Genomic DNA, 60,948 nt, shown 5'->3' on the forward strand with positions numbered 1-60,948 from the left:
CCAAACACAAAAGCATTGGAGACTGTTCAAGAAAAACCTCCAGAAGTTGTGAAAATTGACAAGAAGGAAACGAAGCCAGTTCTATCCAATCAAGAGAACAATAATAACAAGACTTCAGATGAACAAATAAGGCGCATGGAACCTGCAATGAGACAAAGTGAAGCAGTTAGAGCAATAGAGCCTGCAAAGCCAAAAATGCCTTATTATGTTAAGAGGGTAGCAATAGCAGCTGCCGGGCTTCAAGCAGAGTCAATTTTGCTGAGAAAAAGTGGTCATTTGAAGGAGTACTATAATTTGGGACCAGAGCTTGGGAAAGGACAATATGGAACAACTTTTCTTTGCACAGAGAAAGCTACTGGAAAAAAATATGCTTGCAAGTCCATCCCAAAGGTGAAATTGGTGGGAAATGATGACGTGGAGGATGTGAGGAGGGAGATTCAGATAATGCATCACTTGGCTGGGTGTTCCAATGTGATTTCAATTAAAGGGGCTTATGAGGACGGTGTTGCTGTTCATGTTGTCATGGAAATGTGTGCAGGTGGGGAGCTGTTTGATAGGATTGTGGAAAGAGGGCATTACACAGAAAGAAAGGCAGCTAAACTTGCAAGGACCATAGTTAGTGTCATAGAGGCTTGCCACTCCCGTGGAGTAATGCATCGTGATCTTAAGCCTGAGAATTTTCTTTTCGTTGATGGCCATGAAGACTCCACCCTTAAGGCAATAGATTTTGGAATGTCAGTTTTCTTCAAACCAGGTTAGGAAAAAAAAGTTTTCTTTTCGCCTTGTGCAATCAACTTCTATCTCTAATTGTTTTCTTTCCAGTCTTTTATTTTGATATTCATGATTTAAATTATAGAATTTGTTAAGCTTCTTCGACAAAGTAATTGGCCTTTCTTACTCTAATTACACTTGCTTCTGATGCATTGATTGTATGAAATTTCCTGTAATAGGCAAAACGGTAGTGTGTTTATATCGCTCAATGGGGATTATTCATGTTTCTGTCAGGGGTGGTTATTCAGCTACAGTTTACTGCCTTTATTTGTGTGTCAATTTTTTTATCTTAGTGATGTGAGACGTTTGTTGCTGTAGCTATTAAGATATGATTAATTTTCTATAGTGTTGAAATCAAATGATCAAAGAGAACATGTAAAGATGCAAGGCTTTAATTTCCTGAAGAATTAAATTCTTGCCAGTGATTCATAAATATAATTAGTTTGACTATAGTAAAATTTTCTGAATTGTTCTACTTACATGATTGGTACGAGGGTTAGTCACTAAAAATATTCATTTGCAGGAGACATTTTCAGGGACGTGGTTGGAAGTCCTTACTATATCGCACCTGAAGTTCTATGTAGGCGCTATGGCCCAGAAGCTGATGTGTGGAGTGCAGGTGTGATCATATACATTCTCTTATGTGGAACCCCTCCATTTTGGGGTGGTAAGAGTTCTTAACATATCTAGTCCTTGAATGGTCCAACCATTTTTTTTTAATTTGTATTTCCTAATAGATTTCTCTTGGTTCAAAAAATTGAGATTTTTTATCTTCCTTGGTAACAGAATCGGAGCAAGATATATTTGAGGAGGTTTTGCATGGTGATCTTGATTTCTCTTCAGATCCTTGGCCAAATATCTCTGAAAGTGCCAAAGACTTGGTTAGGAAAATGCTTGTTAGAGATCCTAGAAAACGGATAACAGCACATGAAGTTCTTCGTAAGTTTCTACACTCATATTCCATAGAGATGCCAATGAAACACATTTTAATAACAATTGTCATGTCATTGAACATGTCATATTTTCTTTAGCATAGCCTTATTTATTCTTTTAGTTGATGTTAGTTTCCTTTGACACCTTCAACACTTACAATGAAAATCCTTTAAGAAATCACATTTTTAGTGCTAATTTTTAGAAGATTTTGGACAAAATATCAGGCATTTTACTCAGACTTTCTAACTTGAGTAGTAATTGTCCGTCACAATATCACAGAAGTTTTGTTTCCGTCTTGTAAATGATCATGTTCCGGTTCTTTGCAGGTCACCCTTGGATTCAGGTTGATGGAGTTGCCCCAGACAAGCCTCTTGATTCAGCAGTTTTGGGTCGCTTGAAGCAGTTTTCTGCAATGAACAAGCTCAAGAAAATGGCTCTAAGAGTAGGTTATTTTTCTATTACAAAACTGTGTCTCATACAGTATGTGTTTTCGTCTCTTTTGGGAATGGTAACCACTAGAGTGTTATATATTCACTTTGTTTACAAAGTTTAATATGTAAACATCTTAATTTCAACTTGGAACTGAAATCACACTTGTAATATTTTTCATATTGTTCTCTGCAGGTTATTGCAGAGAATCTCTCTGAAGAAGAAATTTCTGGATTGAAAGAAACGTTTAAGATGATAGACACAGACAACAGTGGTCAAATCACTTTTGAAAAACTCAAGGTTGGACTGAAAACATTTGGTGCTAATCTCAGTGAATCTGAAATGGTCGACCTAATGCAAGCTGTAAGTACTAGCTAGTTCAGAATTATCTTCAAATTCCTTAACATCACAAACTAAACCTACATTGTCTCTCTCTTTTCTGGTTTGACCTGTTTCACGTCCATTCCTTGACTCATGTTGCTAGGGAAAGCTCTTTGAGTATCATTCAGTGAAACAATCTTATGCAAAATAGAGAAAAGTAAAATAGTTAATAATAACCAAAATAATTAAGGTAGTGTTGGACATTTTTGGTAGCACACTGTTATAATCCATTGTCGTAATTTTGTTTGTAATTGCAGGCAGATGTTGATAACAGTGGCGCAATTGACTATGGAGAATTCATAGCTGCGACATTGCATATAAACAAAATTGACAGGGATGATCATTTAGTTGCAGCTTTCTCGTATTTTGATAAAAAAGGAAGTGGCTACATCACTCAAGATGAGCTTCAACAAGCTTGTGAAGAATTTGGCATGGAGAATGTCTGCTTGGAGGAAATGATCAGAGAAGCTGATCAGAATAATGTAAGTACATTTTATTGTAACGTAATTTAATGCTTGGTACCTGATTTATGAAACTGTAACACTTAGAATTAGAAGTAACCAACCAAAAGAAAAAAAAATAAAACGAACAGCATAGGTTGGCATTGTTGTATGTGTTGGTGACTTGTGTTCTTCCCTGATCAAATTGAAACTTAATTATGTTTTTCTAACAAAGAAATGAAAAGTGACGTGACATTCCAAGCAATGCTTTCTTTGCTGTTTTGATTTTAATTTTCATATAACGTGCTGGGTCATAAATGGTCCTCATAATTTTCAGTTATGTTAAACTAAATTTATGCTGTACAAATATTCCAAATTCCATTATTCTTTTTTATGATGTTGTTATGTTCATGTTTTAACCTTTCAGGATGGCCGAATCGACTACAATGAATTCGTGGCTATGATGCAGAGAGGCAATGCAGATTTAGATAAGAGCGGTCTAAAGGGTAACTCTAGTTTTAGCATTGGATTTCGGGAGGCAGTATCAGTATGTTAAGAAAAAAAGTTAGATATTTTCCATGCTTTTGTTAACTAAGCATTCCCCACGGTGTAACGAATTTAATTTCTCTTGAAAAGCTTTGTAGGGGCTATTATTTTGTAAAAAGGTTGATAGGTTTCCTTCGTGGGTTTTGCCATGTTATGTACATTATAGAGCAAAACATTATCTTGGGAATTTTCTTGAGTTACTTGGTGACATCTAAATTTCGGCCACACCAGCATTTATTCAAGAGTATTGGATTTATGGAGTAGGACAATTTATATCAACAAGTTTAACATGAACCAATGAAAAAGTGACTTGATTGTGGAGTTGGTAAAGGGGGCTTTTCCACTGGTGCTTGTCATGCTTAACACTTGGTCTTGGGGTTCAACGGATTATAATGACTTGCCTAATGTCAGAAATATCACTATCTGGACTTTATTTCTGTCTCGCCTCTGAATGTTATAAATTATAATGTAAAGCAACTTATCCATAACATGGGGAAAAATCATTTCAATTCTGAATTCTCTGCAATTTAGCATTTTAAGAATAAAACCAAAGGTCAACATTTGGTTATTAAGATTAAGAAGTCCAAGTAAAAGGTTTAAAAATGGAAACTTTGCAAGTCCGCTTATTCAAACACAACCTTAAATGATCAATGTGAGTGTATATAGTTGATGCTACATGTCAAATTTTATATTTACACTAAATCCAATTCATCTATTCTACTTTACTCTAAAGGTCAAGGTTTTATCATTAAACTAGTCTCACTTGTTTCACCTCTTCTCTCTCTTGAATTCAATATCAAAAGCTTGTATTTCTCTATATTTTTCATGCCTTCGTTGAGCATACTGATTTACAAGACAGATTCTCACCATAAACAATCTTAGCCTCTTACTAGCAATTCACAAACAAACTGAAAAATATTACACGAAAAAGCACAAAATTATGGAATAGGAAACTGAACGGAATAAGAAATGGAAGGCAAAATTCACCGATGATTGTATGTTGTCCTTCGAGAAAACCAAAGTGAAGAATTTGGGAAAAATGCTGTAAACTCCAAAAGAGAGAAAAAAAAATGCATGAAAATAATAGTGAATAATAACACACTCTTTGATGCATTCTTAATTATTAACTAAAATTTATATTAAAAAAATACAAAAAATGTAAATTAACGTTTCTCTCATATTTTAATAATTGTCAATAAATTTTAATTAAATATTAACATTGTATTAAAAAGAGTGTGTTGTTGATTTTTTAAAAAATAAAAAATCAATAATTATAAATAATGAAATTAATAAATAGTAAAAACACCTATCTTTTGAAGTAACTTTTAATTTTAACTACATTTATATATAAATGTTTCAATTTTTAAGAATGAGAAATTTTCTTATCATATGTCCCAGTATGTTTGTGCATATATATATATATACTTGTAGCTAGGTCGATCATGAAGAAGAAAAATATATGATCAAACTGGAACAGAAATCGTTCTTTCATAATGTTGATTCATATTATTAGTGAGAACAATGGAAGATACACGAACTACGGCTATTGCCTTCAACTTGGGCCCTCAATTGGTAGGTGTGCATAAAGTTATATTTTCCAAATTATCATTGCCACTTGCCTTCTTGCTTTCTTTTTAGCCTTCTGATTTTGGAAAATCATTTGGACAACATCAAAATGGCAGTGATTTCCATTATATTTATATAATCAAAGAAATACAGTGGACATACACCGTTTAACAAAGGTTGAGTGATGGTGCATATCTCCTTTCACATTCAGAGATTGGCTTTAGTGTAATTGTCAATGGGTCATTAGCTGTCTAATTAATGATGAAATTCTTATGGCGATCATTAATCCAATTACGATTAATATTTTTATGTAAAAACTAGGCCTTAATTTTGTCTTGAAATATTTAATGGATTTGGTGACTGTTGTCTATCACTTGGTCAAATCCCAACTTCATATTCAAATCACATTTAACAAAAGTGATGTCATCACACTTGTTACTTTCATGGTTAGCTATCAAAGTTAAGTTCACCTAATGAGCTCCTACGCTTTATTTTTCTCCTCCAAATCTACTCTTTTCTTTTTATTTTTTTGTATATTTTTTTCTTCGCATTTCACGTTTTATTAGAATTAAATAAAAAAGTTAAATTAAGTAAGGTTTATTTTGAATAAGCTTACTCTATTTTCTAAATGCCAAATTAAAATTTTGAATATGATTTATTTACTTTTTTTTAAGTTTCACTCTAAAATTTTATATAAAAGCCTATTTGTAATTAAAAAAAAACTATATGTGTAAGACTTTTTATTTAAATATCCCAATGGACTTAAATTTTTATGTAAATTAACAAATATAAATATTTTAAACACACCGATAAGCATACAAATTTAGAATTATTTATGCAAACACACACAGCGCAATCTCAAATAAAGACCCAACACTGAGTTTATCACAGGCAGCATATAATATATTTCTTCCGTTTTTTCTTAGTTATCGTTTAAAAATGTACAGATTAACAAGTAATTAATCTAATTATATTACAATTATTTGTAATTTGCAATTTTTTATTTAATACCTTAATATTTTATATATTATTGCTTCTCCCTTTATTAATAAGGATATGACTGAGTTTAGGCTTGACATGTTTGGTACATGAGCCTCGCCTCTTGAACTTGATGTCTCTCAAAATATATTTTTATAGTTGAATCCCAATCAAATTCATCTTTTATTTTTTTTAATCTTATTTTCCATATTTTAAAACCCCCCTTTTTGTAATGTATATATTCATGGGCTTATGTTAAAAATGATTAAATATATTTCATTTAATGTTTCTAATATTATCTAAGAGAACGCACATTGAAAAACACTTTAACTTGACATTTGAAGTATACTCTGCAGGCTAAATGATGTTTTCTTTGCTATGATAGCTATCTTGAAGAAAAGAAAAGTTACCTATAAATGGGGTCATCTAAATACACTAACATCTAAGCATCATCCTCCTATCACGTTTTCTCTTCAATTTCACGTCAGTTCACTTATATATATGGACTGTGGTTAAATATTTATATTATTTAATAATATTTATATAATATTAAATTAATTAATTTACGTTAAAACGAGTCAAGATGAATTTTGTTACAGAACAATTCAAATGAATTAAACTAAAAAAATGTGATATTAACTTAAATTTAAAATGAAAATCGTGTATTTATTGAATTAGAAAAATCCGTTATTACAATATTTATGAAATAATAGATGATTCCAGAGCATCACGTAACCAAAGGATGTGATGACCCATGCAAACATAGTTCTGTGTTCGCGCGTGGAACTTACGCCCTGCCCACCCAAATACCACACAATGTACTAAACAGAATACAAATACAACCATTCAAGTCCTTTTTTCATGTTGTCAAGAAAAGAAAAAGTCCCTTTTTCACTGCTTTTACTCACTTTGAGATATCAATTTTATATAACCTTTTTTATAAAATTAAAAAAATAAATATACAAAATAATAAGGTAGATAAAAAATTATCCTGTTTCATTTAAATTAAAAATTTATCTTAATTGTTTGTGATTATAATATTTATATACGCTAGTTACAAACATATAAATTCAAAAATATATTCTTATATAAATAAATATCAAGTAAAATGGCATAATTATTTGCATGTACATAGACATAAACTAAAACTGTATGTTTATTTATAGGAGACACAAACTTAAATATAATACCCTTTTATGTAAGATATTAAATGGAATGATATGATTATTCATTAAATAGATATTACTTGAAATTAACATTGACTTTTTATGGGATACATTAATTAAATTATTGTGATTTATTAGGAATAGATATAAAGTGAGTATTTAAGGTGAGGGGAATAAGGCAAACAGTATTTCTTGTAATTGTGGATTCTTACACAAAGTAAAATTATAATGCAATAACTACATATTTCTCCTATAGTATTATTATGTTTTCAATGAAAATGAATAATAATTCAAAGCCCCTTATTGCATTAACTGATCATGTGGAAAATATTATGATGAGGATATGAAAGAAAGGCAATGCCTCTCTCATCTCATGTGAACAACACCTTACATGATGGTTCATGATGGTGATGGTGTTTTTGGTGCAACACTATAGGGGATATATTTACAAAAATATTTTGAGGCTGAAACAAGGTATTTGGTAATGTGAGGAAGGGAATAATTATAAGTGTTTACTTCAGTGATCCACAATGCATAGATACCTAACAGTGGTAGTAAGAGTTATCAAAGTGATCCTAGAAGTGGTGATGCATTGCTATGGTTGGTCAAGTCTTTGCTGGAGACAACTTGGTAAAACTACCTATCTCCATTGTTTTTTAAGGCTACGTCCAATACTACTGTTGGACCTGGGCCTTGTGTAGCTATAGGCATGTAATTTTAAACAAAGGCTTTCCAAGTAGAGAAATTAACCAATAAATAAATTGGAAGCTTAATTACTTATATAAATGTTTGAACTTTTTTATTGCGATTCTCAAAAAACAAATACTTTTATGCAATATTAATTACTTATAATCAATGGTAAATTCTTTAAATAATAGTATAAAAATAATAATAAATTTCTTACCATAAAAAAATCACGTATTTTTCTTGTAATATTTCTTCTAAAACATTATTAATTAATAAATTAAATATTAATTATTTAAATTTAACTATTGTACTGGTTAAAAAAATAAAAAAATCAAAATAATGAATTTTTCGTAATTTATAATAATTTTAACACAATATTTAATAAAAAATACAGATTAATACAGGAAGTCAGGAAACCCACAGAACGCTAATGAATTAAATGAGAGGAATTTTTTTAAAAAAATTATTTTAAATTAAAAAATTTATATTATTTATAGTCATAAATAAAATAATAAATTAATTTATAATTTAAAAAATGAGTAAATTAAAATAAAATGAGAAGAATATAATGAAAGAGAAGCGTGGGATGATGGAAGGCGGCACGTTCTGACAGCTCACGCGCGGTTGGTGGGAGGTGGGGTACTTGTCAAGGTTGGCCTAACGTGCGACCAATCATGTTGCTTGCTCCTGCCATGTCATCCCATAAGAGACACCCACACTCACTACTCCCCATTCCCATGTTCTCACACAGTGTCTTTCCAAATATTCAATCCCTTCCCTTATTCTCAATTTACTTTTCTGCCCTTTCCATACGTTCTAGTATTCTACCCCTTTTCTTCTTGTTACCATAAACTTCTTTTTACATGGATATGCATTTCTCTGTTTAATTCATTGTTTCTCAGCATTTTATAGACAACCATCTTTCTCTGTGCCAAATTCTCCAAATTAAAATATTGCAAACAAATCTTTCTTTCTAACATAATATATTAAAAAAAATTGCTGGCATTGGCCGAGTCGTCTCTTGGTAGAACTTGGTTTCAGGAATGTATAATAATAATAATGGAAAAAGCTCATATGACTAAAACGATTGATTAATTTAAATTTGAGTGATTAGATGATTGATTAGCCAAATATTTAAGAGATTAAAATAAAAAGGAAGGAACAGAGTGAATGTGACGCGTTGTTTCCGAAATTTGATTCACCGATGTAGTTTCACCTGAAAATGGTTGCAGTGACAGTTAAACAAGAAAAGAAAACTAAGTTAGCGTCTAGTGACAGGTACGGATGTAGGGAGTGGTAGAAAAGTCATTGTGGCAGTTCCTATTAATCTATCTATCCCCTTCGTTGAAAGCTCGTCCCACTTCAGTTCTCTCTCTCTCTCGTATCTCTGAGGACAACCTCAGTGTCACCAACTACACCTTTCAGTTTCAACTATCACACTTCAAATCATGCTCTTGTTCTGCTTCTAATCCAAACCACCATCCATCGTAACATTCTCCTCTCTTCTTTTTTCTACACTGCCCAACTCAATCTTCGTTTCACCCCGTGTTCACGTAAATCTTGTTAATAAATCAAGTCCACTACTCAAGTTTTGGAGGTAACCATATGTTCTACATTTCTTGTAGTCGACAGTTCTTAATTTTCACATTCATGTTTGTTTTCCTTCCGTAATCCATTCTGATTTGATTGAATTCTGTATACTATAGATTTAGATCAAGTGAATCTTATCTGGGTCGGTTGTATTAAGTAATTTGCGTCTTTGCTAAGAGTGGACAGGGAATGAAGATTCGTTTCATTATTTGTTCTTTGTCTTATTGCAATGCAGGAACTAATCTTACACTGAGTCACTGACGCATCACGGTGCAGTCCAAATTTAGGTAAATACATCATTATATATTACAGCAATGAATATAAACTACTAAATTTTATTTGAATTATTAAGATTAAAAAATAAATGCACATTATATTTTTAAATAATTATGTGCTAATTAATTACTTTTTAATCTTGACATTATATAAATAGTTATATAGTCTAAGTTTACTGTTCCCATATACTTCAAATAAAATTTATTTTTCGTTGTGTATGTTCATGGATATAAGTCATATTAAATTTACTATGAAAATATATCTATAAAGTAAACTTGTCTTATGTACTTTACATATTACTTTATTTTAAAAAATGATCATTTCACACTTATGAAAAGTGTATATATTTATAAGAAGAAAAGGATAAAAAATAATATAGACGAAACAGATCAAGTGATTAAAAAAAAAGAGAGATGAAAATAGAAATTAAAATAAAAATAGAAAAAGAGTATAAAGTGATGGTAAAATTAAATTAGTGAGTAAAAATAAGATTAATTCATTTTAGAGGGTGAGGGAAGTGCAAGGGCGATCGAGTTCTTTCCTCTCTCCTCAATTATCCCTTTTAAGTGTATAAAAATCTTAATTTCTTATTAAAAAAATAAAGTTTATTACTTTTGTCTTCTTGTAAATTTTCTAGATCCGACCCTATTTATAACATTTTTATGCCATCATCGAAGTCGCCATTTCTTGCATGACTCATGAGTAATAGAAATTATACTTGGCCCAGTACACTTTGTTTAAAATTGTTAACTTCAACTTTTGAATTATTTAAAAATAATTAAAAACGATAATTTTTTATTAAAAGTGTTTATTTGATCAAGAATATAAAAATTTATTAATAAATTTTTTTTAGATATTTAAAATTAGTTTCAAGGTTGAGGGTATATTTTAATAGAATTGCCATTTTAGGCATTCCCAACTCCCAAGCATGCTCAATGTCATAGGTCGTGCTTTCTTGATTTCAGGTCTCACTAAGCTTACGTGCATGGCCTGTTCTATTCCTTAATTTTCATCAATAAGGCAATTTGGTTAATTTAATCACCCTTTGGCCAAAATTACACAGAAATGTGCATTTTATTTAGTATTTTCTTTTCATGGTCACAGCATTCAGCTATGTTCAAGAAAGACTCAGAAAAATATTTGTCATTCTTTTTACCGGTGATCATCCTTCAACTTGACTTGACTTTTTGTAACTGTTTATCAGCACAATGGAATCTGAAAATGGCGTTGCTGTGGAGGAAGAGAAACGTGTTATTGGGGTAACAACAAAGGAGAATGTAAAGGAAGAAGTTTCAAACGATGTTGCAGAAATTCAAAGCAAGAATGAGGTATCTAAACCCACAGTAGAGGCTGAAGGCCCCATTTCTGCTGGTGAAACTGTTGCAATTGAAGCATCAAAGACTACTTCAGCAAGTAAAAATTCCAAAAGTTGTAAGGTACCATACAAAATGTATCTGAATTATTTGCTTAAACTAAACTACTTGTCGTGATAATTATTTTCAGTTTCAATTTACAACACACAATACACCGTAGGCAACTCTTACTAATTACAATGATTGGTTTTTGAACAACCTTCGGAAACAACTAAAAGTTGTTCCATTTACTTTCAAGATGTGTATATATAGAAATATTATATATAATGTCATATATAGCATGAATTTTCAGTTGTTTAAATAACAGAACTACACTAATTATGTTAATGTGGTTAGGGAGGCGGTGGTAAAGCAATTGTCGCTGCCAAGAACAATAAATCTGCCAAAGAGAAACCAATTTTGAAGGGTCTTACTTCAATGTCTGAAAAACAGAAACCAACCCTTTCTCAAAGCCTTTCTTTCCCAGCCAAATCAGTTGGTGAAGATGCTTTGCAGAAAAGCATTGATGGGTATCTTGTGAAGACAAAAGCTAAACATTTTCAAGGTAATGGGATTAGAGGTGAAGCCCCCATTCGTCATTCAAGAAAGTCCACAAACTCTGAAGTGAACTCACAGGCAAAAACCAACACTTGCATGCCTGGTTTGAAACGCTCTGTGGTAGAGATTTTTTATTCCTCAATGCCTTTCTATGTGTAGCTTCATTGCCTCTTATCAATGGTTTCTATGTTGATGACACTAGTTTTGTCTGCCAGTTTGGAAGGTCTACTCCAGTTACTGCAACCACCAAGAACATTACTTCTGAGCCATCGGCGTAAGTCACAACCTCCCTAGAGTTATTGAATCCTTCTTTAAAGTTTGTTTCAGTCTTAATATATGTAGTGGTTGGAAAATACGTGTTCAGGAGATTGTTCTGCCAGTTTCTGCTGAATGAAATCATGGTTATCCCTCATGGTTTTTTGTTATTTTACATTATTGCAGACCCGTTGATCAGATGTCAAACCCAGCGAAAACTGCAAAACCAAATAAGGAGGATGAAGATTCTCATTCCACAACTTCGTATGATTTATACCCTATTATTCTGAGGACATCTTTTCATCCTTGCTTGTGTATTTCTTATAGGATTGGCATTGACATTTCTGAATAAAATATCTTCCTTTTTCCTTTTTCTTTAGCTAAAATGTTCATGAAAACTTTCTTATATATATGTTATTAGAAGTGCTACTCCTCGTCAGAGAAACAATGGTTCTGGATTTTCCTTCAGATTGGAAGAAAGAGCTGAAAAGCGGAAGGAGGTTGTTGCTGGAACCTTACACACCTTGATGTTATTTGCAAATGCCAGAACAACATATTAATTCTGTTTTATCCCTTTTTACTCAGTTTTTCTCAAAGTTGGAGGAAAAAATTCTAGCCAAGGAAGCAGAGAAAACTAACCAACAAGCGAAATCAAAAGTAAATCATCAAAACAACTCAATAAATTTCTCTTCGTGTTGTGGTTTGAGTTTTTGCAAACAGCTTGTTTGCTGCTTTTAGGTTATTATCTCCATGTTTTGTTATGAATTTCCTGCAGGAAAACCAAGAGGCAGAGATTAAGCTGTTGAGGAAAAGCATGACATTCAAAGCCACTCCAATGCCTAGTTTCTATAAGGAACCACCACCAAAAGTGGAGCTGAAGAAGGTAATTAATGGGATCATGAAATGCCTGTCTACGTGCTACATTCATGATCAATGATCTATCTTCTTTTTTTCTTAAATTATATAAAGTTAATTTAAATAAACTTATACATAAATATCTGTAGAATAAGAAAATACAATGATAGAAGAAATAAATTCTTTTTCTTGCTCTTGCATGAAACTTGCTCTTATGATATTATTCTTTTTCTTCTATAAATAAATAAATATATATATATATATAAATAAATAAATAAAAATATATATATATATATATATATATATATATATATATATATATATTGATGTATTTTATGTACCAATTAGATACCAACAACCCGTGCAATATCCCCAAAGCTTGGAAGGCACAAAGGATCTGCTATGAACAACAATTCAGGAGAGGATAAGTCTTGCTCAAGTCCACATGGGAAACAACAACAGAATGACTCAACCAAGGCAAAGGGTCATAAAGATGTGATTTCAAAGAAACCAATCAGAAAAAGCCAAGCCAAGCTGAAGTCTCAGGAAAATGTAATCACAGGAAGCAAAGAAGAATGCGAAGATTCTCATGTTGAAAATTCTGAATGCAAAAATGAGATGGAATTACAATCTGAGACAGGTCATCCTATTCCTCCAAATAGTTCATTGCTCCTAAATTCAACTACACCTGAGCTTGTATCATATGAGGTTACTGTTGGAGTGTAGATTTATATCATTGGACTTGATAATTATGTATGTAAGAATTAAGATTAGGGCTCTATTTTATCAATTATTTCATTATTGTTGTGAATATAGATGTTGGTTCTTGTTCATCATCATAAACGCGTATTGCAAATAATATATATATATATAGAACCGTTGCCCTCTAATGTACATTAAAATGCCTTATCAATTCATTATTTAGCAGGTCATTCATGTATTTGACAGATTGAAATTATCTTTTATTTATTATTATCTTGCTAACACGATAGAACATAGATTAAAAAATCAATAAATATTTTTTATTTAAAAATATTATTTTTATAAAAATACAATAAGAGTACAGTAATTTGTTTATTTAACCAACAATTAAATAATTCTTAACATGTATTTTTTAATTAAAATATTGATACTAAAAGGGAAAAAAAAAACTCTTCAGAATACCTAAGTTAAGTAATTTTGAACTATTATATCACTTTTTTTAAAAGATCAAATATTTTTCAAAAAAATTAAATTAGTGTAATAACTCAAAAAAAATAATAAAAATAGTATAATACTTAAAATAAATTTTTAGAATCATTTAAAAGGAGGAGTTTCATTTAAGTAATTGAAATTAAAATTTAATAAATTATAAGCTTAATTTTTGAAAAAAATATTTAAGTTTAATTTCAGTGTTTTGATTTTTACATTGTCAACCAATTAGAATATATCATGAATATAATTTTTATATAAATTATTATAAAAATTAATGATTCTTGCATGAAAAAAATTTGATGATAATATAAATTTTTTATATTTTCAATATATTTAAACTAAATTCAAATATTATAAGTGAAAGAGATAAAATCTACACTTTTATTTTGGTCAAATAAAATTATAAATTAGTAAAATAAGTTAGAAGCTGTATTAAATAACTAGTCAAACAAATTTTTAAAATAATAAAGTTTAATTTTGATACATTATTGTATAAAGATTTTTAAATTACCAACTAATTAAATAATAAATTTAAGTTATATACATAAATAATGTAAAAAAAATTGTATTCTCACTTAACTGTTAATTTTTCATCTGTAATAATTAATATAAAAATCATAACTATGTATTTTTTTCTGTTAGTTGACAATATAAAAAATTTACATTTATTTGCACAAAAATTAAACTTTTCATAAATGTACTTTTAAAGCAATTATTACAAAAACTAATAATTTTTAAAATACAATAATCCAAAATTGGTTTAGAAAAAAAAAAAGGCTTGGTAAAGTGCTCTAATTTTCTTCTCTTTATAAATTAGTCATGAAACAAACATGGAAAATGAGAAAAAAAATTGTGAGAATTATAAACCCAAATTTTAGCTGCAATTTACTTCATTTGCGAATTGTGCAGAAAATAAGAGGGGCTTTTGTGTTGGGGAAATTAATTGAGACTGAAACAAACGAGCATTGAGCAGGAATAGGATTGCTTTGTGCCTCTGTTTTTGAGAGGAAAGTAGCGATCATCAAATTATTTCCATTATTCACAAATTTCACTCTTTGTCTTTAGAACTTATACCTGTCAGAGTGTATAATATAGTAATTTAATAGGGTGTTCTTTTTTTGCACGATGAATTATTTGTTTTCAAAACTTAGTCCAATTTTGTGTGAATGATGTTATTTCAAACTGGGAACTATCCCTCCTTCAAGATCCAAAATGAATACCTGATATTTGAAATCAAGAAGTGACTATAAAGATCTTGTAATTGAATGAACCATTGCAGAGGAGGGATAGCTCCAACCTACACCTCCCATCCCATCTCCACTCATATTCAACGACATTCATCTAATTACCTGAAAATTTTTGCTAATAAGTTTCAGTTTCTTTTAAATTCTTGGCTAAGTTTGAATTTGATGTGAATCACAAATCTTGTCATTAGCATACGAGACAAAATTTTAAATCATAATCCGTATAAACCCCATAAATGATGGTGTAACGTTGTAAAGAAGCTAGTTTTGTGGGGAAATATATTGTGTTGGATATTTAGCAATCAACGGAAGAAAATGAAATATAATAAAATAAAATAATGTGAAATAAAGTTGAATGGACCAAATATATTGTTCCGTTGTTTAGATACTTTATAAAATAATATCAATTTCATTACGTAGCTCTTAAAATTGAGAAATAACAAATAGGATAAAATGGGATTATATCAATTGTAATAATTACCATTGCATTAACATTTTAACAATCTAAATAATAGAATCTGATAAAAAAAAAAAAACCACTCAACTCCACCCCATTTCACTATTTACCAAACATTAACCGACGGTGGTGTTGTACACAAAGATTTACAAAATCTTTATGATCAACAACTTTGTATTTGTTATGTTTTATTTGACGATTCCTTCACTTTTTAGTTCTTTTTGGTTGCTGTTTTCATGTCAGAAGTGGACATTTTGCAGCATCTTATTTTTTCAACGTTGGGCTGGCTGGCGTTTGTCCTGTTGTTAAGTTCTACGAATTTTCCTTCCCTTGAGAAAAATATGTAAAGAAAAGAATGTAGGGATGTGGAGAATAATTTGTTGGGTAATCAAGGAATAATCATACAGTTGGGGCCAACTTTAATAGTAATGTGTTCCTACAAAAGCACAACGTGACAATACATCAAGAGGCTTTTATTTTCTATTATTTATTTCTTTGTCCATTTAGAGGATTTTATTGAATATATTATAATAGAATGACCGACACCTATGGAGGGAGGCCCAGCAATGCAAGACCATTAGCAGCTGCTGTCTTCAATCCCCCAACTACTTTCTTTCCTTCCACTGCCACAGTACCACTGCCACCATTAGTCTAGCTTTCCATGAAATAACACCTCAACCACAGCTTCACTTCGCACGAAAACCAAGTGACGCACACACATGCTTCAAAACCAAGCGCAGGTCCATTTCTTAGTATTTTTTTCTCCTTTCTTAATAGAAGAAAAAATTCAGCTGAGAGGTCCCCTTCATTAGTTCATTTTAAAAAATTTCTTCCGCTGAAAGGTCTATTTCATGGTCAATTTTTTATTATTTTAAAAAAAGTGCTAAAGAAAACGAGATGGAATTTGGAAGGCATAATAATAATAAAGTAGATTATGTATGAACTTGGTTCACATACATACAAGCAGGAAAATAAAAGTAAAAACAAAAAAATAAAAAACAACCAAGAAGGGGCGTCGTATTCCAAGGTTATTTACGCATAGAGACAGTGAATCAACATGAGATAAAAATTTAATAAAAAAATGGTATGTAATTACAGTATGAAACAAAATGACAGAAAATTTGTTATCTTCTGTGTAATGGCGCTCGGATTATAGATTCACGGTGCATCCTTTGTATGGAAATGATTACTCTACAACTGCATAATGCAAGCGAAAAAATGAGGGGATCAGATCACAGCGTGATCCAAAGAAACGAATTAGTAATGGTGGGTAAACTTACCATTCATGGAGTTTACGTACATTCACTCTTTATTATTTTTGTGATTAGTTTAGAAAGCGATTCATTGGCAGACTCCGAGCATGCTACAGGCCAGCTCCATCAACTTCCCTGCCAAATGCATTTGGGCAAAATAAAATGTCAAGTCAACTAATACCATGGCCATTCCACTACATTGTCACATTACATATTCAAAGGGTGATTACTGATTGAAATCAATGAATTTTAAATGCGTATCAAACAAATTTAATTGCAGAAAAAGGGTATAAAAATAATGTGCCAGTTGACTAAAATTATAATAAAGTGTGAATAAACAATAGGAAACAACAAAATAATGGGTGTAGGTGTATATAATAGTGAGATAGATAGGGACAGAGAGGTTGAGCAGCTAGGTTGGGCTGAGTGAGAAGGTAGAATATGGCATACAGCTTGGCACATATATCGTTCATTTAATTATTAATCAGATGTAAATGTAAACGATATTACCCTTTTATTCTCTAATAGTTGGCAAGTTCCTCACGGCCTCTCCAATTAGAGATCTCTCCCCAAAAGCTCTCATTGATGCATACATACATATGATTCCAAGCAATAGGATGCAACAAAACTAGCATGCCTTATGAGTATCTATTTAAGGCCATTTCCATAAACAACATAAAAATAAATCAAATCCATCCCTAACAAATAATGATAATGACTATAATAAAACAGAGTGATATAAACTTAATTAAGCGGCAATAGTATTAATGAGAAAAAGAAAAAATATACCTCTCCTTGGCTTAGCGGCGACTTTAACGAGTGGAGTGGTCCTGCGAGAGCGGGGAGTGGCGTCTTCTTGCTCCTCCGGAGGGAAGAGAACGCCGTCAACTCCCTGAACGGAAATCCTGCCGTCGGTGTAAATATCGGGATCGAAGAGGTAGGCAGAGGAATCGCCGTGACCGAATTTAACGGAGCCGTCGGATTCCTGAGCGAGAACCTTATGCGGCAAGCGCAAGGTATCGTAACGGACTTTACCGAACCTGCGAACGGCATTGTACATACTCTCCTCGGTTTGGTACTCGGGAATGATGTGGTAGTACATGATCTGTTCAGGTGCACCAGGTTCGCTCAACTGGTCCGTCGTAAGCTTCGCCATCGCTTCGTCGTTTGGAGCCAAAACGGTGAGAACATAACCTTCCGAAACTAACCTTCCCATTTCGGTCGCTAACGATGTTAAGTTTACTAAGATATCGGCCATTTCGTTGTATCCTCCGTAATGCAACAGAGTGTGGATGAAGTCCTTCACCTGACGCTCGCCGTTGAAGTGGTGACGCGGTCCTCCCGGTCCTGGTGCCGGCGCCGGAGCAATCGATGGTCCCGGTGCCATTGCGTCGTAGATTGGAAGCACCGGCGGGGCGCCAGCGGGGACTGGTGCGGGTTTCTTCAGGCGGTGGGTTCGGGGATCGACCTCTGGCGCCCCCTCGGGTAGGACGGCGGAGATAGCGGCGAGGTTTCTGCGGCGGTTGAAATCTTCCTGCACGGATCGGGGGACGATGAGGCGCTCGATGCCGTGGATGACGCCGTCGGGGCGGACGACGTCGTCGGCGCGGAGGATCTCGGCGGAGTCGACGGTTTTTTCGCCGGAGGGCTTGGAGGTCAAATGGAGGTGGTGGTCGGAGAGGGTGGGGTGGCGGAGGTCGGCGGCGGGCCAGTGGCGAGAGGCGATTCGCGTGGGGAGAATGTGGGACATCAAGAGTGTCTGGAGTGACCTGAGATTGCGAGGTTCGAGGAGGAAGCGTTTGAATTCGGGGTCAAGGTCGCGTTCGAGGGCTTGGTTTCTGGGGGCGAAGATGGTGATGTTGTGGTTGCCGACGGCGTCTTCGAGTTTCTGAAGAAGAAGGGCTTTCTCGACGAGCTCGGCGAGTTCGGTGTAATGGGAATCGAGAAGCGCGACGAGGATTGAGTTGGAATTGATCTGAGAGGAAGTGGAAGAGGAAGAGGTGTTGTGGGGGAATGCAGAATGTGAATGGATTGGTAGAAGGGAGAAGAGAAGGAGGGTGAGGAAGAAGAAGAGGGAGTTAGAGACACCATAGATGGAAGAGGAATCCATGGTGCTCATTGGTGAAGGTGAAGAAGAGAAAGAGAAATGGGTTTTGTGGTTTTGGAGGGGAAACAAAGAAATGATAGTGAGAAGATGGAGATGAGAGGGGTAAAGTGCAGTGAGAAGAAGGGGGGGTTGTGGGTGTGGGGTATAGTTGGTGAGTCTCTGTCTGAAAGTCTCAGGTTTCAATGGGCTTTGGCATTGCCTTTGCTTGGCTTAGTGGTTGAGGTTGAGAAGGATGTGAAGTGAAATTAGAATAGAATAGAGGAGATAGCACAATAGCATATGCATAAGCACACTATTCTTTGACAGGCTGTAAAAGGGGACCACACAGGAACAGCTGTGCTGTTATTATACTCACACACACACACAGATTCCTACATGTGTTTCTTTTCAAGCCTTCAAGCCTTCAAGCCACGCCACCAAACTAATTTATTATTAGTATTCCATAATCAACACATTGAGGTTAACTAATGATTAATGGAAGCGATTTGGAAAAGTGTTTAAGCTGAAAATGGAGTTTATATTTAATAAAAGGAGCCGAGCGGAAACGTGAAAGCTGTGGAGGCTTGATAAAAGGGGCAGTCTGGCCAAGTGTCGGTGTCGGAGACAAAGGGTCATTTAATTTTCTTTCAATTTCAACCAGTGACCCGTGATCTGTTCCATCCTCTACCATTTTTCACTCTCTCAACCAATCTATACATACATACATACATACATATAATTTGTTCACCCTTCCCTGCAACACAGACCGCGACCTCCCCTCCTCCGGTGGTTCTTCTGTCAATTCTCATCTTTCACTTCACATTCACAGTTTAGCGTCCAAGTTTCTCTTTCGCTTGCACTTCAATTACCATTTTAGCTTCTCATTTCACTCGCCTTAAACCACCACATCTTATAACTATCTTCTATTAAAAATTCACTAAATATCTTTGTACATGCGTCCTGATCTGATTACATGATAATCACTAATGAAATTATCTGTCAATTTTACATTACTATTTTGCGTGGTTTCATTCTCGTTGCAAGGATCACCCGTGTTTATAGGGCGAAAATTTTATTTTATCTAGATTTTCAATTTTTAACGCCTGATATTAAGATTATTTACGCATCTGTACTCCTTGACCTACCGCTTCGACACAGTATCAACCCATTTGTTTAGACTTTTCTTCACTGCCACTGCAAGTAACCGAACACGTGGAAAAGAAAAGGCGTAAACAAAGTTGGAATGTTGCCAAAAATGCATGTAAACTAGTTGCCACCTTTGTCTATAAATATTAAGTTCCGTTGAATTTCGACAGATTTTTTTCCCATGAGTACATTGGTGTCCAGAGTACATGCCAATGCCAGTTCAAGAACCCGTCCACCTTTGGATACGGACAACTCTTCACTGTCCCCGGCATAATATATATGCACAGAAATAATCATTTTTAGCCATAAGCACAGCTGTTTTTTGGATCCTAATTTTATTGCAAACCGCAACATATAACTGCCATGACTATTTCCAAAGCATCTGCTCCTCAGCATGTCATGTCTGGAGAAAAGGTTACCTGAGGGGAAGTAAAACACAGATGAGACCAAATATGAAACATGCACCGAAAAGTTTTGTCAAATGAACAACTCACACATACACTTCACTCCCAACATTATGCTTACTCTGATAAATGTATTTTATTTTTACAGCGTGACAAAGCAGTTAAAATCGAGCTCCACTCAAATATCACGCCAAATTATGATAGCTTCATATTTTGATCTTCAGAAAATTTAGGAGAAAAAAAAAGCCTACAATTTGTGACTTATGCTACCAATTCAACTTCAAAATAAAGTTAAGAAAAATTAGATCATGCTCTCTACTTAATATCATAAAGAGTACAGTGTATCAAAATGACGAAATGCAGGGCACTACCAGCAGTTTTGGTTATTGACGACACTTAAAGACAGAATGAAAAGACGAAATGAGTAAAAAATAACATCAAACCCTCACTACCTTATAGGAATGAGATAATTAATTGGGTATAGAAATATGTTGGCCTTTTCTTAAAAACCATAGCATACAAAAGATGTTCAATTAAAATAACATGTCTAAATAAACTAATAATTTATTCGTACCACTAAACACACTTTACTCTCCCCTCCCCCCCCCCCCCCCCCCAACCACCACCACCTCGTCCCGGTTATTACCTCACAGTTATCTTAATTTTTAATTATATAAGATTTTGTTTGGAATTTTAGAAGAAGAGAGAAAAAAAGGGTTTGAATGATAAGAGAGGAGAGGACAAGGGAGGAAGAAGGTTAATAAGAAATCCTCCAAATTAAAGGAATTTAAAAACATGAGTTTAGTAGGGTTTATAAAACCTCTCATTCTCATCTAAAAACTTCAAACAATGGTTATCATTAAATAAGTCTTTCTCTTCCCTCGCTTTCTTTCTAAAAATTAACTTCCAAGCAAAGTTTAAAGAAACAAATTGAAGTTATATCCACCTCATCAGTAATACTGAGCACGTTCCAATTCCTAGTGAGACTTGCACCAGCCGCGCTCAATCCTACTGATGTACAAACGTATTCTTGAGTAATTGGCGGCGTTTATCATAAGAACCATAATAGCCAGTTAGTTTATGAATGGAAGGTAGGATCAGTTAATTCTGTTCTGAAGGTTTAGACAAAGATCAAGGCTCACCTTCAAATATGAGATGCTGAGGAAAGATGCATTAACAGAAACAAAAAAGAGCTCAGTTTGAATTTGAGCTAGCAGAACAAGCAGCCGAAGTATTGTTGTCATGTGATGAGTTTTCCCCACTAGCATCAACATTGTTCCGGGTGCACACCCCTCCTATGGAACAATCCTCCAGATGATTTGACAAAGAAGTACCCGCGGCTCTATTGTTTTCATTAGTTTCAAGGGATTCAATCAAGCGGGATACACTAGCAATTCCAGCATTCATATCTCTCCTAGTTTCTGAATCAAGATCAGACATAGAAGAACTACGACAGAACAGCCTCTCCTTCCATCCCCTTGCACCCTTTGAGATTGACTCTTTGTATCTAGTAACAAGATAGGTTAATATCAGATGAGTTGATTATACAAACACAGAGTTCAGTTGCACATCCACTATTTAAAAAAAAAAAAAATCATACCTCATGGACACCGCATTAAGTCTGGACCGCAGAGAATCTGAAAATGACTGGAATTCTGATGGCCCTCCTCTATCATGGTTTGCTGGTGAAGAAAGATCAGCAGAGCTTCTGCGAGCAAACAAATGCACTGCATATAATTTCACTAATCCACACAACCAACCAATAATGATCAATAAGAAGATAAATAAGCAAATTGCTCCACCCCTCTTGTATTTTATGTTTATTGTGCATACCTCCTCTCATACAACTTAATTCTATTTACGGAAAAACATTAGAATTAACTCCAGAATACTGTTCGAAGCTTAGAGCTAACAAATTTATTAACTGAGTTCATGAAGTAACAGTTCAGAATTCAGATTACAAATTCATTGGGCATGAAAACATTTTGGATTTAGTTGTTGCATTTAACATAATACAAAGAAACTTTTAGTAGCTTTTCATGATATAAAGGAGGTGTACCTAGCAAACACATGATATAGAGAAGAGAAAAATTTGTGCAAATAAATAATATGGCCATAACTACCTACCTGTCATTAGAGTAAATTGCTTGGCGATTTCTTGCCATGACAGTAGATCTAGATGCAGAAGAAGAGTTTTGAATTAGAAGATGCTGGATCTGCTGTGATGGTTCATCTCCATCAGATCTTATTAGGGTAGATGAACTTCCATTAGGAGCTGCAGCTGGTTCATTTTCCCCTCCAGCAACTGAATCAGTACCTGATGAAGCTGAAATAGGCTGAGTTGAGAAAACTAAGTACTGTGGATGACCATGAGCTGATGAACGACTTCTCTGCACTTCCCTCCGACCCAGGTGGCGCGCTCTCCCCATTGCTGCAGCAGCAGCTAAACGTTGAATAATCCTCTCTTCAAAATCAGCATCATTTACACTCATGCGTAACTGCAAAATGAGAAAAAAGTAATAACATAAACAAAAGGTAGAATTAGAATGGGCTCGAGGCAATAAAATTAACACTCAAGAGACTGATAACTGACGTGCTGCAATCCAAAATCACCGAAAGCAGGGTGATGAAAAATAGCAGCATTTCCTGATGAGGTAACCCTCAAGTTCCTCTCCTGCTCTACTCCCTCAAACAATTCCTGACTGTCATCAAATGCATAGAAATTTAATAACATAATCAACAAAAGAATGATAACATAGATCCTGAAAGTAAAATCATAACCAACCTGGTGGGATCCTTCAAGCTAATAGGTTGCCAACACATAGGACATTGGGAGCTTCTCTGACACCTAGAAACAAGAGCCTGTAACAATTTCTAGAGTATATCCTTCTCTTTTCAAATTAGTTTATAAGAACAAAACTTTTGAATGTATTGAGATATCTGGAAACTTTTGAATGTACAGAGGCCAGTTGACTGATTTTATAACCAAAACAGTCAGGAGAACTAAACCATAGGACAGCATTCCAAATTACAGTATTGAAGAAGTCAATGCCATTATGATGTCAAATCAAGAATTTCATCATTATAAGGTACCAGAGATTATATTTTATGCAGGAGCCAAAATTCACATGTATCTTGCATCCACACTGGTAGGATTTTGCTACCAATTTTTTTTTCTTCAATGGGGGACCAAGACCTAGATGTTTTGGCAAAGGCAAATTTGAAGGTTCTAGGATATGTTTTACAATAAGCTAATAGTGAATATGATAGAAAAAGTACGAAAAAATGGATTTTATGCCCAAGAGGAATTGAAGGAAATTATTACATGGCACATTGATGATGGAAGTCAAACCTATGTTAGATGTGATTTAATTCTCCTCCTATGAAAAGGCTTCTAACAATTAATTACATTGTCGGGAAAAGGAACCGAGATAAGGGTGTCAAGTGGTTATGGCTTCCCACCGTTATAATGGGACCCACATCAATGCTGGCCAAGCTATTTATCCCTTCCTCAGTCCAAATTTTGCTATTCCCCACCCTCAATCTTCTCCCCCCAAATGTGATACAAGAAAGAAATATCATACAACTATACTAATATATTCAGCCTTCTGAGTTCTGATTTTAATGATAGTAAGAGTGGTGGGGGTATTTGACAATGCTGAAAGCCAGAAACCAATTTAGTTGTTTGCAAAATCTTTAGAGAGCAAAATCATTATTGGCAAGGACTAAACTGATACTGAGAAAAATCTAAAGTGACCAAATCAATAAACATAACGCATAATCCTTTGAAAATAAAACGGGAAAAATATATACAAATAAAAGTCTGAATTTTGAGAGAGCCTCGTATTAAAATGTACCATTCGAGAATGCACTGCAGGTGATACTCGTGCTTGCAGGTAGTGACCTAGAAAAAGCAAGAGAAAGAAAAGAAGTAAGCAAATGTTCTTCAAATGAACCTTAGTTGCTTATCAATATATTTAAGAAACAAAAAATGTGACATAAAAGTGAATATTACCGTAGAAGGATCACTTTCACAAAACTCCTCAAGGCAAATGCTGCAAGAATCATCGTAGGATTCTTGAATCCCACCTTCAACAAAGGCCACAGCTGATGTCATGTGACTTCCAGTTTTGCCTTCCATCTCAGGAACCTTCTACATATCAGCCCACAACCTCTGAGTCAGATGCAATATTTTGCTTATGCATGTGATACTCGAATGCACAATATTGTGAACAAACACAAAAGGAAATGCATTTAGAATCATTATCCAAAATTTATTTCAATAAGTAAACACGAAATCCAGATTCTACATGAAATCACCAAGTGTACCGGGAAGCAGAAATGCATGACATTACTAGGTCAATTTCATTTTGCCACTCCCAACAAGTTTGAGCTAAGTATATAACCTCACCCTTTCAATTATTTACTCCAACAACAATCCTCAGCACAAATGATAGAGTTAAGAAGAGGGACCATGTAAAAGAAAGTTCACCAGACAATCCAGAACAACAGATGTTAAAAGTAAAACAAAACAAACAAACCCAACATCAATGAACCCAAATAATAACAAAAAATATGCAGCATTATTCTTATATACACATTAATAAGCTATATGAATATTTCACGGAAGGCTTCTACAGGTCGAGAACATAATTTCCTACAGTCAGAATTTATTTGATAAATTTTTCTCAAAAATATAAAAAAGGAATCCCCGTTTCGGATGAGTGGCTCAAACATTTGATCGTTCGTAAACAAAACAATTGTGTGTCCATAAGCTACAAGATGGAAAATTTGGGTGGCGAAAAACCGTGGTTATCGGTTCATTGTATATAAACATTTGGTTGCAATAGGATGGATCATTGTAAAGTAGCAATGGGATAAATTAAAAATGTTAAAAAAAAAAAAGTTTGGAATAGAAAGGATGAGAAAACGATACGTGAAGAGGGTCAGAAGGCGGAGGAGAGAGCCATGAAGAGGAGGAACGTCGAGTGCTACTGATAGAGATCCATTGCAATTTGCAGAGAAAGGGGAAAAGGGAAGAATGAATTGAGTTATGATGATAATTATAAAAAAAAAATGGGAGAAATTAAAGGGAATGACACGTGTGCTTCTCCCTCCCCTGTCCCCACCGCATCGGAGGTGGAACACACGACTATCTTCTCCTTCCCATATATATAGCCTCAGCCTGCATTCTTTTTTTGTGTCATCCTTCTATCACTCATTTTCCACCCCCAACATTCATTTCTTCCATTATTTTAATCACTTTACATGAGTTTAATTTTAACACAAAAAAATTATCAATAAAAGATAATATACATTAAATAAAAGATAATTTCATACTCCATTGTGTTTATTTTATAATCTACATTTTTTTAATATATTATATCTTAGCTTCAAAAAGTTGGACATCATTGAGTGCCTTCCACGAGTGTTATAAGAAAATGTTCAAAATATATATATATTTTTGGCTCATTTATAGTCAAAGATTGTTGATTATAATGTCTTTTAAATTTTTAATTTATTGTTACATTTATTTTGACATCATTGATTATATCAATATATTTTTTATTTTTTTATTTACCTGCCGCTTGAAAAATTTTAATTGTTTTTTGGAAAAATTAAATAAATAACAACAAAATAAATATTTTGTGTTATGTGTTGACTAGGCCATACTGTTCAGTCCCCAAACTTGTATGAGCCATTATCTCGTCCATTGTAGCTCTTTTGAGGTGTGGTCCTTGTAAAAATTGCCCATTGGCCCAAAATATATTTATTGGACTGGTCTAAAATGAGGCCTACTATCGCATCAAACCTTGTTGGGCCCAAAGTAGCCTCAGTCCAGTTGATTATCTGTCAATCAAAGAAAAAAGAAAAACATCATCGAGAAACCAAAATATTAATCATAATAGAAGAAAAGGTATAATTAAACTTAACATTTTTGTATACTTAGAAGTTATAATTTTTTTGCACTTATCATTGTTTTTTAAGCCATCATTTTATTTTCTTGAAGCACCCTCTCTATTGCTTATGTTTGGAGTTGGTTAATCGTATTTTCGTTTTATTTTAGATATTTTAACCAACAGATATATCCAAGTATAATTTTATATAAAATCGGGATGGTTGCAGTCTGATTTAGTTCATTTTCTATATAAAAATTCATTCAAATCAAAAATAAAAATAATATGTAATTTGATTTAATTTGGTTTGAATATAATATTGAAAGTGAATCAGATCAAGCTGAATTTTTGTATTTTCATTTGAATTGGTTGTTTTGATTAAAAAAACGAGTGACTCAATACAATTTAAATATGTTTTTAATTTAAAGTCTACGATATAAAAAAATTAGCGCTAATATCAGCTATGTCAGGCGTGTTTGAGAAGTTGTTTTAGTTAATTTAAAGTTTTTTTCATTGGTTTATCAATTTTTCTGACTAAAATTGAAATATTTGATAAATGAAATTATCTCAGTTATTTATAGCATTTTTAACAGTAAAGTTACAAACTTTATACTTTGTTACCTTTTTCATTTTTGTTTCTAATATTCTAAAAGGTACGTCTTTATCATGAGGCCTAGACGTTAGAGTCATTTAATTGTTATAATATTCATATCATTTATTTATTGATCGCCGAAAAAAATTTGTGTAGAAAATAAAAGTTATATTAAATAACGTATAAGTGTGTTTTATATATAAATTGATTTTTTAACTATCCAGTTTGTTCACATTTCTTTGTTTTTTTATTTTTCAGAAAGAAAAATGAGCAGCCATATGTAAGTGATAACGGGGACAGTGACAAGCTTACACGACTGATTCTTTGGGCAATGAAAACATGGTTTTGTTTATGAATAACGAATATAAAATAGAATCAGCGCACAGAAAAAGGTGAAAGAGAATGCAAGGGTAATAGCCGAAAGTGCCAAAAGTTAAAAACATGGATGAGGGTTTTGGGATTCTCTTCTTTATGTTTTTGGGATTGTGGGAATCTAACACAGGTCAGCGCATGATTACAAGAGTAAAAGATACCACTCTCTCAATATCTTATTTTATAATGTTTCGTGAAAATAACCGACCAAATCATTGGGAAAAGGAAAACCTATGCCTATTCATTCTCTCAGCTCAACTCAAGCAACTCAAGAGTATGTTTATTTTAGATCATTTTAATTTTACAAAATTACCAAAGTCATCACTGGGTCAGTGGTTTTGATAATCGTCCCTTCTAGAATTAGCATGGTACAGCTGTTGCATGATATCAAATGATAGAGAAGCAAAAAAATCTCGTGAAAGTTTTAGTTTCCGTAAAGACTTTATTTTTTTATTAAATATGTGGTAAGAAATAGTCAGGCTTCAGAATTCATATATAAAATTGAATCTATCACATTCTCATTTGTTGATTATATCTGTGCCAGATAATACCATCCACTCATCTGTACATCTTTTTTTAACAAATTTTAAATATCAATTTCAATTGCATCACCAGCTGTAAACTTTCTATTCGTAAAACCATCGACCACAAGCTTGTGATCGATTTAAAACACATTTCATTTAAATTTTAACAAGTAGACGTCTGATTAATTAATACCTTCAAAGAAATTTCGTCTAACTAATTAAGCTATCTATTTTTAAGGACTATGACTTTTTGCATACTTTACTGTATAGTTCTTTAAACTATTTTTAATTAATTTTATCAACTAAATTCTTATTTTTAAAGTATGAAACTGATAATTATACTTTCCATTATTTAAAGTTATCTCTTTGTCCTTTTTCACTGAAAACGAAGAATTGTCTTGTTGACACACTGTATCTTCCCTTGAAACCCACTCCTTATGTCAGGTTATGTGAGTCCTATTTAATATCATCAGGGGCACATTTGGACGACTTTATTGAAAATATAATTTAGAATTTGATTTCAATCTTTTAACTCTTTCAAAATTAAAAATTATTTTAAGTTTTTTTTTATAGTTGAGTTATCAAATGAATTAGAGTCAGTGTAAAATTAAAATTCAAAGTTCAATTCGATTTTATATAATGTAGTTGTTAAAAAACACTGTAGTGGGAAATCAGAGAGGAGAAGTAGTGAAGAAATTTGGCCCCAACCTGATATACTATATTGGCGAGACCATGATGACCACCTGGCGAAATACCTGATGATAATTTGAAAGTTTTGAATTATTTCCGAGACCTGCTAAAGACACTGGTTCTAGTGCCATTGGCAGATAGCTTACTTTTCTTCTTCGCATTTCTTCTGTTGAATTCTCTGATTTCTGAAGTCGATGAAACACTGGTCACATTTAATGTTTAGTGTTTAGACATACAGTGGACCACTGTACTCGGCATCTCTCTACCATTATGAAGTAGGATCCACCAAATATCCAAGTACTTCTATTCCAACATTTCCACAAGATCTTCCTTTATTCTTAACATTATTATTTATCCCAGGACATTTGCCTTAAATGCTACTGCCCATCCTAGAATAGTGTTACATGTCCGATTTTCTTTAAGTAAAATTTTAGCTACAAGTAATGCACATATAAAAAAAAGTTGTCATGAACATAATTAACTTGAATACATTATAAATGTTTTAAAATTCTTATGAAAGACATTTGTGACATAAAAAGAAAAAAGGGAAACAATGTGTGAGAACAATTAAGGAGATAAAAGGCATGGTGGTATCCATGTCTGGAGACAAGTTAGAAGGGGCCAGGGCCATGTCACAGGGTACAAATGTTGTAACGTGGACGTTTAGCACGCCCGGGCCGCCCCAACTGGTGGCTGTTGAGATCTGAAGCACCTGGACCCTGTACTAACTAAAGGGTAGCTTGGATTTCAAAAGCTAAAAGAAAAGCTACTTTTAGAAAAACGAGCTTAAGAAAGAATAATAAGATGCTCGTGATCTCTCCCAAAATTGCTCTTCAATAACGAAACTGACACTTTGTTCACAAGTTACAATATCTATTATTCTCTCGTGTCTTACGCCCTCTATAATCAAAACCCCTCCCTTCGATGTAGGTAAAAGGGCACGTAGCTTTGTGAAATAAAACCACAAGACCCACAAAAATAAAATCACTTATTCTTGAGGCATAAATAATAATGAAACTAAAATTCGTATTCTAGTTTCGTATATTCAACTATAACGCTTCAATCAATCAAGCTGGCGTCTTCTCTTTTCCACTTCTAAAGGAAATAATTAATGGCAGAAATTAATTTTAGCATTAGATAAGTTTGACCGGCGGTTACACAAGTATTTATAGAAAAAATAAATATTTTTTTAATAATTTAATTTATATTTATAAAAGATTCTTAATGAGGTATATAAATTAATTTTAACTGATCTAGTCAAATGATAATACTCTGATCGATTAAAATTCCAAACCAAATATTCCAATGATATTCAAAGGTGACAACAATGGAGGCTAAATCTTCCTGGCACACAATATGACACAACCTGATTGAAAAGCGCAAATCAAACAAAAGTCAAGATGCAGAGTCGTCCTCAATAATGAAACGAAAAACCCAATTTATAAACAAGTTGAGTATGAAGAATGAACAAGGGAAAAACAAGAGCGAAAGAGAACAAACCACAGGAGTTTCATTGCCAATAGAAAAAATTTACTCAATAAGCACACAGATAGCGAAGACCCTCCATTGAACAGCTTCAATTAAATTCAATTCAAGGAGAGAACAGTGGTTGAGGAGTGGAAGAGAGAGATTGAGAAGATTCCTTTCTAGAAGAACTTCTCCAGAAGCCAGTGCCGTAAAACTTATCCCACATCTCCCTCTCAAGAGCCATAGTTTCATCATCAGGCTCCGCCGCATAAAGCCGCGTGATATCAGACGCGTCGTTCGCGCACATGGGGTATATCCTGTGCCCGTTAACGTCGTCGCAGCAACCGCACGAGCAGTGGCGGCGCTTCGGCTGCAACAACCCTTCCTTAATCATTCTGCGTCGCCGCCTTTTCTTCAGCATTTGCCGGCATAATCCCGCCGGAACCTTGTAAAGTGCGAGGAGCAAGAAATTCGCGACGCCGCAGGGGAAGCAGCAGCACACCGCCACGCACTCCGCCGCCGTGCCGCCGACAACCTCGCCCACCGTTGACCCCATACTGGATGACTTATTCTGCAGCAGCGGCTGCCGGCGGTTCGACCCCGCGGCCGCCGCACGGAGGACTATCCTGTTCGACATCGATCGATCACGACGTCGAGGAAAAAGATCGAAACTTTGGGCAAAACGAAGGATTCGTGATGTGGGTTTTGGTTGTTTGGGCGAGTTGCGTCTGTGGGAACGAGCTGGGCAGGTTCTTGAAGTTGTCGGAAACAGAGGGAAAAGGGGGGTGAGGAATGTGTTTGAATGTTGAGAGTGATATAAAGATGGAAGAAAGGGAGGTCCTAGAAATGGGGCGGGGGGGTTAACAGCGTAAGGTTGAAGATGGTAAACAGATTGTGAGTGAAGAGAGAGATGGTCTGTAATTGGTTGAATGAGTGGAAAATAGTTGTGATGTGAGGGGCATTACTCAGAGTGACGTATATTTTGGTTTTTGGGAACCTAAAATGGAGTTTTGAGAGAGAAGGAAGCGATACACACGTGCCCTTCAACGGACCCCCCAAATAATCACGTCCTTTTCACTTCCACCTCATCCACGCGTCCGCATCGGAGCCCCATATCATTTCAATGCTTTTAATCTTTTCTGTTTTCATCATTTTTCAGTTTTCATCCTATTTTTTAGTTATTTGAATATTTCATCTATTTTGTTAATTATCTCACTTCTTTTTTTATTAAATAAATTTTAATTATTCATTATTTTATAAAAATAGTAAAAAATAACAAAACAAACTTATTAATGGGTCAAAGCAAAATAAAAATAGAAGGAATAGAAATCAAAATAAATTAATTTTTTAAAGTACTAGTTAAAATTTATGAAGAAAAAATTTTAAGATAATAACTAGTTAGCAATTTAAAATATTTCAAATATATAAGAATACTAAATAGTGATAAATCTGCATTTATTATTATTATTATTATTAATGTATAATAATTAGTACATTTGTTTAAAAAATTAATAAAAAATATGTTAAAATAGATTGAGTATTAACATTATTTTTAAGAAATTATATTCTATCTTTTTAACTATTATTCTTAAAATACATATTAATATTTATTTAATATTATTTCTAATCTTGTTTATAAAAAATTAATAAATAATTTAAAAAAACTAACAATAAGAAGTTATATGTCATAAACTTGAATTTTATTTTATAAATAGTTATAATATTAAATTGTTGTGCTATATATTAAATGAATAAATGTATCGTCTTTTATAAATAGAAGGTGGATATTTGATTAGCATAAATCATATAATAAAAAATTAAAGAAATAATGTATATAAAAGATAATTTTTATTTTTATATTTAAGAAAACAATATTAATGGTTAATTTATAAATAAACTGAAAGTAATAATATATTATTTTACTTAAGAAACATAACAAAAAAATTCAACCATGAATTGGGTAGTTATTGCTTTCCATAGAGGCACTATAATTTATAAACACCCAAAAAGAAAGGAGAATGTAGTCATGAGACTCTGGAGAGCGGACCATAATAGCGTAGGGGATTGATTCGGCATTTCTATTTTAGCAGTCACGCCAATCAAAAATATTAGGCAACAATTGTTTGAAACGTAAGGTTAACAAATATTTAAACAGAATGGATGCATGTCACGTCTCATTAAAAGGTGGGGCCTTTTTAATTTAGTGGTCAAACATACCTAATTATAAATCATCTCATCTAATGCATACCTAATTACCTATTCTATTACACTGGAACACACCCTATTTTGTCCTAAAATCCCAGTCTAAAAAAACCCACTAAGAATCAGATTGTGGATTGTCGCTTTCTATTTAAACTTGTTATTATTTTTTAACATTCTAGTTAGTGAGTCTTTGAGGCTAAAGCAAAGCTGATTGCTGAGTTGGATTTTATTTTACACCGAAAGATAGTGAAGATATTTTTTATGGTCTTGAAAAGATGTTAACTATTGATGATAAGTTTAAGCATGTGCTGTTCTTTTGTGAAATGTTTCTTTTTCACCTTTTGACGATTTTTTAAAAAGCTTTTCTTAAAATATATTCCAAAAATGGATTAAATAACTAACAAAATATTTTATACATTTTTTAAAAATCCTAATAAACTCAAACACGCGGAAATCTATCGCTAAAAGAGCAAGACATGCTCTTTTATTTTCTTCCCCGCTTTGTTGGCTCTCTGTTTTATTTTATGCTGTGATCAATGATTTCTCAATTAGCTTGTGCATTTTAGTTCGCTTAACTGATAATGTTTCTCGTATATATAGTAATTGCAAAAACTTACGACCAAATTCACACACTAGTTATCCACTAGATTTCGTTCCTAAATATTCCAACACTGGTTTTGTTAAGTACAAGCTTACTTGTTGATGCATTTTATCATAGTGGAAAGCTTTGACGATAGATTAAACTCACAAGAGAATGATAAAAAATAAAATAAAATTCTTAAATAATTTTGACACATTCACAGTGCATAGTTTGATTGAATGGCACAAAGATATATGCGATCAGAGTACTTGGAGGGATCAAAATGATGCACAAGGTGAACAAAAGGATGCTGACAAAAAGACGCTTGGAAGAGTGCAGACAACTCAGATGGGTCACCACTACGGCTAAGTGCTTGGAGCATTGGTGGAGATCACAATGTTCCTGTTCCTGTTAACATATTACATGAAGAAACCTAATTATGAAATTTTGTTCATCAATACAATTCCACAACATCAATAAGTAACAGTTATGACATGTAATGTCTTTTCGTAATAAAGTATAAATTTTATTTAGTAAAATATTTAAAACTTCAAATTAAATCATAATTAGTATGATCAAAATGTGAAAATGCATGAACCTACACAGGTAATGGCTAAGCTACAAGAACAATAATATTCCAATGTTGCTCTATGTACTGCTCTGACACATACTACCTGCAGTTTGACTGGTTATTACTCTGAGATTGTCTTCCCACGTGTGAGGCCTGTCACCATCCTAATGGTAGACCCTCTTCTTCTAAGTTCTAGTACTCTGTTCTGTTTCGCACCCATCATTGTTCTTCTTCTGCATCCAAATGCTAGACCCTCTACTTCTATGTTCTAGGACTCTCTGTTTTGTTTTGCATTATCACTGTTCTTCTTGCATTGTAACGAATGCTCCGTATGCTTCAATTTAGATTACATGGCACGTAATATACCATGAATGACATTATCATGTGTGAGTGAAAAGATATGGGTTGAGTGATTCAGTCCAAAGGTGTATAGTAATTATATGCTAATTTTAAAAATCAAGTGAGAATATGATTAGGGACGCTAAAGAATTTACCCCAATCATTTTATTTCGATAAATTAGTATGAAATAACTAAAAACTAAATAAAAATATAATTTTTATATGATTTTTATATTCAAAAATAAATAAACCAAATCAAATTATAAAGATATTAAATTCATATATTAACTTGTAATGCATTTTATTAAATGTGTTTATTTTTTTATAAAAATTTAAGGTAACGTTGACTAAAGATTTATAATTTAGGATAATTATAATTTTTTTATAAAGTTTAATATTTTTCACAATACCCTTTTTACAGATCAAGTCACAAATTTAATTATTCTATTTAAGGTGTTTTAAAATTTTGTAATTAGGTCATTATATTCAACAGGATCTTAACAAAAATGTAGTCAATGACTTGATAAAAATAATTTTTAACTCCATATATTTAATTTATTAATTAAAAACTTTTAAAATTAGAGATTTATCATCATAATTTTTCAAAAAGTTTGTAAACATGCGAAGTAATTTAAAAAAAAATTGATAATATTTTAAATTGATCCAAGTTGAATAAAATATATTTTTTTACTGTAAAATCGATCCAAATTAAATTATAAACAGCACTAATGCTAGCGATTCTCGTCTGTGAGTACGAGCTACATGACAACCTTGCTAATCAACTGTTACTTCAATGTCGCATGTAAAGGAGTGTTCTGTTTTTTACTGCCATGGTCACTTTTTATACGAGTAATAAAATATTATTTAAAAATTTATTTATCGTATTAAAACATAATAAAAATAATTTAATAAAATTTTATTATCACTAATTGTTTTAACTCAATTTTAGTGACCAAAGATGTTTTTTAATTCCAAGTTAACTATGTATACGGATCCTAAATTGATTAAAAAAACTTTAAATATGAGAGTGAGTATTTGCAATAAGCTTCAATCCGTTAAGTACATTTCAATTAGTTTAATAGAAACAGTAAATGCTTTCTATTGGCAGTTTTTCAGCATTTTTAATGATAAAAAATAACATTGACTTACAAAAAAGTTTAGATAACTATGGATTAAAAATTCGAGAATACGGATATTACACTGTCAATTTCATATTATTAAAATAATAGTAACAGTAAAGTACCGTTTGACAATAATTGAAGTTTTGACTGCTAAAACCTATTCTTTTCGGATGGAAGATACTTCCAGAAGAATAATATTATAATCATTTGTGGATTATCATTCGATGTATATAATAATAAAAATAATAAATTGTTCAAAAACTATAGTTGTTTCTAGATAGACGGCCAACTTGATTCTTTCATTCCTTTTAAATAAAAAATAGTTCTGTCAATACACTTTAAATGGTGTAAACAATTTCAAATCTACGTAGTAATATTTTACATTGCATCTCTGCATAATTAAAAATTTAATAATTAAGATAATTATATACAGCCACTTATTCAGTTACAACAAGGAAATTAAACAAATGCCGACTTTTAAATAAAAATTTAGTAAAATAATAATGACTAAATTTAAATATATTCTTATTTATACTTTTTAATATTTTACATACCTATTATAAATTATAAATGAGAGAAATAACAGTAAAAGTTATACTACATTCTGTTTTACTTATAATAAACAAATATCTAATTTATTAAGATGAATAAAAAGTAATTATATGTTATATTCATCTCTATTTCAAAAATATTCACAATATTAAACATTTAAATTAATATAATTTATATTAAGTAAATGAATATATCCATTTTTATAAATAAACAATATGTATATCGTTAAAAAAATCTTAATTGTTTTTCTTATTTTTAAGACCAAAAAATATTTATAATTATTTTTTATGAATAAGAAACATATAATATTACAAAATTAGATTTAATTCTCTTGTAATGAAAAAATGTTTAAGATAAAAGGATACAATTTATTTATTATTAATTTAAATTTAATTATGTTTATAAAATATTTAAATTAAAATAACTGAAAATTTTACTTTACATTTTTCTTATTTGTAAAAAGCTAAGTGTCTGATTGTTTAAATAAAAAAATAATTTCCAGGAACCACAATCACGTTAGAAACTCAGATCAATGGCATCTATTTATTTTGGCTTTCATGTAAAAGAGTGTAGATCTCCATCGCAAGAGCAACTCCATTGAATTTCGCAGAACTTTTTTATTATCATTTTCATTTAAAAACATTATTTTAGAATTCCCAAAATGAATTACAATCACACTACGCTATTACACAATGTGGCCTAAATTACTCAGACGCAACCCTTTGTTAAAAAATTGAAATCAACTTCGAAAAACTACTTTGTTTACAATATACCAAAAAGAAGAAGAAAATAACTACAATCTACACTGCGAAGCATTGACGACATAACATCATGAAAGGAACCATAACTAGCGAACTTGGCTTTTACTAAGAAGAAAAAGAAACTAAAAACGAAGTCTCCCATTGAGATTCCTATTCCTATATTTCATAATTCCCCTATATAGAACTGCCCTATTAGGAGGCATCATGTCCTCTAATTTCGGAACACGTCTCCATTTGTGAGTGTTCTCAATGACCCAAATTTCCTCAGCCTTGACGCGTCGTACCCTAGTCACGTTTCTACGACAACTCTTGTTCTCTAGTGGATTTTCCAAAGCTTGTTTTGCAAACCGCACCTTCTTCTTTGCTTGATGTTTTCCTGAGCATTGCAAAAGCAAATGATAACTCTTATGTTATTTGATTTTTTCATGCACGTATGAATTTAGAATCATGTAAAAATATAAAATGTTAATTAAATAAAGTTGAAAGGAATGGATATGATACCACCCATTTCACACTCAAATTTCTCCATGAAGTTAGATAATAGACGCTTATGGACTTGATGAACCAAGAAGACCATGCTTCCGGATACAGCAAACACAGCCATCAATCCAAATCTCATGGAGTTGTCCATCTTTCTTTTCTCTTTGTTATTGGACAGTCAAACTTTGGCTTGTATTATATGGATATAAATGTAGACATTATGTATCATCCAAGAAAAAGCATGTAAGCTGGTAGGTAAAAGAGAATCATTTTGTAGAGGTAAAAGAATGATTATGAGGGAGAAAAAGGAAATGAAGGATACGTAGAGATCGTTGGTTTTGGTGCTTATATATGGAAGATGTGGGAAGGATGATGGAAGAGAAATGGACGATCTTCACAACACAAAATCTTTTTTGCTTATCTATATTAATCACGAAAATCCAACAATGTACTTACACCAAGTTAGGAAAAACCTTAAATAGTGAAAGTGAAGAGTGTTCCATTTATAATTTGTTAATTTTGGGCCCATGCATAGAGTGTCGGCTTGATTTATCTTTGGTTTTTCTATATTGAATCAATCGATTCTATCCATAAAGTGTTTCCCAATATATTCGTCTTTCGGATAGATTTTTATTTGTAAGATGGGTAAATTTAGACAATAAATAAGTAATGTTTTAAATAGTATTTACACTATTCTTTCCTATTCTCAAATAATCGGAAACGATTATGGTTTTTTACTTAAAATTATCTTATAGATCTTATAGTCAATCAAGATAAATCGTTGCATGATAGCAATCGTATCTTTGTATTTTTAACATGTCGATATCAAGAACAATGTAAACACAGAATCCTTTTAAAATCTCTATTGGATCGACTTGTGTGAAATAATTGAACTATAAGTTCACTATTTCAAATTAGTTCAATCACGATTTAATCACATATTTAACCGCTTAAACTAATTGAATCTCAATCCAAAGATGTCACCATTTCAATTTCCGGGTGATATTTTAGAACATCGGTTAGATGGATTTGCTTTAAACTTAGGATTAAAAATTGTATATGAAATAAATTCTCTACTTTAACTTTTAACTTTTAACTTTATTTTTCTGTATGCTCATAAAAAAATTAATATTTATTACATTATCTGTAGCTTGAGAGGGTTGTACTCTTTTATTTAATGGTTATAATTTTTTAAATATTTTAAAGATTATAAAGTATTAGTATTTTTTTTTAACTAAATTATTAATTTTATTATTTATTAATATATAATTAACATGGACGATTGTTTTAAGAGAGAATACCAATCTCTCGTAGAAGGTACAATAGATTTTATTTAAAAAATTAAAAATCTTTTTTTTTACTAAAAAAACTGCATAAATGTTGTGATTGACTATTTTTTAGAGAAAATAATATTTAAAATATAAGATATATTATATTGTAATTAAAATTACAGTATATATATATATATATATATATATATATATAAGATAAGATACAATTATTTAGACAATTTAAAATATTTTTAAGCATATTATGTTGGATTTTTTATTTATTTATTTTCACAAATTTGTTAGCCTCAACTCATAATTGAAACAAATTTTTAGTATTTAACATGGTAATTTTATTAAAAATTATTTTTATCAATTCGTACATGATGCAGAAAAGAAAACAACTGCACATATACAAACACGTGTTATCTGCTGTGAGGTCTCCCATACATGTATATATAATTATATATGCATTAAATATTTTTCAACTAATTTTATAAATGTTAACTTCTTAAGAAATCTCCAGCACTTGTATAGATATGCAATTAGTATTTTCTACTGATTTTCTCAAGATCAACAAAATGATACAACAGTCATTTCAGACATATATTTATACACTGAAATGGTAAAATCTTGTGCAAAGACACCTCTATGCGATCTGAGAGCTCAAGTAGCTCTGCCAGTAAACTGTGAAAGGAGGTTATAATTTCAGGTTTTGATGTTCATTCATGTAGACACTTTAATGAACTGTCAGTGTAAAATAAATATATCGATCTATCATTCTATCAAACATTTTTTTAAAGTAGCCCAAGAAAGCAACCGCTGCAAGCAAAGAGAGAGCAGAAAGTACAGGTACACTGAGTCACTGACTACAAGTTCTACCAGCCTTTTAATCTACACAACGCATGCAATTCTGTAACATAGATGCAAAGAAAAGGATCAGAAGAATATTTCTTTTTTGCATTCCCATGCACCCAAAACAAAAGGACGCACTAAAGTAAGGACAAAAATTGGACAAAAGAACGAATTGAAAGGATCTACCTCAAGTTAAAAACCTGCCAAAATTTGATTCTCAACGAATTGAAAGGATACTTTATAAGGATAGTTTTTATTAAATTTAAATGCAGAAAATAGTTTTTCATCATCGGATTGCATTTATTGCAAGTGGGATTACAAGACCACAAGAACCAGCTAACTAAGCAAGCATCTTTCCTGATTGTTTCAACTACGTCCGATGCTCATGCACCCAAGTGAAACACTCGGAATCTTGAACCTCAAATTTCATTCTTGACTATAGGACAAGAAAGAATGCATACTTAAAAGGACTAATTGGACCATTAGTAAGTGTTTGATTAGCACCAATATAAATTTTCAATTATTATTGTATCCTAAAGTACCGGTTAACAAAATAAAAATATAATTAATGTACTTTTATCGTAATTATAAACACTCCATAAATATGATTTGTAATAGTTTGCTTTTATTTGTTGAACGGTGGTCAGTAAGATCGTTTAAGTTTTTAGCTATTAAATTACTCAGAAGTCTTTGAAAACAAACAATAATTAATTCCAATATCGTTGAACAAAAGAATTAACAGGAAAAGGGTTATCATATATCGTATTATACCTGCGCTTTTCCAAGTTCTTAGAAAGAGCATCGATAACGCGCTGGGCATCGTCTTTATTCACGTAAAAGCTAACTTTGTGCTATCGCAGTTCAGTCTCTGCCTGCATCACCAGAAACGAAAAAAGAAAATTAAGAAAGGAATCATCGCCGGGCCCCCGCAGGAGGCCCACACGACGGCTATTAGTTCAGTGGCAGAGCCCACCCTGATAATTGCGTCATTGTGCTTGGACTGGGAGGGAATCATCGGCGCCTGACCCTAAGATATGGATCATCCAAAGTACATTATTATGGCGTATTTCTCCTGTTTGAACACCGATGTTTGAAACCAAATCCAAATTTTTCTTCAAGAGGATAGATGAGGTTATTAAGGTGAGATCTAATGTAGATCCAATTTTCTCTTCACTTGTGGAATTCTATCCTATTCTATCCTGTAAGTTCTGAGCTAACATAAGAATAGAAGAATATATAATTGCAATTTTTTTTCAGCATTTTTTATCTCTTAATTTTAATTATTTATGTTGTTTTTTAATTTTTTAAATACTTAAATTATTTTTTTCTTTTAAAATTGTATTTAATACTACTTCTAGTTTTGTTAAGAAGAAACAAAATAGAATATTTTTTAGTCTTTATTATAAAAAATAAATGATACATTCAATATATATTAATTACTAAATTTTTTTTATATCTTTCTTTTTTCAGTACCATTAAATATATAAATTATTAATTACACTATTTAATAGAATGGGTATCTTGAAATAAAATTTATATTTATTAAAAATATAACTGGTTTAATTGCTTTCTTTTAATATGATGATTTAGTCTTTTATTTTTTATAAAAAGAATCAAAAGTAATCATTAATAAAAATATAATAAAAGTACGATAATTTATTAATTTATCTATAAATAAAGAGTATATATATAAAATGTTTAAATAAAAATATAAAATATAATAAAAGTTTTAATTTTTAGTAACGACTTAACTTAAACATTTGAATAATTAAAAAGATTAAATATAAATAATTAAAAATAGAAAAACCAAAATTACAAATATATATGTTGAAATATAAAGATAAAAAAAAATACAATCAAACATTGTTTTTAAAGTACACTTATTAAAGATTTTTAAAAAAATGGTTATAAAAATCATGTTTGAATTAATTTAAATTAGGTAAATATCTTATATAATATTAACTAAAATTAATTATATTTTTATTTTTTATAAAATTAGTACAATTTGTGATTAGTTTTTTTAAATATTAAAATTTAATTCTTCACTTATTTAAAATATTAAGATTTAATTTGGTTAACTCCTTTTTATGAAAGGATGAACTGAAGAACATAGATTTAGTTTATTATTTACACATTACTATTACACCATTTGTTTTTTTTTTATATTTTTTTATTTAAAATTAATATTTATAAATAAATCTTTAAAAATATTTTAAGAAAGTTTTCTATAGAGATTAAATAACATTTTGAAAAAGTTATGTACTGAATCTAAAAAAAAAATCAAAAACTAATCACAAATGATACTTTATTATAGGAATAAAAATACAATTAAATCTATTAAATATAGGTAGTTGTAGAGATAAAAATTTAAAAGTTGTCAGATTATAATTCTTAAACATTATTGTTTATCAAAACTAATTTTAGAAAATGAACAATCAATCCTAACTTGTAGAAAGTAAGTTTAATATCGATTATTTAAATTACTCCATATACATGCTATAGGCACGAAGTCAGGATTTGCATTTCTCTTTTCATATCTTATAAAACGATACTACTAGCATATTCTCAGGAAGTTTGGCAAAAAAATATACATTTTAAAAAAATAATTAGTAATCTTCCTGAGGAATCTGTTGCAATAAATTTTGCTTTTAGGGACAAATTTTTTACTTGAACCAACTTCTATATCTAGCATTTCTTTCACTCTCTTTATTTTATTTCCTGATCTTTTTGAGTTTCAAAATTATTGAGATAAATCCTAACTATCATGCAATTTTGAAAGTCAAATGTTAACGACACTGTTAAAGAATGAAAAATATAAAATTTTATGGAAACAATATTATTAATATAATCTCTCTATAATTGTCAATGTAGATGGAGAAAATGAGTAGTCTAGCATTAAATTTAAATTGACTACACCGGTAAAAGTAGATTTAGTTCATATTTATGCATGAAGCTTGAGTAGTAGGCACACAAAAGTAATAATGTGCATATACAAATGTCTGAATGGCACAAATACATCTTAAGCTGTGAATGTAGGGCCTCTCAAAATCATAAAAAGAGAAAGAAAGATCAGATCAACAATAAAGTGAAAATTTCCAATAATAAACATTCATTTCATGTAAGTTATGATTTCTTTCTATACACAGACAACTTTGCCCACTATACAAATGTATGTATGTTTCTATATTTGTCAGAATATATGTACAAAAAAAATGGTCAAGGCAATATTAAAAAATAAATTATTTTTTATTTTAATACAAATACAAAATCTGGCAATATATTCAACGAATACGGTTCACATGAGCAAAGGGCTCAATTTTATACTTGGGCGCTGGTTTGGTAGCTTCTGGGGTTCCAAAGACATTCCAAAATCGCAGGGTCTCGTCCCCTGCCGCGGAGGCCACAGTACACCCATCTGGACTCTGAGCCATGAACAGCACCCTGGAGGTATGACCCTTGAGCTCTGCCATCTTCACCATTGAAGGGTATTTCCAAAGAGTGAGCTGATTCTGTGTGAAACCATGCGAGCTAAGCAACTCACGCTCATTCTTGTTCCACAGTAGAGCGCACACTTGTGAGCCTGTGTTAACAGTGTTTAAGCATGCACCGGTATGGGTATTCCAGAACTTAATGCACTGATCACCCTCGCCTCCACCAGAAGCTAGTAGATTTGCCTGGAATGGACACCAAGACAGTGCCTTTACAGCAGCTCTGTGCTCCTCAAACTTATGAAGCCACCGGGTCAGCGAATTCGACTTGGACATAGACCTGTCCCATATGTGAATAACATTATCATTGCCCCCACTCGCTAATTGTTGTCCCGAGGGAGACCACTTGAGCCCACACACCTCCTGGTGATGACCCCTATAGCTTTCAACAATATGAAATCTTACTCTAACATCATTGTTGACAATTCTACCCTCCATTCCTCCAGTTGTGAGGATATGATTGTTCCAAGCCATGGAACCCACCCGTGCTTGGTGTCCATCTTTCAGTGTTCTTAGCTGCAGTCACCAAAACAAACCCCAACATCAAAATGCATGCAAACTTTAACCCTTACAAGAACACAAAAAATGGTACATAAATAAATAAAGTATAATTTATATTACCAGTCTAGCAGAATCAGAATCCCACAGCTGGACATGAGAATTGTTCAAACCAATGGCTAAATGACGCCCATCAGGAGCCCAACTAACACTTGTCACAGGACCATCTTCTTCATCCACAGTAACAAGTTCTGCAGTAGAACTATCAGATGCATTCCATAGATACACAGTATTCCCAAGTGCAATACTAAGAACATTGCTGCTGCTCCAATCCAATAAATTCAAATAAAAGTCATCTAGTATATCAGGAGCATCCAACGTCCTCTCAGAACTCTAAGAATAATTTTTACAAACAGTTAGAACACAATTTAAAGTGTCTAACTAGTCAATGCATAATTTTGATTTGAACATATTATAACATATACCTGCGGAATGTAACGTTTGGGCTTAGAGGCTTTATATTGAGGAGAGGAAAGGATAGCCTTGGGAATGAGTTCAACGGGAGTTGGAGGCATGTTCTTGAAGGCCAAGATTCGAGTGCGGTTCATATTGAAGGCCTCAGCGAGTTGCTTCTGGTAGGCTGCTCGGGATGGTGACGTCATCATAGGGTTTTCTTTGCCCTTCCTGTTACCCTCAGTGAGCATGTAGTGAGCGTAATCGAAGTCCATGGCTGACCTATTCGGAATGAACCTGTCCAACTGCGAGGAACAAATTCTCAATGGAGTTTTTAATTTTACAATTGTGTTTGGTTGCCGAGAAAATCAAGAAGCGAGGGCTTACGTTTTCTTGAGAACTTCTTCTGCGGTGGAAATGATCTTGGAAGGGGGATCGGGATTTGATCTTGGTGGAAGAACTCCACGCTCCCGCGTCCATGGTTGAAGAAGATTAAAAACGAAACCCTGAAAAAGAGAAATGAATTAACGGAATGAAAGAACAATGGAAATAGAGAAAACAGAGAGAGAATAATGTGAATGGTGGTGCGCGTTGATGGTTGATTGGGAGTCTCAGTCTCAGAGCTTGAAATCAGAGCATGAAGAGAGAGAGCGAGAGAGAGAGAGAGAATGAGATTGAGAAGAAGAAAACGAAGAATGTGTTATATGACAAGAAAATCAGGAGTTCGTTTTATATGGAAGTAGCCGTTGAGTGGTGATATGACGAAATTACCCTTAAATCACTCTGTCACGTCCGTTTGCAATGAGACCACGACACCACAGGCCCATATCAATAAAGAATTTTCCATTCCTACTTTACTTTTATATAATTATTTTACAATTAAGAAAAAGATAAAAAATATAAAATTAAATACTTCCTATGATAAAAAAAAATATATTTATACATATAAGGAAAAAATTAAGACTTTTTAGTGTATTATAAGTGTTACAATATATATGCACTTGTAATGACTCATGTTCATATTGAATTAATTGTTTTTAATTAATAAGACCTCAGTTTAATTTTTATATATTATTAATGTAAAAAATTACATTAATAATTAATTAAAAATATAAAAAATTAGACGTTAATTAATGATTAACTGACGATAAAAAAATATTTAAATTGTTAATGTATTTTAATTAAATTTGTATAACATTAATTTTGTTTGTACTGATGTTAAAAAATTATAATATATATTTAAAAATATAGAAATTATTCTTAAGAGATAACGGGAAAACATGGAAATTATTCTTAAAATATAGTAATAAAATATAAAAATTAATCTGAAGAGATATTTTAATGCACTATAAAATATTCTAAGATTTAATCAATATATTATTATTATTATTATTTTCTTACACTTTAACATCTTTTTTCCTTTTCAGATTTTTGTTAATAAATAATTTTAAAAGTACATCAGTAAGTGTGTGTTTATTTTAATTTTATTTTTAAAATAAATTTTTGAAAAATTTCTTAAATAAATAAAATATTTTTAAATTAACTTATTTCATACAGTATTAAATATATTCATGCTTAATTTACTCATGTAGATTAAAATTGCGATATATTTTTAATTAAATTATCAATAATTACTCTTTTTACTTGTTCACTTTATACCAAAAAATACATATAATGCTTTCTAGAAACGACATATGCAATGGGCATTGGGGAATATGTTTAAATCAATTTTGTTTTGAGGGAGACAAAATTTGTATTTGAAGCCAACGCTAAAAGCATTATTATGATCAATTTTAATTACATTAAAGTAATCGATTCTCCACAGGATTAACATTTTATTTAGTCTAAAAAATATCCTAAGCGCCATGCAATTGTACAAAAGGAGAAAAGCAAAATCACTATTCATATGTTGGTTTGCTTAACAGTAGTGGAACAGCATCAAATTCAAAATGATCACAGAGATAAAAGTAGATTTAGTTCATACAAATTCTTGAAACTTGACTAATAGAGTAGGTGTCAACTCTTAATTCTTACAAGTACGTTGATTCTAACTACCAGAGTTACGACAAGCTTGAGTTAATGAAACACATCTAATAAGAAGGGCTTCTTCCTAAGAGTTAAAGAATTTCAAAAAGCATCGCATCTCTGAACTCTTCTTCACATGTTGATGTGCTTGACATGGCATTCAGCGTGCATTTGTTGCTCGATCATGCCAAATGAAATACGTTACAAATAAGATTAGACAAACTATATGGCTATATCAAATCAATGCTTGGCACTTTACTAGGTAGTTCTCCTTATATATGTTATAATTATGAGCCTTCATTCAATATCACTCTTCCTAGAAGAAAGGAAGGGCATCTCCAACTCATACATATGCTTGGATGAAGAATAGTCTTAAGTTCCAGCTTGAAGTTTCATCCACCGCAAAGAAAGATATGCCAACAAACGGTAACCAAAAACCATGGCTATAAGAGCTGCAACCTCTGTGAATCCACTGTCAATTCTGATCCCATTTATGGTAGGTGTTATGTGTTTTTCATATTGTACCTTTAGCAAAAGTTTGTACGTGTGGTAGTTGAAAGATATGTAGCGAATCCATGATATAAATTTGGGGACTTCCTGTCAAATTTTGAAGCACGTGTCACTTACATTTACCATTAACAAAACTTAACTAGATGAAAAATTATTTATGTTGTACAGGAAAAAACTGTTTTTCAATTATAATTAGAATTTTATCTCTATGATTATTTTAATATCGACTTTTATTATATATATATATATATTACCAAGGTGGAATTCTACAGTTGATTGAAGAGCAGCACTAACAATACTTGCACTACTGCGTTTAATCTTTTTCCATTCGTATATCAAATAGTAACATTTTTTTTCCTTATGCCAAATAGCATCTGTTGTTTAAGAATATGTTATTAAATTATAGGATATCACGTATCATTATTTGATTCGTGATATTGATATTGATATAAAGAATTTGACATACTTTGACCGAAGGAAATCCTCAGTAACATTACTTGAAGTTGATAAATCAATTAAATTTACCTTGACAAAAAAACCACCAGCCAGCATGAAAGTCATCACAGTTACTGAAGCCAAAGTTGTTGCCCTTTTCAAGTCCATCAGTGTAGCCCCAATAGCAAGTCCAAGCCCCTGGTTAATTAGAAGTTAGAACTATAGGCCATTTCGGTGTATGTTATTTTCTTATTATGAAATACAGTGCATACCTGAGCTGCCACGATGCAGAGAAAAACTGTAAGAATGCTGAGGAAAAAAGGGCCTGCACTCAGTCTCAAACCGGCCATGAAATAAACAACGAGGAGGAAAAGCACTGGTAATACCAGGTCTAGTGGAAGATCACTTGTAGTTCTTGCCACAAAGTATGCACTTAGCCTGTACATATCCGTTGCTCGTTCCTTAGTTAGCATGGCTCTCTCTTGAGGAAATGTGAATATTGCAGTGAAGACAGGAAAGAATCCCCAAAACACAGCAATAAAGAAAAGCAGTCCTGCCTGCATTGAAGAATGAAGATGTTAGCTTACAATATGTTTATGCTTAGAACCATAGCATATACATTCAAATATGACAAATTTCTAAAATATTAGGATAATATTTATGTATGTATGTTGCATACTTTATGATAAATTTGATCAAATTTAGTAAATTAACAATTTTATTACAAAAATATTTCTTAAAACTAAGGAAATATTCCAATAAATTTTATAAAACATAAAAAATTATTACTAATAATAAAATAAAAGCAGGATATGTCCAGAATATAGATGCAACTGTATTATATATGTATTCATATCTGACATGAATATGACACGCTTGCGACAAATGTTTTTTTGTATATATGTGGATCAGAGCTTAGAACAAAACATATATATAACTATGTATGTACTCTTTTAAGGTTAGGGACTATGCATTTGTGCACTTGGCAGAAATTGGTTACCTGATCTTGGAGACCTTTTGGGTTGTTAGCATCTGATTGCCACCATAGTAGTCCTAAGATGACTGCAGTTGAAAGAACTTGGGTGATTCTCAACCAGCTAAAATAGTCATGCCTCCGTTCTTTGAATCCTCTAGAAAATAATATGGAAAATTGCTCAAACCAACTTGCTCCCCACTGTCTTCTGCAAGAACAAACCTTAGACTTCACTTCTTCATCAAGGGGGATAGGAATCATTAACTTTGTCTTCTCCGTTTTGGCAACTTGAGTCTCATATGCCTCCACCAGATACTGCTTAATTTCAAATGTAATCAGATTGGAAAATTTTGCTCGAGTGCGTGTTTAGTTCAGTTTATTTTGAAGAAATTATCGCTTATTTTTGCCAGCTTCATGGGACAGCATTTGAAAAATAAATTAGTCTCCAATTTAAGTGTTTTCAAGCATGCACTAAATAATGTCAAAATTAATAATGAGAAATTACCTCTTGTACAGCTGCAGCTGATGGTTTCCCGTTTCGTGTTTCAGCTTCAGCATTTTCCATCTGCACTTCATCATTTAACTCTGATGGGACAGAAATATCATTTATGTTTCCATTTGCAAGGTCTAATAAAAACTCTGCTGGGTTCATAGCAATAAGAGGTGTGCACCCTATAAACTGGAAGTAGTCCATTGCTTCAGATGCTTTTCCAAAGTAAAGCAAGTTCCCTTTTCCTAGAAGGGTCAACTTATCAAATTTATGAAAGAGTCTGCTTGATGGTTGATGGATTGTTGTCACCACGGTTTTACCAGCCTGATATAAGACTAGAAAGTTAGTGATAAAGGTTTGAATGATCATGAAAATATCTAGCTGGTTATTATCAAAGCATGCATACAAGTAAATATGCCACACTTAAGGCCTAAAGGTGTAAAATTTAGCAAGTTTAGAGATATTGAAATGTGATATAATTTTTTTTTTCTTGCATTGAATGTGATGTTTTTAACAGAAACTTTGACATTTGTTTAAATTGGGGAGGTAGGATTATATATAGTTTTCAATCTCATTGAACTGAAGGGGGAGAAAGAGAACAAGTACCCCTGCTATGTCTTGTAGCATCTGAACTATCCTCAAGGCTGTTGTAGAATCCAAACCAGAAGTTGGTTCATCAAGAAGCAGAAGAGAAGGGTTGATTATGATCTCATTGCCAATACAAACTCTCTTCCTCTCTCCACCAGATACTCCTCGAACAAAGGAACCTCCTATCATAGTGTCTTGGCACCTATTTTCATAAACCCAAATTATACTGTGTGGCTTTTATAATTAATATGTATAAAATTTATCACTCACAAGGGTTCACAAAACCCATATTCAATTGATCCTTAAGCTATGGATTATGACTTTTATGCTCATAATAACTGTGATGCTAATTGTCATAGATGGAAGCATTTACCTCTCCAATCCCAGCTCTTCGATGACATCTAAAGCTCGTTTTTCCTTTTGCTCTTTAGTTAATGTATGTGGCAACTTTAGGCGGGCTGCATAAGTCAATGTTTCTCTTACAGTAAGGTGAGGAAACAGAACATCATCTTGTGTCACAAATCCAATCCTGCCAAATGCATGCTTTGTGTAAGTCTCTGATTCACACATACTTAAATTGGCAACGTATTCATGTCGTATCTAAATCGGATTTTCAATATATGTATCATACAAACTGTCTTGGTTTCAAGAGTTGATTGCATTATCTTTAAATCTTTTAATATACATTTTTTCTCAGATAATTAATAAAGAGATTAATAGCATAGTTTAAATATAATATTTTTATTTAAATTTAATCATAATTAAATTTTTCAAAAGATTAAAAAGATAATGATGGCAAACTAATAATACAATAAAAATAACAAATAAAATATAATGAATTTATTAAAAATATACTTTACTCCTATTTTGCCACAAGAGAGGGTAAATATATTTTACTTAATTTATTTTTACCATATTCGTATCGTGGTTTTTTTTTTAAAATTAATGTATTTACATATATCGCAACGTAATCGATGTTCATATCCGTATGTGTGATGTAAGTATGGTATGAACTGATCAGATAACTTTTCACATAGTCTGAGATAAATATAAGGACCATCAGAGGTAATAATAATAATAATATCAGACGAAGCTACTGATTTAGTTTTTCAAAACTGTGGGGCTACCACACCATTACCACAGCTTCCATCTCACTGATTCTTGATTGAAAAAACAACTTTAAACATACAAAACTCAGCAAGCTTTCCTGATACATTTATAATCTTCGACTTGTTAATAATTCAATCTGTGCGTTTTAAGTGGCTTCTCAAGTTCCAATGCTGATTTCGTTGTTGTGGATTGACTTGGAAAAAGGGTACTATAAGCTAGTCAATCGTTGGAATTTTACCTGCTCTTTAGAAACTTGGAATAAGGTTGGTCATTGTAAGTGATAGAGCCACCAATCATGGGCTGGCTTAACCTTCCTCCAAGCAGATTTAACAAAGATGTCTTTCCACTTCCCGAGGGACCCATCAATGCCAAAACTTCTCCTGGATTTACAGAACCAGTGATCCCCTTCAAGATATTCTTCTCCTCAGTTGTGGTCATGCCTTTGATCACTACCTTGTAGTTCACATCTTTGAACTGCAGATTCCACAATAAGAATTTATCTCATTTAGTGGGATCCATCACAAACACATATATAGTAAAGCTTAAAATAAATCACAAAAGTAAGCTCAATTAATGCACAAAGGCATTTTTTTCTTTGAAAATTGTGTCTAACTATTTATACTCCATACCCTTCTTTCTCAGCAAAACCATGTTATAAAGCCTCACATATAGCTAAAGCCTCAAAGCCAGATGGGTTCCAAGCTTGAAGCTATGTCTTTCAAGCGTATGAGAAATAAAACTAATGTGCTGATGCCCTGTTGGAGGCATCAAAAAGCAATTTTAGTACCCAGTTAGGCATATGCTGTATCTAATGTACTACTAATAATTTATCTGGCTAACTGGAAAGAAGGGGTAGTCTTGTACACATGGAATGAAACTTTGTACAAGACTGAACCTGACCATGCTAAATTGCTAGCCATGTTATATTGGTGGCGTTGATCGCTAAATGAAGCTTCACCGTTGCCTGCCCAAATACATAGCACTAAATCAAACTCATACTATATTGAAGGTTTGAACAGTACCGGTAGTGGTAGGTGCAGGCCATGAATGAAGAGTAACATAATTTTTGAGATATAAAATGAATATTATTACCTTCAGATATATCGGTGGAGTAGGTTCCGTTTGAAACTTTGGCTTATGAGTTCCGGCTTCAATATCCTCCGCTGCAATATACATGTTAACCCTTTTTATATAACTCACAAGGTGGGAAAAAGAAGCTCCTTCATGCAGAAGCACCAGACAGTTAGTACGTATCTTCACTTAGTGCAATTATGTACTATAAATTAAAGTGCATGTTATCATGTCTATGTGATCCTTAAACAAACACGCCGTAGTGTTTGCTTAATTAGCAGGACACATATCTAAATGTAATTGATGTTTTCTTAAAACCTAGCTGCACATAGATGGATTTTTAAGCTACAGAAGGATCATGACATTTGGACTTGTTGATTTCTTAATTTAAAGGTATACAGAACAAGTCACGAAAGTCCAAGTGATAAAACATTGATCATTACATTTGACAAAGTAAGTCAAGCTAATTCCACAAGCTGTGAATAAAAGTCAAGCTAACTTTAATGTAAGGGCCCGAGAATGAAATAATGTGTTTCTTCCACAGGGGAAAGGAAGATTGGATCCAAGCGGGACTCGGGAATAGTCTACAAAATGGGTCACCCCCTCCTCTCCCCCTTCGATGGCAATGTGGGATGTCAGATAGTTAACCATTTTTGAAGAATATACATCAAGTGAATCTAAGCCAATAAAATAGTTATGTATTAATATGCATAATTAATATTTGTTTAATACAAAATTGATTAAATATTAGCAATTTATCGGCATAGTTCCCTGAGTAAAAAAACATTGGTGCAAGGGTTTAACATATCATTGATTATTATTGAACAACTGTTATGTGTTTTTTTTATATATTACAGGATCTGAAGTGATGAAGTCATACTCAAGCAAATAAAACAGTACCATGAATCGCACGTTAGGGACCGAGCATGCATGGTGCCATATAATTAATTGGAACGATGTTACTAAATAGGTGTTTGGCTACGGGGGACCATATATACATAGACTTAGGTATACGAGGGGGACCAACTGTGAGTGATCACTTATTTTTTGGACCGTTAATCACGGGTTTGTAGTTAGAGGTTGTTCGTTGGATTGGACCTGACTAGGACACCCGCACGTAACTGAATGCAGATGACCCTAAGACTTCCATACAATCATACAAAGAATCAACCTACGAGAGTGACATTTAATTAATGATATTTTAACTAAAGTTTTGAATTTTCCACACCTATTTTGTTTACATCATTCTCACATTAATATGGGTGTGTTTTTTTTTCTTACATTATTCGTTATGTTTATTACTTTTTTTTCTTTCTTTTTAGTTTTTATAATATATACACCATCTTAAATGTGAAATGATCATTTTTCTTTTAAGTACTGTGAGAAGCATAAGATAGAAAGAGATGAAAGAAAATAAAGGTTTCATGGGTGTTTAAACTGTATAACATGGACTATTATTATTATTATTATAAAATTTCAAATAACATAACTCAATGTTTTATAACAACGTTTATCATCAAATATACGCATATATAGACACACACATTCTATATCAGCGTCAATTTTGCATTACAGCTTTTAAACACATTTAATTATTTCATGTTGCTGGAGGTTAATTTTTAGTTTAATTGATCAAATCTCTTGGGCATTATACATAAGGAAAACAAAAATATTTGAGATAAAACGTGTTCTGATCTGGGTTTGGCTGAATAAAAATTTAAGTTGAAATGTGAAGTTAATATTGTGTTGCGTCTTTGAGACGAAAGAAAACGCTCTTTCAATCATTGGGATGGACCAATTGGCTTCACATCACCAATGTCCTGCCAAATTATATGAATCATTCATACGTAGCTCGAGTATGGGTACTTTCCTGTGTCTGTTTAATGAATTTAATTAAGTTCAACGTCTTGGTACTTGACCGTATAAAAAAATTATATTCATATTCAGTGATATTATTGCCATGTTTTTAATAACTCACATATAAATAACGATAAAAAATAATTTACACTTGTCTTTTGTGAATTTAGTATTTCATGTAATTATTATTAAAATTAATATCATAATTATTGACGTGGTCAAACCAATTATATGTTAATAAAGAATCAAAATTAAACTCTTGATCATTTATTTGTTTAAAACAGTGTAAGCTTATGTTTGAAAAAAAAAGTATAAGATATGACTCAAATTGAAAAGCAATGTTACTTCATTTGTTTAGTCCTCACACGAAGGTTACTCTTCGGTATGCATTAATTTGTGTTATGATTTGTTGAAAAGAAAAACAAATAATCACCCACATATTGAATGTTATCATCAACATGTATACTAGAGCAAGCCTTATTCCCAACATATTTTGTGGTTACCTAATGACACACGAGAGACAGTTTCTAAAGCATTCCTAACCGTTTTTTTGTTCTTGAAAGGACTGAAATTAATCTCAAACAACTCGTACCGTATCAAACTCGTGAACATCTTAGAAAGGGTATGATAGCCTTTCACCTATTGGGCAAAACTTCCTCTTTCATCTTCTCTTTCTAGGAAAAAGAAATACAATAATCCTAATTTGACTGCACCTCACATTGAAAATCCACTAATGTTTTCACAAAAGTGGATGTCGCTAGTTATTAGATTATATTATAATAAATGAACAGATTTTAGTTTAAAGGAGTGAGCTATTAACAACTACATACTTGTGGCATGAGATTATTGACATACATAAAAAAAAATGTGTATCTTTGAAATTACAGAAGAATTAATTAACTTACGGATATCTTCATCACTGAAGGGTTTGGTGTCAGCTATTTCATCAGGAGGCACAGTGAAGCCAGTGAAGGAGAATGAGAGGCCCAAGCTGGCACTGGAAGCTCGGCTAAGAGCCGCGCCGCTGCTCACCTCATCCAGCTCAAGCTTCAACTGAGCGCTCCTAGCCTTTCTTATGTGCGTGTTTTTGCCACCGCAGCGACTCGGTGACGCCGCCATCATCCTCCGGCTTGATTTCCTTGATAGGGTTCCACCACCCTCCGCCACTCCTATTGATTCACTAGATGGCGGCGACTTTAAAGCCGCCGCCATCGACTCCACCAGTTGATCCGATTTCGTTCTCGCTAAGCTAGATGTAGTTGCATTCTCCATGCTCACGATCACCCACTGGCCATTTTATCCGTTAATTAAAAAACGAATAAAATTAACACTTCACATAATTTAATTTAATGAAAAAATAACAGAATTTATTAGTCATAACATAAAGTAATTGTATCACCAGCATACTTATTATTAATATACTGCATCTTTATGTTCATTGATACTACAAATTTAAAGCATATTTAGCTAAGTAGTAGAGTGGAAGAGATCATAGACTCTTCATTTTGTACTCCAAATAAATTAAAGAACTAAACTAAATGAATCATATAAAAAGTTATAATAGGAATTTAGCGTAACTGAAGATTGTGATAAGATGATTGAGTTTACTTACCGTTTTTCTAGAAAAGGAATAACGACCAAAGCAGAATCAGAAGACAATAGCGTGAGAAGAAATTCGCGGGACATAGGTTTTCATGTGGAGCACTCACCCTTTTATAAAGGCCAGTAACTAAGAGGCGTAACGAAATTACCAAGCTACCCTTCTACTTCCTGGCTAATTAATATGAGTTGCTCATATAATTGCATCTGTTTGACAACTTAAGCACTGCATTTGTGACATATGTAATATATGTTTATCGCATAAGATATCCTTGACCTTGCATCAATTAATGCATGGCGAGCCCGGGGCATCTCAGCCGTACACGTATTAGAATATTTTCTCGTTTTCTTTGAATTTATTCGGAGAGTTTGGACACATTGAGAGTGTCTCTCAACTGGTTGGAGTCTTGACGTCATGCATGTCTGCGAGAAAGCTTTTGGTATTAATGAAGGTTTAACCTTATACGGGGATGGCTTTTCATTGCTGACGTGTCTTGGGATATGTAAGACCTGATTCAATCCTTTAATTCGAATAAATTGTGACAAAAAATGACAATCTTAATTGAATTGACGATCTTAATTTAAAATTCTACTCTTATTTTAACTAATTAATAAAATTTTATTTGTTTATTGAAAAAACATATTAACAAAAATAAAAACTAAAATAATCAATCCAACCTAAATTAGAAAATATCATGTTGAATTAATTTGAATTTAATATTATTTTTAGATCATTTCAAATCATGCTATTTAATATGCATGTACGCTAATGATCAGTGTACTTAATACAGACTATTGCCATGTAGACTGATAAAGTTATGTTGAGTTTGGAGAGGCCTCTGCATGTGTACAAGGTTAAGGTCTTGCTCGAGATTACCTGCTCAAGAGGAAAGTTAGAATTTTGGAACTTTGCATATCAAAAAAGGTGTACGTTTTTTTGTTCTAAGTTTGAGAATATTCATCTTTTTTGTAAGTTAATTATCTGTGAGAATTGTTTTAATTTCATTATTCAGAATAGTACAGCTATTTATGGACGAAATGATAAATGAGAGAAGCTGTCATGAATTAATCGTCGTCCTTTTCCATCCCTTGCATATTTTCCACAACTTAAGTTGCAATTTAATTTGTGAATATTGTGCTTGGTTTCTCGAAATTTCTTTGAAACTAGCTTAGATACATTGGTATATAATTTGCACAACTTAAAAATTGTTGCTATATCTTCATGAAAATTATTCGTTAACCATCTCAAAAATTTTAACTGTGCAATAAAGGAAGGCAAATGACTTTGTTACCTCTTTTAACACATTAGTTTACTCGATCCCAGTTTCGTTACATCTCTCAACAGGTCATTTCACGGGGGAAAAAAAAAGCCTTTTGATTTTGAAGTTATAAATTCAGTTATATTTGTTTGAACTCAATTTCTTTTTTAAAAAGATCGACAATGATCCAATTTTAGGCTACTTGAATACAGACTTTAAATATTATCTCATGAACAATTTCGAAAGTTGGAGTTTTTGAATGACAAAAATCCTCGCATTCACGGACAATTCATGAGGATTAACCACTACTGATGAATGGTTATTTCATAAAGGAATGTGGGGGCGCATTCGTTGACATTTCATGCATTCTGAAAAGAGATAAAAAAAATTACTTTTTTTAGTTTTTCATAATAAATTATTTCTTTTAGTGAGTTAAAAATAATGATAAAAATCATCAAACACATGGATCAGGAGCAGTTTAATTTTCGTAATAGATTTGTTTATTAAAAGCTAAAAAAAATGTTTGACTGCATTTATCGTACAGTGGCTTTCGATCGTTATCTGTGGTTTGGAATTTGGTGAAGAGAACACGGTTTCTGCGTTGTATAAAACGGGTCCTTCTCATGCAGTAATAGTTAGGACGATAGAGGGATTTGTGGCGAGGATAAGTGGTCACAGTAGTGAATAGCTGTGCAGAGAAAGGTGTGGACAAAAAGAGTGTCCCAAAAGGACTTGTTTGGTGGTTCCTAACGATAAGGAGCTGTCCATATCTTTTTCTGGTGGATCGTTGGTCGCTCTCCTTTCTTCACAACTCGCCACGTAATTACTGCACTTGTGCATTTCATTAATCCCACTATTTTTTCTTTTTCTTTTTCTATCAGATTATAATTAGTATCTGCTTACTTGAATGGATAACAACCATCTTTCAATCCAGTATTCTATTAATGCACTGTGTACACACTCATTCCAAATAGTGTTCCAAATTCCAATTGGCAAACTTGCACGTGACATCAACATGCCTTTCTCTTCTCAGCAATTAATTTTTGAGGATGCAAAGATTAAATTATATGTTTCAAATACAAAGATACTGTAAACTACATATGTGCTTCATAAATGCTCGAGTTGAATTGTTTTGATGTGATGCGCGAAATATGACCAGCAAAACCTTTCAGAACTTTAATTGAAATCATTCATTATTATTATAATTAAATTGTGAATTATTAGTTTTTTTTCGTATATCCTACGTATAAAATTAAATTTATTGATAACTATAACATATCCATGCTAATAATCTTTGACCATAATTTATACATGGAATTGATACACGATACATTCTTTCTTTCTTTTTTCTTATAAACCTAGCACAAGCATGGTTCTATTAGTTTATTTGCATCTCTTTCTTGGATTGGGATCCTCTCCAACAAAACAAATATTAATATTTGCTGTGTCTAATAACGATCCAAATAAACAAAACATTAGAATGTAAAATCCAAAATAGATGTGAGCCCTTACAGTACCCACCTCCCAACCTCTGCGTTGCCCGTTGTCATCTTCGCACCTTGAAGCATGTTAATGGCACCTACTGACGTTAAATGTGATACCATTACTCATGTTTTAAGAGCATTTTAGCAGTTCTTAATCTGTATAGATTATTAAAATTGGTAAATACTAAGTGGAGTATGAAAATGGCATAAAGACAATTGGTTGTTGGTAGGTTTTGCTCTTGTCAATAACCTAGTTCCAAATATGTAGATTTTGATTTTAATCTCTCATTCAATAGATTTATCCAACAGTCATCATTTAATAAACCAACAATTTTTGTTTGCAGCTATAAAACTGTTGTGTAGCTTTAGGATATGTATTATCAGTATAAACTTATAAAACATATATTAATAAAATTTAATACTAGATAGATAAAAATTAAGGTCATATGTACTTTCAATGAAGAGACTAACTAGTTATAAAAAGTATCATAAGATGATGCCTTTATCTCAGTGTCATTTATTTGCTTGAAATGACATTCATCCCAGATTTATTTTTTGGATCAACATTTAAGTGATGGCAAATATAGAATAAAAAATAAAATAAAAAAGCAGAATAAACACTCCCTTTATATAGCCACACAGTTGATAAAACTTTAAAGCGAAAGGGGCGGTGCCCTAAGCGGGAGGGAAACTCAGGCGACAAGGACGTGATGATGACTTGGACAGTGTGTGTGAATAAGGTCCACTTACTCAGTGGACTTAATTATTTAAATACAAAATTAATATTTTTATAATCATAATTACGTCAAAGCAAAAATGCTGAGTAGAGCCGTCATCTCTCGCCGCGTGTGTTGCCGATGAGAGCCACACAGCAAATGTCAATGACACATGGCGTTTGAAGGGCCTTTGGTTCATCATTTTTGTTCCACGTGGATCACCTCCTATCACGTTTTTGATTCAATATCTTTATTCTTTTCAATCATTTTAGCCACTCTTATGTTGACACCCAGGATATGTAAATCAAAAGATTGTTATTCCTAGTCATCACCAGACATCACTGTCGTACTCAAGAAAAGAGAAGAAAGAGGAATATGCTTCACAATAAATTATTTACAAAAATATCAATTCATTTATTTTGTGACAGATAAACTATGATGAATTTCATTTCTTAAATTCATTAAGTTTGATTCAAAAAGAATAAACTTTAACATGGATTGTCAAATTCAAAATAAGCTAAATTGATCTATATTTCAACTTTAAAAATATTTCATACAAATAAATAGCATTATTTGTAAGATACAATGCAAACCATTTTTCACATACTACTCAAGACCATAACACAAAATTTTATAACAGTAATATGACAGTTTTTATATTTTTAAAAATTTTAATATATACACTGTTTAAATTTATATATTTGTTTAAATATTAATACTCTAATTTTAAAATAATTATATTTAGATTTAGACATGACAATTAATTTTAAATTAATAAAAAATATTCTAAAAATAAATACATTACCTTTATTTTAAAAAATATATATTAATCAATAAAAATACAAAATTATTTTAATAAATATCATTTTCATACATTTTTAAATTTATAACAAGAATATCATTTTTAATTTTTAAAATCTTCAATTTATGAAAAATTTAAAATGTTTGTCTCTAAAAACAAGTATATTTATTATATCTATGAATATCATATTACATTTTTTTTTATCTTCAATTTATGAATTTTTCATTTTTCTCAAATTAGAGGGAAAAAAGGTAAGCATAAGTAATTAAATGAGTTATATTTAATTGGCTTAATTATGTTTTTGATCTCTAAAGCTTTGTTTGGGAGTTAGATTTGAGAGGAAAAGGGAGGGGAAGGGGAGGGTTAGAGACATTTAATTTATATTTTGGAGTTAATTATTTTGGAGGGGAAGGTTTAGGGAGTTTTTTTAAACCCCTTAAAACCCTCTTAATCTTAATTTTACAAGTTCCCCTGTTCTAGGAGTTTTTTAAAATAAAATTGTGATTGACTAATTTACCCTTCAATTTTGTTTCCTTTCTCACGATTAGGGTTACTCTTTCACTCTATCTTTTGGGCCCTCAATACACTATCTGCTCTATATCTCTTTCACTCTCCGCTCTTTACTTTGTATCTCTCGCTCTTTGTTTTCTGCTCTCTATCTCTCTCTCTATTCTTGGTACTCTTTGTTCTCTGCTCTTCGCTCTCTCGCTCCCATCTCTATCTCTGGTCTCACTCTACAAGGTAATTTGTTATTCTCAACCAAACCAGTATGAGAAGACATGGTGTTGCCATTTGTTTTGCAGTAAATAGAATTGAGGAGTATTTAAAATATGTAGTTACAATGTTTATTTGTGTTAGCCATTATGGTAATTACCCAGTTGATAGTTGGAGACAAGTTCTTTCTGTCACATAAAGATCACCAAAGTATGGTTTTTCTCTCAACATAGTCTTTTCTATACATATGATCAGGAATGGTGATTAAGCACAATTTGGGCTGGTAGATAGATGGGTAGCCATTTTACTAGGTGTTTAGCTAGTAAGCTCGTGACTGGTAAAATTATTTTTACTTTTTTTTTTGGATGAAAATTATAGTAATTTAGATATTGGAGTTTCAGACTTTAGATTATAAATTTGTCTAGTATGATGATCTATAGTGGACTACTTGTTGCACTTTTATGTGGAAACTGAAATTTATAAATTGAACTTGAAGCATTTTCTAGCAACATCCTTGTATCTTCAAAATTCATAATATTATTGCTTGTTTTTTCCTGTGGTCCCAAGTAATTCTATGTGTATGTGTGAGATGATTTATTCATTAAAAGCTATGTTTGGGGATTTTGGTGGAGCAAGTATGCATGAACATAATTATAAGGAGTTGATTTAATGAAGATTGCAATACTAACAGGAAGTACCAATATTTGGGTATCATGCATTCTTGCTTATTTGTGCAGATTTGGTGTTGTAGTGTTGGATGCGACAAGTAACTAGTACAATCATTATTCAAGATGAAATATTAAACCTTCAAGTTATATATATTAATAATCTTGCCTAGTAAAAAAAAAATATTACAGATAGATTATACAATACAATATCCAATACTGCATATCTTTTATTTCCTACAGCTCATGATGTTTTTATCCCAGATCAGAAGTTTGTAGCTAACACATAATAAATTGCAAACTTAGATTTAATGGCAGATAATTGCAGAACGATTAAACATTTCAATAGTAATCTAAAATGAATATATCATCTCTGGATTGCATTGAGTATCTTGTAAAACAGACAATAATCATTCCTTGGAGAAGCAAATTAGTCATTTATTCAAATAGTAAAACTAAATTTTATTGACATGACAAGGATGAAATTTAGAAGAATTTGATGAAATCATTCCTTGAATTTTTTGAGTTTGCAGAATTTATATATTTTAACTTACAGGGTATTATTGTAGTCATATTGCTATTGGATGCTTGTATCTTATGACATTTTAAACAATTGTATGAACTTGTTTATTGTAACAGAGGCATTGGTGATCTTTTTAGGCAACTTCATGCGTTGGTTGAGGCTGAGTCAAAACTTTAAGTGCATCAAATAATTTTATTAGAGATTGAGGCAAAGGTAAACCTCCTTTTTTTTAGAATGGTATGAAAACTTAGAAAATGTAGTAATATATGAACTTTGTTTTATTTGTCTATCATTGCATTTATAATGATCAAGTGTCTTTTTTTTTCCTGAGTAAATGTATTGTATGCATCTAACAATGCTCGCTAGTTATTTTATATTTGGAGGCCCTGTTTGTGATTCTGTTTAGAGTATTAACTTGTTACTACAACTTCAATGCTAAGCTAACTAGTTACTTCGATCATAGAATTGTTCTCATTTAGTGTTGGCTTGATTGATTCATAACTCATTTTGTTCAATTTGCATAGATTTCATCCAAGTTGTTCTCTTTTTATTGTAATGAACCTTGTCAATTTCTGATTTTAGTTAGTCTGTCACAGTTTTGGTTAGACTTCGTGGTAAATACTAGTTGTTCTTCACCCCTACTTGCATATTGAAGGCTTTTAGCATTTTATTTTATTTTCATTGCATTTATAAATTAATGGAAATTTTTATTTGTTTGTCACTGTAAAAAATATATTAAATTATCAATATATTATCTTTATAGATGGATGACCAAAGAAACCTTGAATTGCATAGGAAGATTCAAAGACTTCAAATGGCTATTGTTTACGTTGTATACCTTGTAGTGTAT

The 60,948-nt window shown here is 32.1% G+C and overlaps 8 protein-coding genes across 15 annotated transcripts in view; 2 read left to right on the forward strand and 6 right to left on the reverse strand.

Moving 5' to 3' along the window:
* Nucleotides 1-3,544, forward strand: part of LOC113860668 (calcium-dependent protein kinase 1-like) — a 3,651-nt gene extending 107 nt beyond the window's left edge. The window contains exons 1-8 of one of the 2 annotated variants that reach the window (XM_027493136.1): nt 1-78; nt 181-754; nt 1,295-1,438; nt 1,558-1,710; nt 2,031-2,146; nt 2,329-2,496; nt 2,772-2,996; nt 3,382-3,544. The exon at nt 1-78 is cut by the window's left edge and continues 107 nt beyond it. In XM_027493136.1, coding sequence (XP_027348937.1) covers nt 1-78; nt 181-754; nt 1,295-1,438; nt 1,558-1,710; nt 2,031-2,146; nt 2,329-2,496; nt 2,772-2,996; nt 3,382-3,510 — 1,587 coding nt within the window. In that variant the 3' untranslated portion in view covers nt 3,511-3,544. Of the gene's footprint in view, nt 755-1,294; nt 1,439-1,557; nt 1,711-2,030; nt 2,147-2,328; nt 2,497-2,771; nt 2,997-3,381 lie in introns of both variants that reach the window. The other variant, XM_027493135.1, reaches the window with a different exon arrangement.
* A 7,427-nt stretch (nt 3,545-10,971) lies between these two features.
* Nucleotides 10,972-13,509, forward strand: LOC113860963 (protein WVD2-like 4). Its single transcript, XM_027493546.1, has 9 exons — nt 10,972-11,199; nt 11,473-11,680; nt 11,741-11,793; nt 11,889-11,947; nt 12,115-12,192; nt 12,350-12,428; nt 12,514-12,585; nt 12,704-12,811; nt 13,132-13,509. Exons 1-9 carry the CDS (start codon nt 10,972-10,974, stop codon nt 13,507-13,509), a joined length of 1,263 nt encoding a protein of 420 aa, XP_027349347.1.
* A 3,044-nt stretch (nt 13,510-16,553) lies between these two features.
* LOC113862991 (fasciclin-like arabinogalactan protein 15) lies at nt 16,554-19,266 on the reverse strand. 3 transcript variants are annotated; one of them, XR_003504509.1, is made up of 4 exons: nt 17,721-19,266; nt 17,442-17,579; nt 16,959-17,066; nt 16,554-16,875 (listed from the first exon to the last, which is right to left on the reverse strand). XR_003504509.1 is itself a non-coding variant. In XM_027496343.1 (3 exons), exons 1-2 carry the CDS (start codon nt 19,048-19,050, stop codon nt 17,020-17,022), a joined length of 1,377 nt encoding a protein of 458 aa, XP_027352144.1. In that variant the 5' UTR covers nt 19,051-19,266; the 3' UTR covers nt 16,554-16,875; nt 16,979-17,019. The 3 variants fall into 3 exon arrangements, 1 of the variants encoding a protein (XP_027352144.1); XR_003504508.1 differs by lacking the exon at nt 17,442-17,579; XM_027496343.1 differs by lacking the exon at nt 17,442-17,579 and having other exon boundaries at nt 16,979-17,066.
* A 1,010-nt stretch (nt 19,267-20,276) lies between these two features.
* Nucleotides 20,277-32,720, reverse strand: LOC113861857 (E3 ubiquitin-protein ligase RHF2A-like). Of its 3 annotated transcripts, none has more exons than XM_027494931.1 (9): nt 25,504-25,762; nt 24,583-24,717; nt 24,425-24,471; nt 23,353-23,415; nt 23,161-23,269; nt 22,695-23,065; nt 22,168-22,275; nt 21,710-22,074; nt 20,277-20,582 (listed from the first exon to the last, which is right to left on the reverse strand). In XM_027494931.1, the coding sequence occupies exons 2-8, from the start codon at nt 24,706-24,708 to the stop codon at nt 21,762-21,764; spliced, it is 1,137 nt and encodes a 378-aa protein (XP_027350732.1). In that variant the 5' UTR covers nt 24,709-24,717; nt 25,504-25,762; the 3' UTR covers nt 20,277-20,582; nt 21,710-21,761. The 3 variants fall into 3 exon arrangements, with proteins under 3 accessions (XP_027350732.1, XP_027350731.1, XP_027350733.1); XM_027494930.1 differs by having other exon boundaries at nt 24,583-24,720; XM_027494932.1 differs by lacking the exons at nt 24,425-24,471; nt 24,583-24,717; nt 25,504-25,762 and adding an exon at nt 32,710-32,720 and having other exon boundaries at nt 23,353-23,514.
* LOC113861858 lies at nt 29,933-31,039 on the reverse strand. Its single transcript, XM_027494933.1, has one exon. The coding sequence runs from the start codon at nt 30,744-30,746 to the stop codon at nt 30,234-30,236; it is 513 nt and encodes a 170-aa protein (XP_027350734.1). The 5' UTR covers nt 30,747-31,039; the 3' UTR covers nt 29,933-30,233.
* Nucleotides 32,721-36,357: 3,637 nt separating the features above from the next.
* LOC113860965 lies at nt 36,358-36,866 on the reverse strand. Its single transcript, XM_027493548.1, has 2 exons — nt 36,737-36,866; nt 36,358-36,611 (listed from the first exon to the last, which is right to left on the reverse strand). The coding sequence occupies exons 1-2, from the start codon at nt 36,864-36,866 to the stop codon at nt 36,358-36,360; spliced, it is 384 nt and encodes a 127-aa protein (XP_027349349.1).
* A 5,069-nt stretch (nt 36,867-41,935) lies between these two features.
* On the reverse strand, nt 41,936-43,983 carry LOC113861816 (cell division cycle 20.2, cofactor of APC complex-like). The gene is made up of 4 exons (XM_027494860.1): nt 43,665-43,983; nt 43,310-43,582; nt 42,948-43,217; nt 41,936-42,842 (listed from the first exon to the last, which is right to left on the reverse strand). The coding sequence occupies exons 1-4, from the start codon at nt 43,755-43,757 to the stop codon at nt 42,120-42,122; spliced, it is 1,359 nt and encodes a 452-aa protein (XP_027350661.1). The 5' UTR covers nt 43,758-43,983; the 3' UTR covers nt 41,936-42,119.
* A 1,348-nt stretch (nt 43,984-45,331) lies between these two features.
* On the reverse strand, nt 45,332-54,012 carry LOC113861815 (ABC transporter G family member 22). 3 transcript variants are annotated; one of them, XM_027494857.1, is made up of 11 exons: nt 53,949-54,012; nt 53,242-53,630; nt 50,501-50,571; nt 49,647-49,882; nt 48,672-48,827; nt 48,317-48,500; nt 47,726-48,034; nt 47,248-47,535; nt 46,520-46,804; nt 46,338-46,445; nt 45,332-45,899 (listed from the first exon to the last, which is right to left on the reverse strand). In XM_027494857.1, exons 2-11 carry the CDS (start codon nt 53,606-53,608, stop codon nt 45,675-45,677), a joined length of 2,229 nt encoding a protein of 742 aa, XP_027350658.1. In that variant the 5' UTR covers nt 53,609-53,630; nt 53,949-54,012; the 3' UTR covers nt 45,332-45,674. The 3 variants fall into 3 exon arrangements, with proteins under 3 accessions (XP_027350658.1, XP_027350660.1, XP_027350659.1); XM_027494858.1 differs by having other exon boundaries at nt 45,677-45,899; nt 46,338-46,401; XM_027494859.1 differs by lacking the exons at nt 50,501-50,571; nt 53,242-53,630; nt 53,949-54,012 and adding an exon at nt 50,038-50,173.
* Nucleotides 54,013-60,948: the final 6,936 nt, after the last annotated feature.

Source organism: Abrus precatorius, unplaced genomic scaffold, assembly GCF_003935025.1.
Source record: "Abrus precatorius isolate BTA unplaced genomic scaffold, Abrus_2018 Scaffold3, whole genome shotgun sequence".
Lineage (NCBI taxonomy): Eukaryota > Viridiplantae > Streptophyta > Magnoliopsida > Fabales > Fabaceae > Abrus > Abrus precatorius.

Coding starts and splice junctions, on each gene's coding strand:
- LOC113861857 (XM_027494931.1), bottom strand. CDS start 24,708: ATGGAAGGCAAAACTGGAAGTCACATGACATCAGCTGTGGCCTTTGTT. Junction 23,416..24,424: donor CTGCAGTGCATTCTCGAATG/GTACATTTTAAT, acceptor TCTTGTTTCTAG/GTGTCAGAGAAGCTCCCAAT. Junction 22,075..22,167: donor CTTAATGCGGTGTCCATGAG/GTATGATTTTTT, acceptor TCTTGTTACTAG/ATACAAAGAGTCAATCTCAA.
- LOC113861858 (XM_027494933.1), bottom strand. CDS start 30,746: ATGTCGAACAGGATAGTCCTCCGTGCGGCGGCCGCGGGGTCGAACCGC.
- LOC113861815 (XM_027494857.1), bottom strand. CDS start 53,608: ATGGAGAATGCAACTACATCTAGCTTAGCGAGAACGAAATCGGATCAA. Junction 46,805..47,247: donor CAAAAGGTCTCCAAGATCAG/GTAACCAATTTC, acceptor TCTTCAATGCAG/GCAGGACTGCTTTTCTTTAT. Junction 46,446..46,519: donor TCTGCATCGTGGCAGCTCAG/GTATGCACTGTA, acceptor CTAATTAACCAG/GGGCTTGGACTTGCTATTGG.
- LOC113862991 (XM_027496343.1), bottom strand. CDS start 19,050: ATGAGCACCATGGATTCCTCTTCCATCTATGGTGTCTCTAACTCCCTC. Junction 17,067..17,720: donor CGCCGCTAAGCCAAGGAGAG/GTATATTTTTTC, acceptor TGCATTTGGCAG/GGAAGTTGATGGAGCTGGCC.
- LOC113860965 (XM_027493548.1), bottom strand. CDS start 36,866: ATGGACAACTCCATGAGATTTGGATTGATGGCTGTGTTTGCTGTATCC. Junction 36,612..36,736: donor ATTTGAGTGTGAAATGGGTG/GTATCATATCCA, acceptor TGCAATGCTCAG/GAAAACATCAAGCAAAGAAG.
- LOC113860963 (XM_027493546.1), top strand. CDS start 10,972: ATGGAATCTGAAAATGGCGTTGCTGTGGAGGAAGAGAAACGTGTTATT. Junction 12,193..12,349: donor GATTCTCATTCCACAACTTC/GTATGATTTATA, acceptor ATATGTTATTAG/AAGTGCTACTCCTCGTCAGA. Junction 12,812..13,131: donor CAAAAGTGGAGCTGAAGAAG/GTAATTAATGGG, acceptor TGTACCAATTAG/ATACCAACAACCCGTGCAAT.
- LOC113861816 (XM_027494860.1), bottom strand. CDS start 43,757: ATGGACGCGGGAGCGTGGAGTTCTTCCACCAAGATCAAATCCCGATCC. Junction 43,583..43,664: donor GAAGAAGTTCTCAAGAAAAC/GTAAGCCCTCGC, acceptor TGTTCCTCGCAG/TTGGACAGGTTCATTCCGAA. Junction 43,218..43,309: donor CCAAACGTTACATTCCGCAG/GTATATGTTATA, acceptor AATTATTCTTAG/AGTTCTGAGAGGACGTTGGA.